Source organism: Tachysurus fulvidraco, chromosome 12 (assembly GCF_022655615.1).
Source record: "Tachysurus fulvidraco isolate hzauxx_2018 chromosome 12, HZAU_PFXX_2.0, whole genome shotgun sequence".
Taxonomy (NCBI): domain Eukaryota; kingdom Metazoa; phylum Chordata; class Actinopteri; order Siluriformes; family Bagridae; genus Tachysurus; species Tachysurus fulvidraco.
The window spans coordinates 6019252-6091340 of NC_062529.1; the positions used below are offsets into that span (position 1 = coordinate 6019252).

At 36.7% G+C, this 72089-nt stretch overlaps 2 protein-coding genes across 2 annotated transcripts; one reads left to right on the forward strand and one right to left on the reverse strand.

Annotated features, from left to right (window-relative positions):
* Nucleotides 1–13909: 13909 nt before the first annotated feature.
* Nucleotides 13910–36360, forward strand: fsip1 (fibrous sheath interacting protein 1). Its single transcript, XM_047821338.1, has 13 exons — nucleotides 13910–14067; nucleotides 15492–15670; nucleotides 16034–16097; nucleotides 17025–17179; nucleotides 17290–17347; nucleotides 20005–20100; nucleotides 20502–20650; nucleotides 21254–21373; nucleotides 21561–21680; nucleotides 21857–21964; nucleotides 23209–23340; nucleotides 32758–32883; nucleotides 35540–36360. The coding sequence occupies exons 2-12, from the start codon at nucleotides 15503–15505 to the stop codon at nucleotides 32842–32844; spliced, it is 1257 nt and encodes a 418-aa protein (XP_047677294.1). The 5' UTR covers nucleotides 13910–14067; nucleotides 15492–15502; the 3' UTR covers nucleotides 32845–32883; nucleotides 35540–36360.
* An 8684-nt stretch (nucleotides 36361–45044) lies between these two features.
* Nucleotides 45045–54153, reverse strand: LOC113660295 (thrombospondin-1). The gene is made up of 23 exons (XM_027173665.2): nucleotides 53931–54153; nucleotides 53667–53736; nucleotides 52995–53554; nucleotides 52271–52346; nucleotides 52071–52163; nucleotides 51861–51970; nucleotides 51490–51615; nucleotides 51229–51325; nucleotides 50939–51112; nucleotides 50660–50836; nucleotides 50327–50500; nucleotides 50120–50247; nucleotides 49878–50030; nucleotides 49297–49515; nucleotides 49108–49215; nucleotides 48528–48687; nucleotides 48331–48449; nucleotides 47716–47950; nucleotides 47398–47625; nucleotides 47036–47307; nucleotides 46840–46937; nucleotides 46611–46750; nucleotides 45045–46452 (listed from the first exon to the last, which is right to left on the reverse strand). Exons 2-23 carry the CDS (start codon nucleotides 53728–53730, stop codon nucleotides 46421–46423), a joined length of 3543 nt encoding a protein of 1180 aa, XP_027029466.1. The 5' UTR covers nucleotides 53731–53736; nucleotides 53931–54153; the 3' UTR covers nucleotides 45045–46420.
* Between the last annotated feature and the right edge of the window lie 17936 nt (nucleotides 54154–72089).

The window sequence follows — 72089 nt, forward strand, 5'->3', positions numbered from 1 at the left end:
TGGACTGATGCAGACTCTTGTATTATTGCACACTTTGTTATAAATTTTTATTTATTCACATTTTTTTTAGGTTCATATTTTTGGGTAAACCCTGTGATGCTATAGAAATCCAAGAGAGCAAAATAAAATCGGCCCTGCTCTCTGGATGAACGGGATGGCATGTTCTCTCTTCCCTTTCATTTACAGTAACACTGGTTGTCTGTGAGCTCGAGCATGTGTGTGTTAGGCCACCCCATGATGCAGCACGAGCAGTCATTTGAAATAAGTCTGCTTCAATTGTCTAGGAGAAAGCTATATATAAGGGGAGATCTAACTGTTGGTGAGGAATTGGCCTTGATTAATTAGGGAGACAATCTGTTGGAAAAACAGATTCTGGAAATATCAAAGAACAAGGTTTGTATTGTATTAAATTGCTCAATATATTATTATACAACTTTAAAATAAAGGTGAACATAGTATTTCCAAAGTCCATTATTTGAGTTACTGTCAGTGGGCCACCATGGCTGAGGAGAGTGACGTGTCTGGCAAGTAACTACAGACTAAGATTAAATGTATACATTTGGAACTATAACTATCTATGAGCTGAGGTTTCTATTATGTGTCATATGTGCACGCAATGAAAATGTAGATAATCTGAATTTACAGGTACTGGTGCAGTTAGTTCCAGCACAGTTCATCACAGTTCCAAAGTCACCAGTTTAGCCCTGAGCGTGGGTTACTGTTCATGTGTGTTTTCCATGTTCTCTATAGTGTCAACATTGTTTTCTCTGGGTTCTGAAGTTTCCTCACTTTATGTTAATATTTGGACAAGCTAGTGTAAATTAGCGATTTAATAATATTCAAAAACCCTTAATACCCACAAAAAAGTCATGTCTTATCACAAAATTCATGGAGAGACTACATGCAAGTGTGTTTTCCAAAACAGATGCCCGCTTGTCTGGGCACCATAGAGGTCATTTGAAAATGAATTGTGGTGGTTTGTATTATGGAGCCTGATTTGTGAGACATGCTATCACATTAACATTTTTATTGGTACATTGTCATACTAGAAAACCTGCAGGCCCAGATCAGATTAGATTATTAGATATTTTAACAGGTTCATCTGTTGCTATATTGTCCTGAATCATACCATACAGTATATGAAACCTTGTGGGTGCATGGGGAGGGATTTTCATATGGATAATAAATTAGCTTCACTACTTGACTCCTTTTTTCCTACCCGAACATAACCATAGACATGAGAAAAAGATCAGCACCTCATTATCTTAAAGTACACACTAGAATAGTTTTGTTTGTTTGTGTTTTGTTCGTGCTGTCAAACTGAACCATTTGTGCTAATTTTTAAGTCGTTAACAATGTAGTCATTAGCTTTGCAAAGTCTAGCGTAGTGCAGAGTAACACCACAGGTTATTGAATATAGGAAAACCCTTTTAGTAGAAAAAAAGGCACAGACAACAGGAATGAACAGAAGTGTTCTGTTTGTTTTCTCATCATATAGGAGATCTTTTAGTTATTCGTAATTTGATACCTGGTGTATTTATCATGCACTTAATTGGAAGGCTGTTAAAACAATAGAATTAAATTTCAAATCCATTTCAAGGCTATATATACACATCTGTATATGTATATGGCAAAGCGAGGAGGTATTCTTTCTTTATAGCATGGCTATATCTGATCTCTGGTCTTATAGAAGAGTGTAAATGAGAAACTGAAAAAGAACCCAGGTTAAATTAAACCCCTGATTTCTCAATTATTTTTCTCTAATCACACTGATATTTCAGTTTGTGTCATTAATCCCCATGAAAGAATGGAATTCCATTTACTATTTCAGTACATGATTAGTATACATGACATTTAGTACATGATTTGTTCTAAAAACAGATGATAGAAATTACTTTCATTTATTGAAATTGCTGGCCAACATATTGATGCACATTTAAGTGGAGTGTCAAATGTGGGTGTTCTTTGCTGAAGTCATGGAACTAACAATTTCTGCACACTTAGTGGTACACCACAGGCATCTTTACATAAGAGAAACATAATTATCACAGTCAAAGATTTGGTATGCATTCTGGATAAATGCTCTTCTAGTGTCACGAGGCTGTGCAACATCGTCAAATAATCAGAAGAGGACCCCGGAACTGTTCCCACTCACTCTATACATTAATCATCTTCAACTGTCCGCACACCCCATGCCAGAAAAACATGTGTTTCTAGTACAGTATGCCAATATTCTTCATGGTCTACTAACTCTGTTCTACTGTACATATGTTGGATGTATCACATGTAATATTTACTGCAGCTTCTTTGCAGATTATGCCGTGCTAAGCCTACAGGGGCTGTATGCACAAAAAGGAAATTAAGCCCAAAATAACTCGTAATTGAAAGATTTAGTAGTTAATTCTTCTAGAAGAACAGAAAATCTTAGGTGTTTTCAGTCTAAGGGTAATTGACAAAGGCTTTTAGAGCTAAATGTATACCCTAAATCTACAAAAAGTGGTCTAAACTAAACTAGAACCTTCCTAAAATTTCCTTTGCTAGACTAATTAAACATTGCAGTCAAGTTAATACTGTATGTTTGATGTAAAATAATCAATGACAAAATACTTCAGAGATATCAGATTTTGTGTAAGATATACAATAGTGAAATAATTAATAAACTAATGTAGTAAAGCTTACCCAACTTTACTGTAGTATGACACATGAAAATCGCTCTGATGTATTGAAGTGGAATAGAAATGAACGTAATTTGTCATGAAACTGTATATATAGTAGAGAAGGGGTAATAGTGATTGAAAAATCAGTTACAAATAAAAACTGAAAATGTTTGTATATGATTGCATATATATCCTGCCTGTTATTGCAAAACCTGGTTGTGTCTGGTTATGGTTATTAAATGAAACGTTTCACAGCGACTGGACAATAGCATGCACTGGTATGGCTGCATTATCTCCAAGAGCAAATAGATTAACAAGCTGCAGTGCCAATACCTTTGGGTATTTTGGGTTTGGCCGCAGCAAGGCATTCACAGCATTACACTGTGTGCTGAACAATAATGAATGCAGTACACAGACTATTTATATTTTCATTGGATATAAAAGAAAACAAGATTAGCTTATGTGATTCCTGTGGCACAATGTCAACCAGCTCTTAGTGCGCAGACAATGTTGCCATGTACATGTTTATTGTAACACAATGATCCATTCATCTGACCTGACCTAAGGTGGAATCATGGTCTGGTCTGAACAAAGGCTGCTTGGCCAAAATTGGTCTGTTTTTTAAGGCTGCTGCGGTGTCATCTACAGCAGTGGCAGAAAAGTATAAGTATGATAATATGATAGTATGTTAATATGATAATAGTATGATAATATGCCAGAAGTGGGATATAAATATGGATAAAAAGGACAGGGATAAGATAAATGGCTGTAAAGTAACCATACTATAGGGTATTTACAGCCAAAATCAGACATCTAAGTTTATTGTGGTTATATCAAGCTATGAGGCAGTAGGTTGAGGTGGCAGATTATGAAGCTTTTGTTGTGTAAATTTCTTTTGATATGTATTCTATAAATCTCATTTTAATTTTACTCTATTTTCAAGTTGTACACTAAATGAATCGTGCACAAGAAATCCATCTTTACACTTCTACAGCTATTGTGAGGAATTATTAATCTGCCAATCTTAACTAGTAGATGTCTGAGTGAGTAATCGTGAGTAATGATGGTCAGATAATCATATATTCACTAAGATATCCAGTGATCCATTAAATAGAACATATGATTAGTCTTAAAGCTGCTATTAAGCCAAGAAAGTGCTATAAAAGTAGATTAAATCTACATGAAAGCAGATTTTGGTTGTACTTTCCAAGTGTTTAATAGACTTATTAGATGAATAAAGCAAGCAAATCATTGTAAGATTGAGTAGAATTATCTGGCTATCACTTAAATTGTAATAGTATTGGATTTTTTTTTTGAGTGTCTGTGGTTTGGAAGAAAAAAAAAACAGCTTGGACTCCTGCGTGAGAAGGCTGAAACCAGTTGGGGCAGCTGATGTGTTTGCGTGACTGAGTCCCTCCCTTCTGTCACCTCCTGGTCTCCTCCTGCTGAGCTCCCCTCTGACCCCTTACATGCCCCTGTTAAGCAGCATGCTGCTGGTTTATTTGTTTTGGCTCATGGCCCATGTGTGGGCTGCATTGAACAAAGTGGTAACTTAGGGCTGGAGGTAGACACAGTAGTTCAGCACTGTGGATATCCCCTTCCCCCACCATTCTGCTAATGTGCACATGTGAGGGTGGGTATAGGTACACTTCTCTGTGTCTTAAATAATAGGAAGCAGGAGATATAGAAACGTTTTGAATAATGCTAAGGTGACAGAAATGTTGGAACATTTTCCCAGAAACATTACCAGAAGCATCACCTTTCCATGGGTGGAACTGCTGCTATGTGCATAACAGCGTTATGAGAGAGACAATCATACATTATCCAAAAGACTGGCCAGAAACATCTAAAGTTTGTTGTTATTTAGTTCTTTCCAAGTGATTAAACTACGGCTTAATAGGCTTATTAGGAGAATAAAGCAAGCAAATCATTGTACGATTGAGTCAAATTATCTGGCTATCACTTAAATTGTAATAGTATTGGATTTGTTTGAGTGTCTGTGGCTTGAAAAAAAACCAAAAACAAATGTATCTCTTGAAAGATTTGACTTGTCCTTCTGGCAATGAATGGCCAGGCTTTAGTTTCACATACTGTTGTCCTGAATAAATACAAAAGAAATGAAAATATTATGGCAACCAATGTATCTGTAATTTGTAAATATAGGGGTATAACGACAAATGGCAATAATCATTCAAGCAAATAGAATTACCACTATCAGGGAATTTATTATATACAAATTTATTAAATGGCTTTAAATGATGTACATGCTGATGTCAGTTAACAACAAGAAAAGTGGTACCTGTGTGTTTGTGCAATATACTGTACTTTGATTAGACTTGGTGTCCTTGTTTATCTATTATCATTGCTCTTAGCCCCTTTTTTATACTAGTATGTCTGTTTGGTCATTTGAGAATGAGTTAACCTATTCAGTTGCAATTTGCCATTCTGTGTATGTTCTGAATCTGAAACTAGGAGCAAATAAACACACTGTTAGTACACACTTGCATTCTGACTAACACTCTAATATCTTAAATGAGGCATCCATTCTGATTTAAATGATGTTTCTTTTCCCTGTGCCTCAATATCTGGCTTCGTTTAAAAATATACTCAACAGCAATTATGTCAGTGAAGGCAGGGTTAGCAGTTTTTAGACCAACCTGAAGATCTTCATAAAAATGGTTAATTCTCAATTAATATTCAATTAACTGCAACTACAAGGCACAAAAATTTGGATCAATCGGTAAACCTTTAATTCCTCACTGATGTCTGAAGAGACAACCTACTACAGTGGATTTTAAAAAAGAAAAGGTAAAAACTGGTTGCACAAGTATGAACATGCTTATTTAATGGAGAATATCACTTATTTAATGGAGAATATTGGATCTTAGGGTTGCAAAATCATGATCAATATTTTTTCCCAAATATTAAAAAATACCAAGGAACACCGTCAAGGCCAAGTGGAAAAACAGGGCATCTCAGTGACATTTCCAAGAACAGGATGTTCCTCTCGTCTTGAGAGGACAAGAAGAAAACTTGTCAGGGAGAGACTACATCAGTATTTAAAGAGCTGAAGAAAAATCAGGCATGTACTGGTCACTACCTGCATTATTCTTTAAATGTATAGGGGAGGGTGGTTAGACAGAAGCCTTTTATTAGACACACACATTATGGGTGTATAAGGTATGAGTGTATAAGGCCATCCTTATACATCCTTATTATCCTACTGGGTCACAGGTATCCTGTGTAGCCTATCCAAGAAGTTCCGTAGTCTATCGCAGGGCACAACCAAACACACACACACACACACACACACACACACACACACACACACACACACACACACACACACACACACACACACACACACACACACACACACACACACACACACACATAATGTACCACATAAGGAAAAAGGGCCTAAAACAGAACCTTGCAGAATGCCAATTTTAACTTATTTATCATAGAGAGAAGTTGCCATTTAAACCTATAAAGTGATAATGTTCATTCAAATAAACACTTGGTTAACTCCAACGCCATTTTCTAGTCTATGAAAACAGTATGATCAATGATGTCAAAAGCTGAACTACAGTCAAGCAACACAACAAAGAAGACCCTGATCAGAGGCTAGTAAGTAGGTAATTTACCACTTTAACCAGTGCTGTCTCTGTGGTATGATTAGGCTTAATATCTGAATAATTCATTTCATGAAGGTTATTCCTATTTAGGACTTAGTATAAACACTGTACTACAACCTTAACTAGGATCTTGGAGATAAAAGAGATTCGATATAAGCCTATATTTTGGACAGCTAACAATATTCAATGTTCTGGTGTGGCCCAGTCAGCGCCCAGCTCTAAATCCTATCAAAAACCAGTGAAAGAGGGCTGTGAACAAATAGCATACCAAATTAAGATATACTAACCTTAAAGACTTGAAAAGACCAAGTGCTTTAACAAAGTATACAGTAAGTTAAGGGGTGTGCACACTTAACCTAAGGTCAGGTTATTAGGCACCAAACGTTCATAGGCACCTTACTATTATTCAGGCTTTTCTAGCAAACCCATATAACCATCTGTTAAAAAAAGTTATCAAAAGATTCTGGAATATTCTAAATGGTTTGCCTGCAAAGGACCACAAGTGTGAAGTTGCCAGAGAGAAATGAGGCAGAATCTCAGCAACACTGAAACAAAACTGACTAGGCATCTTTGGTACTCCACTCTGTGCAGCAGATTTCTGACTGCCTTTTCATCAAAAGTTACAATAATATGCTAACTGGCTTTATTGCTAGTCCTCCTCCACATTTTGTGCAATCAAACCAGATTTGAATCACATCACATTGACACCTGTCTAAACATAGTAAAGTTTCAATAAACACCACGACAGGTCACAGCAGTAGTAGCAGCTGCAGGGAAAATGCAGTTTGCTGTTACTGTAAAAAAATTTAATTTTATTAATATATATTGTATAAATATAACTATTGTACCAAAATACATACGTAGTTAAAAAGACTGGTATGCAGAGTCAAAGTGATAAATGCTTCAAAAGTCTAGTATAGCTGAAAATTTGAAAACGTTTCGGGTGTCTTCTGAAGCCCTGATTTTTTCATCTAAGGGTGATTAGGGTGCTTTCAGAGGAAGTCCTGTCTGAGTGATAGATCAGTTCCACCCAAGCATGTTCTTCAAGGCCACTCTGCCAGGTAGGACAGATGCCCTTGTTGTATGTAGTCCAGAGGTGTTCTAATGTTTTAAGCTGGCTGTGTACTACACCCAGGGGGAGAGTACAGTGTAGATTCATCCCCCTGATCTATGTAATAGAGCAACAAGAAGAAATACATGGAAGCTGGATGAGATACAATAATTAAGTTGTAACTGTAACCAAATTTTGTGTATTTAAAAGGGCCAATCATTGGACATTGCTTTTTCAATGCAAGCCTGGTTTCTTTTTCATCATCAGAAGCAATTTTTTGATCATAGTTCAAGTTAATTCAATTTTATTTGTATGGCGATTAACAATAGACATTAGAACATTAGGCAAGTATTAAGCATGATTGTGATCAATACATTGTGTGTAAATTACAAGCAGAGACTCTGGGAAGACTAAATTAGACCAGCATAACATAAGGAAGATCCAGAAGGTGACACTAAGATGAGAGCATCCTGGAACATAAAATGTGCAGCCACTCCCCCATCAAAAGTTGGAGTGCTGGACAATGATGATGATCAGCTTGTAGTTTCTAATGCTGGATGGATCACTGAATTTGCTCAGGACTGTGCACTATGTGATATGAAAATATCCGTAGCTGATACTTTTGTTGGCTTTCCTAACCAAGGAGAAAGGGAGTGGTATATATTTGAATGGCATAATAACTTTGGTAGATTATTGTTTCAGTAAGCGTAAGCGCTGGGTAAGTGAACTGTAAGTAGAAAGGATTTAAGCAATGAGGGCCTCTGGTGGTATGGCAGGGAAATTTTCATAAAAGCATTTAGATACAGGTCGAGTTGCTGTAATGTGATCCTGGCAGCTTGAACTAATCTGGCCATTTCCCTTTATCCTCTCTTATTAACAAGGCACTTTCACATAAAGAACTTTTGCTATTTTTTGTTTTCTCACCATTCTGTGTAAACTCAAGAGAGTGTTCTGTGTGAAAATCGTAGGAGATCATCAGTGTCATAAAGACTGAAACCAGCCCCTCTGGCAGCAAAAATCATACCACATTTAAAATCACAAAGACATCACTTCCTCATTCTGATGTTTGATGTGAACATGAAGTTAGGCTCTTAACCCATATCTGCATGATTTTATGCCGATTTAGCTGACTAAATAACCGCATAAATGAGCAGGTGTAAGGATCCACTTGGAGTCGTTGGAGTCGTATAAGTATGTTAACTTTATTTAAATTTCCATTGTAGGTAAAAGTTCCAATACTCACTCTTAGATTTGTAGGTTAATGATTGAATTTCTGAGATTGAGCCTAAATTTTGCAAGGTAATAGCATCATGAATAGGACAAAGTTCAACGATATTCTAGCCAATAACCGGCTTGCCTCTGGAGGTACAGGAGGTTGACTTGCCTGTAGATTTTTCTTTCAACAATAAAATGAAATCAAACATTACAAATAATTGCAGACTGCTATGTGCTTCTGAACTAAATCTATTTTCCTCCTTCATAGTAATTATTAATGATATTATTCTTATAAGTCTGTAATCAACTGGGATTCCAATCTACCACCTTGCATATTGTGCCAATATTATTTTCCTGGAAGGTGCTCTAGATTCACTATGATCATGATAATATCGTTACTGAAAATAAATTGGTGTCAATTAATATTGCTGTTATGTGAAAGATATATAACATGTTGACTGCTTTTGTCTAGTGTCAATAACAACATGGGTTTACTCATGGGTTTAGTTTCAAGCCTTATTGTTATATTAGAATGTCTTTGCATGCTGCAGCATCAATTTTCCTTTCAATGGAACTAAGAGGCCTTGCTCAAAACTGATCCATAACCCCCATATTCAAAAAGCCCTTAAAAATATGTGTCTTTTTTAAGTCTGGTATGAAGAGACTCAAGTGGCCTGCTCAGAACCCTGACCTCAACCACACAGACCTCCTTTTGGGCAATATAGAACTCCAACTTTGTGCCTTTTTGTCTGATATTAGAGCCCATCCTCTTGTGCTTTTGTGATAGACTAGGCAAAGGAAAACCAAGGTGGAGGGGAAGCTACCCCCAAAGCAGCCCCTGACGTGAGAAGAGTTGAAGAGATACATATGGAATAGCGTTATACTTAACCTTTGAACATTTTTACAGGTTGTTCACACTTGAACCCACGTGTGAATCACTTGCACAGAACTCCGACTCCACGACTCCACTGTTGATGACATTGTCGATAAATAAATGCAAAAGCTAAATAAATCATCCCCCAGCAAATTTTCTACTGTTTCTCAGCTTCTAGGTCTAATCTCTGCATTCTGCATTTTATTAGCTCTCCACCAACCGTCAGCCCACAGAACAGCCACTTTTACTTAAGTTTTGACTTTTTGCCCCATAACACCTTTTTTCTTTCTCCTGAATTTCCTGTTTGGGCTCATGATGGAGAAAGTAGTGTGCATATTAGTGTGTGTGTGAAAGGGAGGGGTGTGGAGTAGAAGTGTAAATTTAAATGAAGTGTTCTGCTGTCTATGGTTCTTAGTTGCAAGCTTATGGATAGTAGGAAAAAAAAAACAATTCCACCCTCTGTACGCACACATGCACACACACACACACGCACATGCTCACACACACGCACGCACGTGCTCACACACACACACACACACACACACACACACACACACACACACACACACACACACACACACACACACACACACACACACACACACACACACACACACTTCCCCAGAACTCCCCCAAAACCTTCAGTCACGCAAAGACTGCCCTGTCTGTAGACCTCAGCTGGCTGTTTTATTGCAAACGGCAGGAATACCATATGCTACAAAGGGTCCAAGATCTACATCAATTTCACAAGAATAGTTACAAGAGGAATAAATCTCTTAAGACATTAGAGAAGGGAGCAGTGGCTAAGGGATGTAAAATCTGGAAAACATAAAACCCAGTCTGCCTTGTCCTGCCTCAAATGACCATAATTTTGGTATTGTTGGAAAAGAAATAAAATCATTCATGAGAAATTTTGTGTCCTATGTCCTATGATTTGATTCACACAGACATACTGCATATCAAATATTATCCTATTACTACCTTTTTAGTAGAAACAAGCACTTGTTTGCTAGTTTTTAAGTTAAATATGTATTATTATTATTATTATTATTATTATTATTATTATTATTACTAATAATAATAATAACAATAATTATTATTATTGTTATTATTTTTATTTATTTATTTATTTATTTATTTATTTATTTATTTATTTATTTATTTATTTTTATAGAACTTTGTTGAGTACAATAGAACATATGTATAATATAATCCACCCAATATTGATCTGTTGCATGATATAGGATGCAACATCCTGTGTATTTTACCTGATGTGTTTGCACTCTTGTATTTAGTCCTGTGTGTTCTACTACTGTATTGTGTGTGTCACAATGTTCCTTTGCAAATGACATTTAATTCCAAAACCCACTTCAAGATTTAATTCCAAAACCCACTTCACAAAGCGTTTATTGTCATATACCCAGGTGAGGAAAGCAGGTTTCACTGAGCAATGAAATTCTTACTTTGCCATCCATAAAGAATGCCAGGACTGTACATACATACACTATATAATGCAATATAATATTTGCAAGTGAGTGCAAATATACTATAACAATGGCAGGAATAACCCAAGTATTTAAAGTAGCAATAACATTAATAGACAAGCAAAATTGAGATGGAGTGCAAATATTAATATAATATATTCACTTGACTTGAAAACTTGAAATCGGTGATGTCAAAATGTCTGTTTTATCTTTGCTCCAGACCATCAAGGTTCTTTGAACAGTAAACAAATGAACATACAAAACAGACAGACAGACAGAAAGACAGACAGAAAAACAAACATAAAAAACTCCCACCTTATGCTGAGTCCCAAAAACTGCTGTATTTTTAATACATTTTATAGTACATTTCATCATTATACATTGTATGTACTAAAAACAGTTAACACTGGCGGCACGGAAAAACTCCCTGAGATGAAAGATCATTAAAGACTTAACACTAATTTCTTCCTCCGAGATTTTTCAAACATCCACTGATGAAGACCCAAGCACAAATCTGACCGAAGCAAAGGCAGTTCAAAATATTCATTTAATGCTTTTGACCCAAGCATTTTTCTGTTCCTTTACCAACAAAAACACACACGGTTGGTGGATGTTGCACTCTACACACATGCACATTGTTGAACTTAGATTGAAAGTGCAAAGTGTAGGTAAATACAGTATATGTACAAGAATGGAAGTGCATTCTGAAAGAGCACAGTATTTGTGGACCTAAGAGTACGAGTAAAGGGCCATAAGGAGGGCCATGTAGTGCTAATGAGTGAGAAGTCAATCACAAATTGAGTATGTCACGTCACTTTCACTTTCCTACCGAAGCCATTGAGTGTTCAATTACGAAGATCTACAATAGCAGTTCAAAGTCACCTTCATAGTCTCCAAACACTACTATCCAAAGCAGTCCTTGTCCAAATCTTATATGTTTTTATAAGATTGATAGGATATCAGAACTCTGTAGCTCTCTTTTCATTCTGCAAACTAACATATAGAAGGTATGAATCCTTCACTACTCACAGCATAAAATTGTAATTAGTCACAGGAAGTTCAAGACTGAAGTCAACAACCACAGCATGTTAGTCATAACGAAAGCAATGCCAAGGATTCTTCCTAAATTATTACCCCGGTTCTGACTAAGTCTTTATTTGGCTACAGAAGACATTAAGCTATTTTTTCCAACTGTAGAAGAATCTTTCATAACCTGACCAGAACAAAAGCATGAAACATTGATTTCATTAGTAGGACATTTCATCTGTATACAATAAAATATTTCATGACCATCAGTCTTCAATGTTACAGGTTATAAATTCTTGTTTATTATGTATGTATTTCCATATCAATACTTTCAAATAATATACTCGCTGTCCACTTTATTAGGGACACCATTTGGTAGCCCAATTGTAGTGTGCATGCAAATCAGCTGCCTCTGAAATACTCAGATTAGTCTCTAACTAATCAAACACCCACAATCAAAGTCACTAAGATCACATTTTTCCTCAGTCAGATTTTTGATTATATCTGATGAAGTTCTTGACACAAATCTAAATCATTCTGTATAGTAGTGACTACTATAATAGCTTTATTGAATATCCAGGTTTACAAGTGTTTCGAATAAAGTAGACAATAAATGTATTGTCTATACATAACAGAAAATGCAGCCAAATATTTCACATGTGTGTACTAGTAATATACAAGAGCCAGTCCTGAGTTCTAGACTGCATATAAGAATGATGGTAAAGAATCTGGGGCTTGCGAGGAGAAAAATGATGTGATGAAATTTGCCCCAGGCATCTCAACACCACAGGTAACGATGAGATCATCTTTTAAAAGCTTGTTAACACAGGCAGGCCTGTGGGCAATTATTTGTGGACACGCAAGCACTATAGCCTGTGTGTGTGTGTATTGAGAAGTGCATATCTTGCATAAGTGTCATGTTTGAAGAAATTACAATAAACTATCTCACTGCAGGTTTAAACCACACAATGTGTAAACAACAATACATTACTCATTCAACACCACTGAGATGAAGGAAGCTTGTTTGTCATTATGAATCACTGTGGTTGAATCACAAGTGAGACTAGCTGCTTGAAATGACTCTGATCAAAGTAATGAATGCTCAGCACACATATACACACAAAAGTCACTCACACGGGTATTGTACTGTGATTTTGTTATAATACTCTTTTCTTGATCAGTCAAGTTTATCAACTAAAAAGTCCACACTGCCCTCTTGTGGTGACTTTAAACTTTGTCAGATTTTACTGCGTTATATTATATAGAGAGCTTCGTTACACAACAATGCAATGTTCGTAAACGTAGCGAACAACAACAAAACCCCAATAAAATAAACATGGTATCGAAATGTATAATAAGACAAAGCGTCCTTTATAGAGTGAAGGTGGTGTGAGGGCGAATACAGGTGAATACAATCAATAGTTTACTACTGAACGCGTCTTCCTTTGACGGCCATGTTTGTAGCCCGAGGTGTGTTCTGGGAGTTGTAGTTTAACTCGTGCGTTGACATGAATATGTAATTATTTAGTCTATTAGTCTATTCATTGGATACATTTGGTTTATTTTATTTTATTGCATATCTATCTATCTATCTATCTATCTATCTATCTATCTATCTATCTATCTATCTATCTATCTATCTATATACGTATATATATATATACATACATATGTATATATATATATATATCTATATATATACGTATATATATATATATATATATATATATATATATATATATATATATATATATATATATATATATATATATATATATGTATATATATATATATACGTATATATATATATATATATATATATATATATACGTATATATATATATATATATATATATATATATATATATATAGATAGATAGATAGATAGATAGATAGATAGATAGATAGATAGATAGATAGATAGATATATAGATATGTAATTAGATAGATATGTAATTGTGATGCGCAGTTCAGATTCAGAATCAGAATAAGAGTTTCTAGAAGAGGTTTATTGCCTACAGGGTCGTCTATGTACAGGAATTTGTCTTGGTGTGTTGGTGCATAGTGCTAATAGAGAAAGTTGACAGAAACGGTGACATTACAGGTTGTTACAAGTGTGCAAGTGAGTAAAACCTGTGTTTATACAAGACATAAGAGAAACTGATAAGATAAGAATTTCAGTTGTTAAGCAAAAACCTTCTGAACAGTGTTACTATTATTTAGACAGTTTCTTTTTGGTCACCAATGAAGAGATGTTTCGTCCCCGATTAGACTTGTCATGTTTCCCAGAATTCTCTTTTAACCAATCATGCCCTTTATTGTGTTGGCAGATGTATTTTTCATTATATTGGGAGACAAAATGTTTCTGTACACTACTGAATTCAATTCAATTCAAATTTATTTGTATATAGCGCTTTTAACAATGGAAGCAGCTTTACAGAACATACGAAACATAATACAAAAGTTTATTATTATACAAAGATTAATATAAAACAAAAATTCAAGATTAGTATTGGACTTCTATTTAAATGTGATTGTTTTTATCCCCATTGAGCAAGCCTGAGGTGACTGAATTCATTCTGCTGCTACCACCATGAGATTGTGCTCAACATATTAGTGAGACTGTTCCAGAAGAAGTAGTGCAAGCCCAAGCCATAACACTACCTCATTCAGAGCTATTAATTTTTTAATACAGTCACACTTACATAGCACACAAGTAAACATTCAAGAAACAAGAAACATTCGCCAGTCATATGTATAATGTACATTAATGGTTGCCAGGCTAGTTTAAGTAGCATTTCATTTCAATAGTACTATAAGAGGGATTCTCAAACACTGGCAACCTCGTGGTTGCCCTTGGATAACATGCAACAAAGCGTAAACAAGGGACGTGCTGTGAGGACATTGAGTAAGACTCTTTGGGATTATACTATTAATTTATAGCATAAGGCTGATTTGATAGACATTATCTTATCAGATGATGCTAATGACTGATGATATCAAAGTATTTATTTGCTTTATATTTATTTAAATTTATATAACCCTATATAAATGCATTTATATACTTGTCATAAAACTGGCAGGCACAGGATTACACACACACACACACACACACACACACACACACACACACACACACACACACACACACACACACACACACACACACACACACACACACACACACACACACACATGCTCAATGCATTTTTCCTGCATTCATTTTTTTCTGGAGTTAATAGTCCTGTATTGTTCACCTTTACAGATCTCAGTCTTCCTCTGAGATTTTATTTTTGTATTTAAATGGTCCTTTAGAATTCTTTTCTCTGGACACAGTAATATATTGGGTACCTAAAAGTACCTAACATTATAAAACAGTCCCATAACTGTCCAGATAAACTGTCCTGAAGTATTTTGGTCATGGATTAGACTAACTATAACTGTGAGAACTGAGTAGTCTAATGTTATAATCATCAGGTAAAAGTTTATAGCAAATATGATGCATATTTATATATGTGTGTAGATGTGTTGATCATTTTTATTTAGGAAGAGAATAGATGGATATTACAAAGGGAAACCTGGATGATATATCTCGACCAGCTTCCAGCGAGTCCTCTCGGCCTGGGAGTCGAGTGTCCAGTGTGGTTCTTTCAGAGGGGGTGAGAATGATTCCGGACAGGACTGGGGCTCTTGAGGTTCTCAGCTCTGAGCTCACTGAAACTCAGGTGATAGATGTTTCGTTCTGAAAGCAGTATTTAAAATTATTGCTATAGATAGAGACAGTGGTCTGACTATATCTTGGGGTTAGACCTAGTAAAATAAGTACTAATGACACAATAGTGTCTAAGAATATTACCAGTGCCAGTGGTGAATACTATTTTACATATAGTATAAAGTATAGTAGTATGTAGTTTTGGATGTAGTCCAGAATAATTATTCTTCACAATGACATGATGGCATTTAAAATTTCAATTTCCTAATGTGAGTTTCACTTTCCTCCATTTTTTGATACCTTTCTTCCGTCTCATTATTGTCACAATTATTCAATTATCTAATCTTAATACGCTGTTGGTGATCCTTTATATCAGGTTCAACAGAACATAGAGGAAAATATCTTGGACTTCCCATCAGAAAACATGGTCTCTGACCAAGGTAGGTAAAAATCGAGAAGCAATATTTATTTACAGTGTAGTTATAGACACTAGAACTTACAGCAATAACAATTAGGCATCATAGAGATTCAGTGATTTTCCTCCTTTTGAAATCCAAATCTTTTTTATTGTTTATTGATATCGATATATCCTTCAAATTTACTAAAAGGTCTGTGTTGAGTAACAGTCTTCTGAAATGTCTTTTACAAGATTAGTGAATACATACACCATCACAGGGGCGAATGTAAGGTTAGTTCATGACAATATGAAGACAACAATAGAAAGTTATAAGAAACAGCTCATCGCTGTGTTTGTACAGTAAGAGTTTTTTAATGTGCATGAAATCACTAAACATTTTTTTATTTTGACCTGGAAACCACAAATTCAGGGATGTTTTAGCTCTAATGTTCCAGCTACAGTGGATATTGCTTTTAATTCACCAGCTGTACCTAAGATATGCAGGGTGAGTGTATGACCAAGGCATGTGTTGCCATAGTGTCTATATGCACACATAAACATAAGTGTCAGGTATAAACCAAACACCACTGCTTACTGATGGGCCATATCACAGTACGCTGGTAGTTAGGTGGATTTGGATTTGTCAAGCAATGTAAGTTCACATTTTCCCCAGTTACTGTGATATTTATTCACTTGGTTTCAGTACATTGCACATACATAATTGACATATGACCAATTGTTCATATGTTACTCTAGTCCTACATTATGAAGGTAGAATGCAACATGTAGGGTGGTCAAGGCTTGGACTGGCAGACAATACCTAATACCCATTTGGATATTTGGATATTGTTCAAAAATTTTCGAACTCCTGTCTTACAGACATGGTTTTCTCCCACACTGGTTTTTAATAGAACTAGCAAACCAACAATTGCTTTCTATCTGTCTGTCTGCCTGATTTTATGCTTTACAGATGTATCTGAGAAGGAGAATAAATATCTTGAGTTGCAAGAAGCAATCATGGAAATGGAACGTCTGGACAGAATACTGACTTCCGTGACCTTAGAAGAAGTAGCAGTCAGAAAGGAAGGCAAAGAGCTCCATCGGCAACTTTGGAAGGATATAAAGGTAAGATTGAATGCAGACACACATGTGTAGAAATGTGTTTCGTATATATCTTCTTCACACATGCAATTTTTCTGTAGTGTGCTTACCTATTCCTGTGTATATACATCCAGGATCACAATCCTGAAAGTTGTTCAGTGTGCAGTGAAGCAGAAAATACCAACAACACATGTAAGTCTTGCATGAGTCACAAGAGCACTCTCCAATACATATTAGACACTTTAGAAACTAATTTATAAATTACACAGTTTTAAATGAATTTGCATGGATAATCAGTAGGATTTGTAGAGAGTTTGTCTAAAATGTACTTTTGAGATTTTTGTACTAAAATGTACTAAAAGCCATAATTTTAACAGCTGTCAAATCAAAAGTTTACCTATTTAACTGTGGTTCGACTCTATTTGGACGATGTAATGATGGTACCATGAGTTCAATGGCAAAGCACTCTCTATGTGACCATGACCTTGTCTTGGTTAGCCTATAAAAAGTAATCATCACATTTGTCCCCTGCCATTTCTTGTCACCCTGAGAGATCATTTTCACCCTGGTCTGTTACATAAATAATTGTTATTCTACTCCTTTACACTTCCAAAGTGATTTCCTTTGGAACTAGTTGAGACAGCATATTTTCATTGTTATGCTAGTGTATAATATGTCTAGATCATCCCCAGCAATAATTGACAGCATGCAATATTGAGGAGGAAAATTGCTCACAACGTCAATGTTGTTCTCTGTTGAGGATAATTATCACGCAGTTCAGACATTCCGTCAGTAAAATCTGGTAAAATAGATGGTAATCTGTGAACTCTATGTAGTTGCTTTGCAAGCATACAACCAAGAGACATATTGTATATTGCATGTCAACCAGGAGGTTGCTGTAGTTTTTACATTTATTGGAAGAACATGCCTCTCACTGTATTCAAATTATCTTGTGAAGTGATAACTTTACCCAGTGGATTAAGACAGCCAGGGCCATGGTTCAATCCATTAATTAACCAACCAACCAACCAACCAACCAACCAACCAACCAACCAACCAACCAACCAACATATTTGGCATGAACGTTAGCTACCATTTAATACATTTTTGCATTCAATAACAAACTGTGAACGTCTCACCAGTGCACAGATTACAGTAAGACTTTTATAGTGTGTGTATAGCAAAATGTGTATAGCAAAAACTTTATATAATTTACTGTGTTTTATTTCGTTTTTTATATCCTACTGAGTGAAACCATCTGCAATCACAAAATCTCAGAGGGTACATGAGAAATATGAATCTTTAAGTTCTATGGTTTCAAATAATTTATGTTTGCTCACAACTCACATCAGATATGATATGCATAGCATCTGACATAATAGTTGTGACAGTCCCCCCTGTTATGTGAAATATTTCAAACTCATTTATGCAAGAATAATGTAAGACCAAGGGCACCTAAAGGTAATAGTTCAAGTGTTTAGTTCATGTTTCAGGCAGATGGAGTTGATAATGTAGTGCCTCCTGGGCATGTGTCTGGGTCTTGACCTAGGAACACCTGCCTTCTCGTTTGTATTAGTCCCAAGGATAATTGTTATAATTACCCAGTCTTATTCAGCTTGCCTGCAGCACATTTCTTGTTGCATACTCCATCAAGATTTAGAACCAGAAGCAGCTACTGACACAGAATGGGGGCACAGAATCCTTTATTATTGCCACATATACATTACAGCACAGTGGAATTCTTTTCTTCACATACCATAACTAAGGAGGTTGGGGTCAGAGTGCAGGGGCAGCTATGATATATGGGCAGCACATATATGATACAGCGCCCCTGGAGCAGGGAGGGTTGAGGGTCTAGCTCAAGGGCCCAGCAGTGGCAGCTTGGCTGTGCTGGGCATTGAACCCTGATCCTCCGATCAAGAACCCAGAGCCTTAACCAGCTGAGCCACCAGTGCCCCCCCTGACTAATCGGTACTATGCTAGAATAGAAGAGAGTCTTTATTTGTCACATATACATTACAGCACAGTGAAATTTCCTCTTTCCTCACATATCCCAAATTTGGATGTGGGGTGCGAGCACGCAAGGTCAGCCATGACACAACACCCCTGGATAAGCAAGGTTTAAGGGCCTTTCTCAAGGACCCAACAGTGGCAGTTTGGTCCCAATACTCTAAGGGCCTTAACCGCATGAGTCACCACTGTCCGGCAACAACTCTATGCTGTGCATTTCATCACACTCTTGCATTATTGCTAACAGCACTTGCACTTCACCAAGACAAAAGCATCCCTATATTCAGTAATTGTCATGAGGTTTTCCAATGGAATTCTTGGTTGGTTCCCACTCACCAGTCATACAACAGCTAAGGCTAGAGAAAATCACTTCCCTCTCCCGAGCCAGCATCAAAGCCATGTGCTTCAAAAGTCATCATAATCAACACTCAGTAGCAAACTCTTTTTGCTGGAGCTCACAGATGCCCATGATTGGCTGGTGTCACTTTGATTGACATAAGCGAGTGTTTGACACCGCCTAGAGAACATACCCAATTTTGGACTCTCTCTTGCCACTGGGATTCAAACTCATGATTTCTGGACAATAGTGTGCAAGCTTTTCTGTTGCACCACTAAGGGGCAGTCATGAGGTGATGGCTTTAAAACTGGTACTCCACAAGGAAACAATCTCACAGTTCTAAAGTAAATCACTCTAGCAGTCTGGTGTGTAGGGAAACAAAACCATCATTTCATAATCATGTAAAAATTTCCCTCAGTTTAATTATTTTTTTCCATAAATGAAATAAATTATTTATAAATTTATATGAGATTAACAACTGTGAAACAAATGAATTTGATAGCTAAGGACTGCAGTGAAGAGATGGACTATGAACCTGTGTTTGGAACCCAAGTCCCAGATCAAGGGACTGACCTAATCTGCAGACCTGAAAATACAGGCAAGAAATATTTGATCTCTACATCTTAATGATCACTTAACAAAGAACAAGTTACTCTGCTGATTACATTCACTTCTCATAAGTTTAGCTGATCTAGAGGTACAGTTGTATTTGCTCATTTGTTGCGCTAGAGGGACTCATGACATTAAAATTCTCACGTGTAAACTTTGTAAACTGTCATGTTTTGTTTAACTCATGGCATGGTGCTAAACATATTAGCAATAATGTTCATCGCATCACAACTGCTCTGAAAGAGATTAGTTTAGCATACACACATTTTTATAACTTTTTTATAATTAGATATTTTTAAAATTGCAAGCCATTGTTTGTTGTGTAATACTTTAAAACGTTCAAGATTGACTTCATTTAAAACTGTTTTATGGGCTATGCATGTTTACTGGTTTCTGGGTCAGAGGTCGGAGTACATGGCAAGTCTTCAAACTCTGTTGAAGTGGGTGCTGAAATAAAAGAAGTGACCATGACAGAAAGCAGGCAGCGTGTGACAGTCAAGAACAAGAACGGACAAGATTTCATCAAGAAAAACATTGAGGTATGTCATTTATTCAGGAACAAAATGTATGACTGAACAAGAGATCCATAACTAGCAATCTATGAAAAGCACGAAACCGTTTGCTTCATTTGTATAAAACATCATGGTAGTAATAGCCATTTCACCGACCGTAGCAATTTAATTAACAAACATTTATCACAATATGCTGTGTGTGAATTAAGAGAGAACCGCTTCACATGCTCGGGGATGATTCTGATGTCAGTGTGGACATCATTGTGTAGATGCAGTGATGAGCTGAAGACATGACAGCGAAGCAAAAATTTGCTTGAGACATTGTTTTAGGAGAACTGAGCCAAACTTTCATGTTGAAAACATATTTTAAGTATTATTCCACATGGGCCATTTTTGACCTGGACAGGACGTAATCAGCCTTTATGGTGAATTTCTATTCCGAAGATTGTGCCAGACCATAATTATCAAAAGTATGAGAATGGAGTACTGGTTAAAATTCTGAGTCACATGTAAAATGTTTTAGAGTATAATTATGGCACTTGCGTTTGTCTCACCATGGGCTCTAAGCTTTTTCTCAGCATGTCTTCTAGATTTTTCTATTCTGAAGGTGATGTGTATGTTTTGATGCAGCTAGTCAGTAATGCAGGGAGCTCGGTGACATTAACAGAGGAAGAGCAAAAGCGGTTAGATGAACTCCTCAAGTACATAGATGAAGAATGGGCTTATTTTGATCTAACTACAAAATCAGAGGTATTCACATGAACACACATGTGCACACACACACACGCACACACATACAGTACACACACACACACACACACACACACACACACACACACACACACACACACACACACACACACACACACACACACACACACACAAACACACACACAGATTTTTCCATTCTGAAGGTGATGTGTATGTTTTGATGCAGCTAGGCAGTAGTGCAGAAAGCTCGGCGACATTAAAAGAGGAAGAGCAAAAGCGGTTAGGTGAACTCCTGAAGGACATAGATGAAGAAGGGGCTTATGTTGATCCAACTCCCAAATCAGAGGTATTCACATGAACACACGTGCACACACAGGTGTGCGCGCACACACACACACACACACACACACACACACACACACACACACACACACACACACACACACACACACACACACACACACACACACACACAGAAACAGATTTTTCCATTCTGAAGGTGTTGTGTATGTTTTGATGCAGCTAGGCAGAAGTCTAATAAGCTCGGCGACATTAACAAAGGAAGAGCAAAAACGATTAGATGAACTCCTCAAGGACATAGATCATTTTGATCCAACTGCCAAACCAGAGGTACACACACACACACACACACACACACACACACACACACACACACACACACACACACACACACACACACACACACACACACACACACACAACACACACACACACACATGGCAGGGATATTTTATTCAGTCTGTTTCAGGCAAGACATCATTTGGGTGGTGAACATCAGCTATATTATCTAATGATATTTATCTAGAGGCTCTTATATATTTTGCACTACTCACATAGGGCTAAGCTGCACTTTTCACAGTTTCCTTTTCATACTGCATATTCCGTCATTCCTCATGAGGATATGGCAGCTGCAATTATGGTGTGCTTTTCCTTTTTATAATGGGTTCATCAACCAATTTATGCATGGCAACCAAACAGAAGGGAGCAGATGCTCAGAGGCATCCTAAAGGTTCGGGCTGAAAGACTTCCTGTTATTGTGGGAACTTGCTATTGTGCAAAGTGTCGACACATTTTATATCTCTTGTCTCATCCAAGTGATGGGACACATGAGTGACCAGACGTACAAAAGCTTTGGCAGGCTCCGATATGACATCATGATCATATGCAGATGCTTTCTCTTCTTTTATTCTACGTTTATGATCTTGTTTCTGCAGAATGGGTTCACTGAATTGATCAAATGCAACTTGCAGGCTGGACACTGCAACCCTTAGCCCGGACTTGTTCCTCTTCTCACATTGCTAATGAGCATAAAAAAAATCATCTCCCACTAACTAATAATTGGGAGAAAGATCCTCAGCTGTTTCAAGGGTTCAGTAAGACACTCTAGGGATCAACTGTTCAGAGCAGTGTACTTAAAGAACTTAAAGACAGCCAGCAAAACCTGTATTAAACTGGACTAATGGTTTCTGATTTACTTTCGTAATAAAAATGTTGCCTGCTGCATCGAAACTCTCTGAAATGTCCTTAAATAGCCATATACTGTAGCACACATCCAATGTCTAAGGTTATAAAACATAGATTCTTAACCTCATGAATTGGAATATTTAATTTTTTCCTCAGATGCTAATAAGCAGATTTTAGGTTTTTCGATATGTCACATATATGGTAGTAAATTTAATCTAGTGTTAAACCAAGATCTAGGGCTAAACCTGCCCTGTCTGCTTGAATGTTTGTTGTAACATTGACAACCTATAAACCAGAAATTATTGTTTAATACAGTATATAACACATTTTCTGACTTGCTGTTCTGAATATAAGCAGATATTTCTCTGTGTGCTGTGTCCACAACACAGGAGCAGGGTTATAGACCCCAAGCAGCTGAACTTGAGCAACTCCTTCACATTGATGCCAAACTGCAGCTCTTTCTAAGTGTTGAGGAATTTATGTGTGTGCGAAGCCCCTATGGATACCCCAGCCTTTCTCAGGTTTGTGCTATGTTCCTAAATACACTTATCCGCAGCTTTTAGGATTTATTCAAGAATGTGTTTTCAGATGCCCCTCTACTTCACTACTTAATCTATTTAGATTTAAGATGAATAAAATAAAATTCTTTTAAAATATCCAATATACTATATTTTCCCTTTACCAATCATTACCCATATTAGTATTTATAGAAATAGAGAGCCTTAAATAAATCCCAGAAAGAGCCTCGCATCCGTTTGCCACAAAAAACGTCCAATGTGGCGAATGGATGTACACAAAAAGAACAATTCTCTTCTGAATTTCCATCCTTCATTTTTTCCATCCAATATGCTGGATGTTGCATTTTCATTTTTACATCATGGTTAAAAATATATCTACAATACTTCTGAGTGCATCACTTTTTCCGTGCTTTCCTTTACTTGCTCTTACATATTCTATGTGCATTAATACTGGAGAAATCTGTCCTTTTTAAAATGTGCTATAATCCTGTAATCCATACAATTAAAATAAAAACGGAATCCTTTAGTAGTGAACACATCCCATCCAACACCTTTCAGGCAACGAAGTGTACCATTCATTTAAAAAAAAAAAAAAAATCTCTTTTCTCATAAGGGCATTTGGATTCAGTCAAAAGATTCTTCTGGGATGATCAAATCCAGATTTAAAATGGAGGGAGTTACATAACATTGCTATAACCTGGGAGTTACATAACAGTGGCTTAATAGTCACAAAGGCATTCTGACTTTCTTTGGTCTACACAGAATGTTTGGAAAGCAGTTAGTCTTCAGAGGAGACACTTGATGAGTGTTATTCCTGCAAAGAAGATATAAAGTAAATATAATAATATTTTTACTGTCATTAAAGCTATTTCATAAGCACATATGGTTTTTTAAAGGGAAAGTGGTTGGCAATTCATGCAGAGTTCATCAAAGTTGTGCTATGTAGCTAGTTAACCTTCTAACCAGATCAACATCCAATGACGTACTTTAAAATCTATAGCACATTAACACAACCCAATAACATTACACTTAATTATTAAAACATACAAAATTAGTTAGCTGTACATTTTTATAAATGTATATACAGACATACATTAGTATTCTGCAATTCACAAGTATTGTTTAAAATACAGCGTGAAATTTAAAGGGCTTTAACTTTTAACTTTATTCTTAGAAGCGGTTTACAAGGGTGGTGTCCTCGCAAACTGATGGAGTTTTCTCATGGACTTTCCTATAGACCAGTAGTAAATATGACAAACTGTGACAGTGACTATTACCTCACTTGGCTAGCCTGTAAAAAATATCATGCCCCTCCTTGTTCCCATTCTTGTCTTGTTGAGGAACAAAAAAAAAAGGAGATTCAAGAAATGTAGACAGCACTCAGAATTAGAATTAAAGATTGCATGAAATTTTTATGGAAATCTCTGCACTGTCACTGAGGGTGCACTGGCTTTACTTTAAATGACACTAAGTGCAATACTGATTTATATATTTTTGGCACTGCCTCAGAAAGTATTACAAAGCACAGATGTAAATTTGCATCTTTGCAAAATTCTTACACAGCCTTGCTCTAACTGCAGCGTAACGTCAAACTTGTCTGCAGCCTGACTAGAAACTTTTCTTTAGGCTATAGTGTGGGAGTAAAGCTGTCAACTGATGTGACTACAGGGCCTGCTAGAAAAAGAAAGGCAAGCTCCTTTGTGGTGTCATCAGAGAAAAACAGCAGTTGACAGAGGTTATTTTGCCCAGCCCCATTGAGAGGAGAAAATAAGTGCCCTTAGGAGTACTGGAGGTGGCCATGAGTCTAATGCAAGATCTTTTAGCAGCAATGCAAACTGCTTCACATGTGGAGACCCTGATGTATTTTTTTTTGGCTGAATCTCATTCACTGGGCACAAAAATCTTACGTGGGAGCCATAGCACCAAAGCAGGGGAAATTAGTGCAAAATTGATGTAATACAAGGTAAGCTGGCTCAAATACAGTACCACTGCCAGAATCTACACCATTCAGCACAACAATTTAAAGCTCTAAATACTTCTGTGGTGCAGGTCCTCAGATGCCAGCTGGTAAAAGCTAATTCTGCTTCATTGCCAGAATTACCAGACCTTTCTTAACGTGAAGCCATGCTCAGTAACTTCAAGAGCTGCTGACTTTCCTGACAGACGCTGAGGGGGGGATCTCATGCGTTCTTTTGTAATAAGCATTGCTAAAGGAATTTACAGAGAGAACAACTCCAGCCATGCAAGTTACTGGAGACCATCAATATTCGTACCCATCATACCCAAAAGGGCCTATCATTTTTTGCATGCATATAAGGCCCAACCTTTTTCGTATGCATAAATCCTAGTATCCATGTATTCTATTTTTTTTGTCTGAAATGTAGTTAGTTATGTAATGTGTTGCTTTTCTTTGCTGACATACAAACACATCATACAAGCTTTATGCTTTTTTTGTAAATCAAATTTTTTGTATTGACTCAATAATGCATTTGTAAACAATAATCATCAGTAACAAAAGCACAAATGTAATGAGAAGTTAACATAACACAAAGCTAATTACACAAAGCTAATATAAAGATGTCAGTAGCTTTGAAAGGTCCACTCTGACTATATTCACATGCTGTTTATATACACATTTTCACTATATGGCCAAAAGTACTGAAACTAAAGGGCCCGATCCTGTCTTATCATGGCGGTGTGCCTTTGTACAAATCGAACTCCATAAAGGCACGGTTTGCCATGGTTGGTGTAGAAGAAAGTGACACAAGTTCTGAACTTGTCACCTCCAAAAATCTTTGGGAAGACTAATAACACTGACTGTTCCCCAGACCCTAACATTTGACTTCAGTGCCTGACAGTACTGATGCTCTCATGTCTGAATGAGAATAAATTCTCACAGCCAAACTCCAAAATCTATTGGAAAGCTTTCCTCAAAATGTCTTTGGAATGGGCATATTTGGATGTGATGGTCAGATGTCCAAATACTAGAAGAAGGAAGAGACCAGAAGCTTTTAATGATGGTATTCTTTAATGGATCATGTACCTGTATACAAGAACATATTGAAATGCCACCTGTTATTATTGCTCACCTTGGGCCTTAACCTGCTAAGACTAAAAATTATTTAAGAAAGTAAAAATGTACTCCTAATTTTCATCCTGTACTAATCACAGTATACAGTATGTTGATTGAAATAAGACTTTTTTATTAAAACCGAATACTTAGAGTAATAGATTTTTTGCCACCAGGCAGTTATGGTAGCTGAACCATTACTTTTAGACAAGGGCTTCACAAATGTAGCTTCTCCATAGACGATTAAAACCATTTGGGTAACCTAGTGAACCCATGCTGTCTCTCTCACTGGCCAGAAGTACATTTCTGAGCTGTTCCATCATTGCACTTTACTTCCAGCAAATCTGACAGAATTGCTGTTGGAAAGGATAGTTAGATTTGTTTTTGACCTTTCAGCAATGGAAACATTTAAAATGCTTGCTAACTAACGTCTTCTCAGGTTTTCTGTCAGATTTTTACCCTACCATATGTTGTCAGTCAGACGTGTGAGACCGAAGCCATGTTTCCATTCTCTTGTAAAGGAACACAGCTAGAGTTTCGTAGGCCTAGGACAAAAGAGTGTGTCTGGGCTTGAAGTCAATTTTCCAAAGTAGTCATTCAGTTAAAAAGGAAACTTGAAATGCAGTTAGCACATTCTGAAAAGAGAAATCTAATAAAACTACTTTTGCACAATATATAATTTTTGTTTGAATGATTATCCTTTGTGTATCCTTTGTTTTTTCATGTTGAATTTAGAAAGAGACAACATGTGTTATGAGCATTACCTTATACTGTATTTTTGCAGAATATGATATAAAATCGACATCAGGTCTTCAAATTAATTTAAAGTATAATCCTACAAAATCTTACATTTACTTTTACATTTATGGAAGTGGATGTTTTTGGTTCCTGCAACTTTTGCCAAAGCACCAAGAAACATATGCATACCATGGAGTTCTGTTACTGCTGTTGTAGCACTTTGGTTCAGCCATAGCATGCCAAGGACAATGACTCAGAAAACACTTTTCTGACCATCAGCATATGGTCACCACATGAGTAAAGCCTTACAGATTGACTTGTTTTGGTGGTGAAAAGAACTGGCTTATCTCTTTTTTCAATGCGAAAAGCTGTGTGACAGTTCCGTGCCAACCAGTAACAGCATGCCTTGTGTTTTGCATTAATAGCAACAAGCACCATTACCACAAGAACAACAACAACAACAATAACAACTATTGGCTATTGGCTATGCTTTTTTCCCCACATTTCATTTCTATCAGCAAATTTCTTCATTGGTATTAGTATAATGTCTGCCCAAATAAATCAAGGCAGAGGTCCTAGTGGGCCATAATGAGATACAACAAGAATTCCAATCTTAAATGTTCTTAAAGTAGAATATTCTAAGATAAATACATGTATGTCCTGAAATGATTAATAATTACTTGAGATGTTCTTTCAAGTATAATGGATATCTCCCAGATCCTATATTTCTGGTCCTAAAGTACACATAAGTTCTTTTTTTTTTTTTCCAAATCTTTAAATTTAGTTCCAGTTGAGAAAATGTTTGTATTGTGCAAAACAGATTCTAATTTCATTTGGGAAGCCAGGTTAAAACCCAAGAGAACATAGGGGAGGGCATGCAATACTCTGAACAGACAGTAAGTCGAGATCAGAATTGAACTGGGACCCTGGAGCTGTGCGTGATCGATGCTATCTTCTGCATCCCCATGCGTAACTAGTCAACTATATTTTAATTAAATAACTATGTTTGCTTAATACAGTTAGGCGATTATAGTTAACAACCCTAATTAGTTTTCAATTGCAGGTTAACGAGAATACTGAAAGGTTCAAGAAATGTAGAAGTATAAATTTTGTTATCCCTGTTGCGTCATCTTTCTTCTTTCATAAAACATTATAAATCGTATACTGAATTTTGCTTAGGCAGTAAGTTGTTGAAACATAGGCCATAAATCTTACATTTATTTTTGGATAGAAGAATGTGCAGTTGAATGGGTTTATTTGTGCTTTTGTGCTTTTCCATGTGCTTCATGTATTTATTTTTTTATTTTTTTAAATCCCTCAGGTTTTGGTCAGTTAAAAACATATGTTTATCCAGACTATCAGTGCTCTCCAAAAACAGTTATAATATCCAAGCTGATATTCTAATACTCTAGAAATGTTTAACTATCACAGTGCCATCTGTGTATGAGATCTGTGAAGGAAAAGCACATCAGAGCACAGGGTCAGGCTCACAGTGGATCTAAACTACTGGGTGTAATTTGAGAATACACTTTGTATGGACATCGGTACCTCACATGGCACCATGCACACACATAATCACACGCTCATTTGCACTGATGGGCAATCAAGATTTGCCAATGCACCTAGAAGATTTTTTAAATATACAGTATAGGTTTGTATATGTAAAGTATAAATCTATTTAAAATGAAAGAATCTTTGTTCTCATTCACTCCATGTAGAAATTGTTGCAGTGTACAATTGACAATTCATACCTCAAGTTTTTGTCAAGGCTGCAGCTCTTTAGTGTTTCTCTTTTTTGAAGTTAGTGTTGGATTTTTGCATAGCATGTCAACGCTCTGTCTTTGTCACTGGTAGCTATTCAAAGGTATAGTGTGTTCTGTGCACTGGACCCTACAGCTTGAATATAGCCAGTGGAAGGGATTGTGTGGAGGAGCTTTGGCTGAGATCCTCCTTCCACGTGGCAGTAAGTGAAAGCCCAGAAGTGGAGGGGCAGACTTTGTGACTCATGCTGCCTCTGTTTTTGTTAGAGCTGTGCCAAACTTCCAGGGCTCAGGTTACATAGTCTGATTGTGGGGGCACACAGCACAGCAATACAACAGCTCCGATGCTACTCTGTATTTCTGTGCCATAAAGTTCAATGATTCACCAATGGAAATGTTTCAGGTTAGCTCTGCAATAACAGTTTTTCCACATTTTTTTTCACTGAAGTAAATGATCAGGATTTATTTAGGATTTTACCTCTGTAGACATCACAAGTATGTATTCTCTTAAATGTAGAATACATTTAAACATAACCATCAGCAAGCTCCCAATGTATTTTAAATCTATGTACATAGCATTTTATATCTAAATATCTTAATTGATATTGCTTATTATCTAGACATTTGCTATAACATTACTTACAAAAGTGCTAACACTTCTTTGGAAAACCTTATGTATTAACAACATATAGCTATATAATATGAAATTTGTACGAATATATGGCATAATATTGATAGTACTATGTCATGCTTTAATAAATAACTGTGATGCCATTGATTTATTTTATTTATAATATATACCAGAATGCCTTGTCGTCTTTTACCTTACATGGCTGAGATGGATAAATGTTTTTATTTGTTTGTTTGTTTGTTTATTTGTTTGTTTTACTATACATGTAGTAGACTGAATCTGTTTGCTTTGGTATTGCTAACACGAGTCTTGGATCATGACACTTGATGTAACACATAGCAGCTGAGACCCAGCTTGAAAGAGATGTTAACAACACGTTATCTCTTTCTCACATGATGCACTATCAAACAGACACTGTCTAGAATCCACACTGTGTTGCACTGAGGAAAAGCAACAGGAAGTTACTTTGAAGTGCTCTTATTTGAATCCATCTGTCCATTACAGTGCATGTGTGAGTAGTAAAACTAAGTAAAACACTGTGGTTATATGGTTGCTTGCAGTATATTATACTGTACAGCACATTTTGGAACCTGGGACCTGCATTTGGGTCATGGAGAATTTCAAATCTAAATCTGACATTTCTTTAACCTTGTCAATGCTCTCAGCCAAACTGAAATACAAATGAGACAGAATACAACATAAACCTAGGAGTTCAGCAGTTATGGCTTGATCACTGTTCCAAAATTTGCTCTCTGCTGGTCCTAAGATTTAAGCCCACAACCTTCTGAACACTAATCCTGTGTTCTGCCTGGTGTTAACATCTGACATTTGATGTATGCATTTTCAAAATCTTAACGATAAAAAGATGGTTATCAGTATCTTCCTAATAAACACATAACCGGAGCACAAAGGGTAGCGCTTGACACATTTCACCCAGACCTTTTCAGTGAAATGCAGCTGTAACAACATCAGCCTCATCTAGTATTTCCTGCTATAATATTACAAATACAAATAGAATATTATTAAACCTATTGCTAGACATATTTTCCTAATTCCAGGCTCCAAATAATGTTAATCTCTTAGGTTTCTGAAATTTATGCTAAAAAAATAACTAAATTATTTGCCAATAGAGCTAGATTATTTCAAGATTGAAATTAGTAGAAATAGCTAAAAATCAGTTCTTGGTTTTTGGTTATTTTAATAACAACGGAATTAAATTTAATAGTCAATTTTGAGCAGACAATTCTACTTGATAAAATATAATTTTTGCACTGAATATAGAGGAAAAAACATCAATTCAGAAGGATTATAAAATGCAAAACCATTGCTGCATGAAACAATGGATTGAGAATTAGAATGAGTTTTGTACGTTCAGCTAAATGTAAGTTTACTTATTTTCAATTCAGTACTGTAAATGTAGCATTGATGTCATATGGCCTCTGTGTGTGCATGGGAAAATCTTAAAGAGTATATAATCAGAAGTATATACTGCACTTTACAGTGCCTCTGTGTAGGATCCCTGTAAATTTTAGGTTAGGGTTTAAATTTAGACACTCAAGCCTTGCTTTATGAGACAATGAAATGCCACAAGACCTCTTTAAATGTGGGTGTTGGATAAGAAGCACCACATTACAGCAAGCTAAATAAACAGACTGATTTCATTGTATACTTATTCACTTTGGATATATTCTTTTTTCTTTTTAAATCAGCACTTCTAATTAAGTGAAAGAGAGCAGCCTGCATATACGATTTTTCAATAATAGTAATTGTTTGTTTTTGTTTTAGTTGATCTTAAATTAGGAAGTGTGTTGGAATGATGTTCAGTGCCCTTTGTGAATATTGCTATACATTGAAAATGTTTGTGTTTAAGATCAAAAGATGAATATTAGATGAATAATAGAATCAGAATTTCTCCTTTAATTTTTCTGGAATGAACATCTAAACAACTTGGAACACAATTTTTAATGTGCTAAAATATTGGAAACAATAATCTTAAAGTAAAGTTAAATAAATAGTATCTTATTTAATATTTGTTTGCATACCATATGCTTGCAATATCAGCATAAAGGTAGTAGTCTATTTACTTTAGTGAAGAGGTCAATTCTTTTGTGATGCTGTTCCAGGGATGTACTGCAGAAATGCATTGGGTTTAGGTTTAGTGATTGACTTTGACCAGTCAAAAACTTTCCATTTATTTTTCCTGATGAAGCCCTTATTGTGTTGTTGGATGTATTTTTCATTAAATTGGCAGACAAAATGTTTCTGTACACTACTGAATTCAATTCAATTCAAATTTATTAGTATAGCGCTATTAACAATGGACATGGTCTCAAAGCAGCTTTATAGAACATAAGAATCATAATACAAAAGTTTATTATTATACAAAGATTAATATAAAACAAAAATTCAAGATTAGTATTGGACTTATATTTAAATGTGATTCTTTTTATCCCCATTGAGCAAGCCTGAGGTGACTGAATTCATTCTGCCGCTACCACCATGAGATTGTGCTCAACATATATTAGTGAGACTGTTCCAGAAGAAGTAGTGCAAGCCCAAGCCATAACACTACCTCATTCAGAGCTATTAATTGTTTAATACAGTCACACTTACATAGCACACATGTGTAACAAGAAACATTCGCCAGTCACATGTTCCAGCAAGCGAAACAATAGGAACCATTCTCTGAGTTGTTGAAGAAATTGAATTGACCTTGCCACTCCAATTCTTGGGTACAATACATATACAAATATACTGAATCTGTGGTAATTTGTACACAATCTAAATTTACATTTATGCATTTTTAAACAAAGTGACAGAAAAAACCCTGAACGGTTAAGGGTAAAGTCACTTGCTTCTCTTGTCAGACATTTGGTTTGAACTCATAGTCTTACAGTTACTAAAACAGAACCTTAACTGCTGTGTTACCGCTGCACATACTGAACATTTCATACCAGTTTTATGTCTGACACCATGCGAACCAAAGCACGGAAAGTCCTTTGACTATGACGATTGTATGATTGTAGAAATCACTTTGGAAAATTCCTGCTGTGAATATGCTATGTTCGGATTCTGTGGTAGTATACATTCTTACATTTTTGAATATTGTGAAATCCATTACAGACTGACAATTAAGCAATTTGTAATCTTTTTTTAACAAACATTTAGATAGAAGATAATATAAACTGTTCGTGAGTGTTAACAAAGGATTTTTGTATCAGGTCGAAAATGCTGGAGATCTTGGCGAGGGGATCCTTCGGGATATAAAAGAGTCGAAAGAGCAGGAGGAGTGTCTGTGTGAAATCTAACAGCAGCTGCAGCTCCTCACAAAGAGACAACACCCAGATGTGAGTTCAAAGAGGCTATGCTTCAATCAAACTAGGGGAAACACACACACTGAGTCACAACAGACACTTGCATTGTAAACATGTCATGAATCTAATCCTGAAGGTATCTCACTGAGTGTATGACAAAATGCACATATAGCTGCTTTTTTAACCCTCTGCTATGTCATCATACACTTAGCTTCAGTTTATGGGTCAGTATGGTCTAGACATGTTTTACCACTAAGTGGAAATGCTGGGAAGGTGGGAAGGTCCTAATTAACACCAGATCCTATACTTCTATGAGTAATGCATTTTAACTTTCCAAATCAAAATATACATTTAGCATATTAAGTTTGCATATTGTAAGGAGGCATTATCAAACATAAATAACCTAAATATAGCTGTTGAAGGTTTTTTTTTTGTATGTCATTGTGGTTAACCTCCACAGATTGGTCCTTATATTTCTTAGAAGCATTTGTTGCAGAAACTCAATTTTTTTCTTCTCGAAATGATTAGATTGTTCTGGTTTGTGCCTTAATGTTTGATTTTTGTGACTCAAATTCTGTAGTAAGTGTCAATGATTTTGGAAAATATCACATATCCTATAAATGTAGATGGTTAATGTGAGTGACATGGCATAGTGATGCAGCTTGTATATTTCTACATTAGCAGCATATGAACTTTAATCAGCATGGGACTGTTCTTTGTTTAGGGATTTAATTGGCTTTAAAATTTAATACGACAACTTATTGGCAATAAAAAAAACAATAATAATAATGATAAAACATTTTATGAAGATGTATAAAAAAAAAAAAGTCGAATAAGAGAAGAACATGAGACTCAAAAACATGGATTAACTTTATGGAATTACTGCTGCTCCAAAACTGGCCTTTCTTAAGAGCTGCTCCCAAAAGGCTTCTGTTTGCTGCCTGGTTACACAGGAGTCGGCCAAGCCTGGCAACGTATAGCACATCACACAGTTTGATGTATGCTTCTGCTGTAGTGGAGAAAGTAGAAAATGTTACCCAGACCTTGGGCAGTGTAAGGATTTTCCATTTCTGTTCAAAACAGATGTGTTGTGTTGTGTGTTTTGGATCTGTGAAGCAACTTTCTTTTTCATTCGTTTTTTTTGTTGTTGTTGATGTTGTCTGTTTAATGACTGAGTAACGATAAAAGTGAAAACAAAAGCTAGAAAGGTTATTTTCTAGGAAGGCAGCAGAAAATTGCTGCCATAATATGTAAACCTATTGCAGGGTCCCTAGCAGTCAGTTCCAGGAATTAGGACAGTGTCCTTCTAATGACCCTGTACTGTAACTTTCAGACAACTAATCAGGACTTAAAGCCTACCTTAAATATGATGTTTTTTCTTCTTCACAATCAGTGACAGATGCAGAAGATTTTGACTGGTGTCGAAAAGGCAAGGCTATCTTCAATCGACGGTTGAAGACATATTTTTTTGTGAAATTCTTGTTTGTTGTATGTGTGTATTTAATAAAATAAAATAAAATAAAATAAATGAATAAAGAAACGTTATAGTGTTTTAGGCTCATGGTATATTATAATAGTATCTGTAACCTAGTGAACCAGAGTTTATGTATTCAATGATTGAGTTTTAAAAGCACTTTTGTGCGTCTCTCTGGATAAGGGCATCTTCCAAATGCTCTAAATGTACTGTAAATGCACAGAGCTACTACAGTATATATGATGCGACCATAGAAAATGAGCTATAATGCCTGATTATGTGCTAATGCTATAGACCTACTGTACACACCCTATGCTTATTTTCATCTTTGGGTTAGAACCAGCTGTCATGTGTGTTTGGTTTAAAACAATGTAGTATTTGAATTTGTTTTTAAATCCTCAGTAAATGTCAGGACATCTTTGCAACATACCTAAGAAAAAAACATAAATAATAACCGGTTTATTGAAATAATCACTGGAAAGACATTTGGCCAGCTACTACCTGCCAAAATTCATGCTTCGCAGGTCATAGAGTCATAGAGATTACATTTTATATTATAAAAAAATATATAAATATTTTAATATTTTATATTAACGCAAGCTCTTGAACTGGATCTGCATCATATTTTATTTATTTTTCTTCTGAAAAAAATGATTGCCTGAATAGATAACTGCATGAATGTGCAGGTGTTTCCAATAAAGTGGACGGTGAGTGAATTACCAATGAAATTTCGGCATGTTTCTGACCACGATCTGGGGTTTCATGTCTAGATCTGGGAACCTACTGCTTTTAATTGACAGTGTAAGTGAGATTACCTTTCTTCAGATTTCAGATTTTTTGTTTTTTTTAACATTTACGGTTTTATGTAACACATTTTACGTTCCAGGCAATATCTGTTACATTTCTGACAATATATAACCCATGATGAGTACCAAGGAAATGCCTGAGCTATGTTGGGAGGAAAAACGTTTTAGAAGGTTATTAAAACATTGGCAAATCTTAGAGCATTCCGAGGAGCACTGTGAAATCCATTATGACAAAGCAGAAAAAATATCAAACAAATGAGACATTACTAAGACTGTCTGCTCAGGCAAGAAGGGTAGTGGTCAGAGAAGTGCCTAAGAGACCAGGTATGGCAATGAAGGGGTTACAGAGCTCACTGGCTGAAATGGGAGAACCTCTGCAGACCTTAACAACAGCATTCGCTCTTCACAGATCCAGACCCATCTAAGAAAGGCCAGAAGGATGCCAGTTCGGAGAAAGACCATATTAGAAAATCTGAGATTTCTTGGAAAAAGATTTTTATGGTCTGGCATTTGGTCTAAAATCAAAACAAAATATGTGGCAAAGAAACATAGCAGGTAACATCCTGGTAAGATCATTCCTGTGATTAAGCACATTAATGGAACATTTTTTCTACTATTGTTACTTTCTCTCTTATTGCTGCTTAAGCTAGTGAATGTTTATGTTTTGAAATCTTGCTAGCTTCAGATACTGGGATCCTGTTGGATGAAGAAAACTAAAATGAAAGAGAGATAAATATAAATGTAATCTTTAAACATTGTTTTCCAGAGCAGCTTATAGACGTTTTTTGGAGTCTATACCAAAAGCACGTCCTCATGCTACAGTAGTTCTGTAGGTCATTGATTTATTGGCATTAAATTAGAAGATGAAAAATAAAACAAACCAAATCCAGAAATTAGGACAAAATAAGTTACATTTAATTACAAGATCACAAATTGCCAATGTATAAACAGAGGTTTCCTTGCCTTGTGTTAACTATGTCCTGTATAGAGGTAATTTTTTCTTCTTTTTTTCAGGTCTAAGCTAATTTTCTATTTTCACTTCACCTCACCTGATTCACACATAGGTCACTACATTATGTAAATCTGGTTGTAATTAATTTGGTTTTACTTAACCAAACACTCATCTCATCATCTCACTCATTTTGTACTCAAATGAGTCCTACTGTGCATGATAGAATAGCTGGTACATCCTAGTTTCTGAGAGATTACAGTGTGCCCAGTGAGCTTTTCTCATATTTCTGGAATGTAATTCTTCAAGATAACTCTTGTGATTTGTGTTGCAGACATTTATATAGATATCTGTTTCACGGTATTTTAATAAACAATATTATTTTTATCAATTTGCGTTTGGGTTTTCTCTTGAGTTTAAGCTTCACTTGCATGCAGAAAAATAGAGTGGGTATGTGCTTATTACACTGACAAATGCTTGTCAATTAAAAATAAAGTAGCAATTAAGTAAAAATTTGTATCCTGGTCAGGAACATCAATTTGGATCTGCTGGAAATGGTAAGTTTAGGTGGGAATGTTTTCAAAGAATGCCATTATGATCTCCTAGTTAACATTTCTATACCCAAGTAACATTATTAGTTTAAAGGGCATTAAGTGCTATAGATCTTTCAGAAAGCATGGGATGAATCGGTGGTCTGTGCCTGCTACCTTCAAGAATCTCAACGTCCAGGAATGCTCTGTCCATATTCTGTCTGATGCCACATGCTTAAGTGTAAAATTTGTATGATTTGTATGATTGTGATCTTTCCCCAGCAGCATCTGATGTGCTTTATATAAGTAACCCTTTGTATTGGATATGTGATGAACCAGTGAACAAATAGTGAGTTTGCTGTTTTTTTTTTTCAGTTGGTAGGGTCTTCACTATAGTAGGAGGTCTTAAGGGTGGTCTGTCTTAGTTTGTACTCTTAGTTCCATGTGAGGAAGAGATTAGCATTTTTCAGTGAATATCATAGGGTCTTGTCTTCACCAATACCACATACTTACTATAACAGGTATAGAATAGGTGTTGGTCTCAAAGGCAAGCTGCTCAGGTTGTTTAGGATGCAGTTTGTTTGAGGTAATTCTAATGTACAAATCTCATCTGGAACACTCACAATGCAGAAAAAGCCTACTTGCAGATTGTATTTCAGGCTATTAAGTCTTTCATCTAGAGCTAGCTTTTTCTGCCTGGTTGGGTTGTTTGTAGTCATTGGGTGGATGGTGGAGATACTGGAAGATCACTTATCCTTTTTTCAATGCAATGCAGAACATTCATCACATGCAATGAATAGAAACTCAGTAAACTGCGATAGTGTGTGAAGGATAACATCTTATCATTACAACTAGCAGTATAACAACATAATTAAACAAACTGAATGTTCCATGATCGTCGGTTCCTGTATTTCAGGTGATACTTGTATATGTGGTCGGTGCATAAAGATATTCCTTAATAATCTATGATTATGAACAATATATGAGGACAATTTAATCCAGAGGACAGAGTAGGTTTGTGCCTCATGGACACGTTGTGTAAATAAGCTGTTATATAATCTCAACCTGGTCTGGATATTATGCTGTCTTCTGCCAAATGGCAGGGGAACAAAGAGTTTATGGGTGGGGTAAGAGGTGTACTGCTAGCTTTATTGGGGCAGCAAAGAGATGTCCTGAATTGGAAGCAGACAGACAGACCTGTGTGTTGTTTTCTGCTTTAATATCCACTGCAGATCTAAAATACCAAATTTAAATGCAGCAAGAAAAAGTTATAAAAAGTGAGACTGTCTTGTGCCTTCTAAAATATACAGTACTGTACATATACTGTATGAAATAGTCTGCATGTACAGTGAGGGGGATTTATGTTGTTATTTACTTTAATTACTTTGCATATATCTACTACAAAACAATTTGTGTAAAAAGGAAAACATATGAAAAGGATATGTTTATAAAATATTTATTTATATATTCCTATTTTGGTTCACTTTGCAGCATTATAGTTTCAATTCAGTTTGTTCACCTTGGCAAATCTTATTCAATTCCCCACTGAATTCCACTGATGGATTCCTAATTTCAATATCCCTTACACATTTTCCATGGAATTCAAGTCAAGAGCTTGTCTAGACCATGCAAATGCTAATTACATTGATTGAACATGATATGGAAAGGCCACTTGAGGTCACTATGGAACTGCCTTCATAGCTCATTGACAGGATTGTTGCAGGGCACAGATATGGGAAAGGCTACAACAACATTTTGCTGCACTTAAAATTCCCAAGAGCACAGTGGCCTCTATAATTCTAACATGGAAGGTGTTTAGCACAACCAGGACTCTTCCAAGAGCTGCTTGGCCGGCCAAACTGAGCAATCAGGGAGAAGGACCTAAGTAAGAGAGGTGACCAAGAACTCTGACTGTGCTCCAGAGATGTGAGAAACTATGTGAAGTTTCAGAAGGACAACCATCACTGCAGCCCTCCACCAATCTGTTTTATTGGCTAAACGGAAACCTCTCCTTAGTGTACACACGTGAAAGCTCACTTGGAGTTTGGAGCTGAAAAGACCACTTGAAGGACATGTGAATACTGTAACAAGATTCTGTTGTCTGATGAAACCAAGATGTTTGGCCTTGGTTTTGTAGGAAACCAGGCACTGCTTAGTACCTGCCCAATATCATCCCTTACAGTTAAGCATGCTGGTGGCATCATCATGGTGTGAGAGTGTTTTTGAGCAGCAGGAACCGGTAGACTGGTCAGGATTGAGGAAATGAAGCAAAGTACAGAGATATTCTCAATAAAATAATATACTGTTTCTCAATGCTCAGGACTTCAGACTGGCTAAGAAGGTTCACCTTCCGACATGACAAAGACCCTAAGAACACAGACAAGACAACACAGGAGTGGCTTAGGGACAACTGTGTGAATGTTCTAGAGTGTCCCAGCCAAAGCACTGGCGAATCCTATTGGGGAGATCTGAAAATAGCTGTCCACTGTTAGTCCACATTGAATCTGATTGAGCTTGAGAGAATTTAATATATGGCAGAATATCCGCCAATCCGGGTGTGCAAAGCTTGCTGCATCATACCCAAAAAGTCTCCAGGCTGTAATTGGTGCCAAAGGTGCATTAAATAAGTATTGATAAAGCGTCTGTATATTTATGTACCTATGCTATTTCATTATTTTCTTTTGAATAAATTCACAGAGATTTCTCCAAATCTGTTTTCACTTTGTCATTATAGGGTGCTAGACGGAGGGTAGATTAATAAGAAAAAACAGAATTTGAATGATTATAGTATCAGGCTGCAACATTACAAATGGAGGGCATCTGAATACCTTCTAAATGAACTGTATATAGTACATATTTTTATTGAGAAAGGTGCAGATTACAGAACATTAGGCAACAACATTATTCACTCCTTAGTACTGCCACATTCCCCTCTCACTCTGAATTGCTATCAAACATGCAGGTGGTGAGCTCATTGAAAGGCCGACATTCTATTTCATAACAATTTTCCACAAGTAAAAGTATTTCATCCAGAATATGGTTGTGTTTGCTCTGTGTAAATGCACACAACATGATTTTGAGAATAAAGTAAATGGTAAAGTAATGTAAATGTTCTCACAATAAGCATAGATTTTCTTATATCTAGCTTTAATATAGAGTCATTAGTGTTTATTGAAAGCAGTGTAGACACTCAGGCCGCTGACTGTAACTCAGAATTCAGCCACGATCTGTCATAACCCACTCTGTGTGTGTGTGTGTGTGTGTGTGTGTGTGTGTGTGTGTGTGTGTGTGTGTGTGTGTGTGTGTGTGTGTGTGCACTTGCTTGCTTTTGCTTTTGCACTTGACAATAAACAAGCCCAGGTTTCAGATCAATTTAGACAACACAAACTTATTTTGTATTATTTTGGCACATATTATTTGTCCATCTAAAGTCTTAGAAACTCTTTAACTCTTTAAATATTTAATTTCATAGTGTCTGTAGTTATATAATCATACCAATACGGTATGTACTGGGTTTACTGTGTAACTACACCTAACATCCAAATTAAATTAGAACTCCTTGACCATCTAATACAAAACTATAAAAATCTAATCAGAAATTTAATAATCAAGGTTATGTGAAGGTGAAATAGCTATGTCAAATATTTAAAATTATATTATATTATTATGCAAGCACTGGGAAAATTCCTGAAATCTTTTAACAATATTGACTTTTTGTAAAGAGAAAGCCTATCTTTTTCCACATCTGCTGATTCTACTGTTAAGTCTTACGGTGCAGCCCAGCATTATGCCTGGAGAAGATTGCACCCACAGCAAGCAAGAATCAAACTTTTTGTTTTAAGCTGTGATCTAGAGACTTCACACTAGTGGTTAGTATTTAACATACCTATACAATTCTTGTATGGCTTACAGAGATAGCCCAAGAGTTTCTGCAACTGTTTTAAGTTTCAGCATGCTCAAACACATAAATCCTTGATCCAAAGGCATGTTTTCCCCAGGCCAACACAAGATTCCAGCACAAGAAAGTCAGTGTCAAATCCTGACCACTGACCTACTTAACATTTTTCATAGGACTTTTCATTGGGTTTTTTATTATAGTACATTCTAACAATTAGGGTCAATTATTCTTATTTTCCAGTATTTGGGAATTATTTTTGTGTCAAGGTAAAAAAAAAAAATCTTTCCTGAGATCTTCTGCTTCTTTTAGTATGGAAAGACTACCATTTGGAGTTACATGTCTATTAAACAAAAGTTCCCATAATGCAAGCCTAGAGAAGGTTGCATTAAAGTCTAAAAACATACAAGTTTCTGGAGCCTTTCTTGACAGTTTAGAGAAGAAAAGATTAATAAAAATGTAATGAAGAATAAACAGAGGAGGAACCACCGTGATTGTGATTATTACACCTAAATTACTCTTGTCATTACCACCTTAGGTAGTATCAGCATGTAATGTGATATAATATATGGCAGAAAAGTCAGAAAATTGGACATTTGATAGATGCTGTTGGGGCTCAGATGAGACCATCTACAGCAGGAAAAGAAGAGCTGCCTGCATTATTGTGTATGTGTGACTCTAATGGTTCAAGGTTAATGTCAAGGTCAAGAGGTTTATTTGCCATTTGTGCATGGACAGACAGTACAGGTGCATAGGAATTTTGGGCAAAGATCTTTAAGTCAGCAATAAGAAAAACAAGAGATAAGATTACTAAATAAATAGTAATAATAAATAAATAAATAAACAAAACAAACAAACAAACAAACAAACAAATAAATAAAGCTGTAAGGCTATACACATAATAAGCACTTTACCATTCAAGTACAATAAAACTCACACTATAAAATAAATAAAATGCAATAAAATACAATAAGATGTAAACTATGCATACTTTATTCATATGGAATATTCACATTTTTATTGCAGTGTTTCCTCAAATGGAAGTACTTTGAGAGAAAAACAGCTAAGGTAAAGAGTCTCTATATAACAGATAAACAGAAATAACAGCAGCTGTTATAAAAACATGCTTTGTGATGATCCTGTCTGGTCTGAGCAAAGAGTTCAGCTGGGTGGTGTGTTCCCCCAGGATGTTCTGTTTTTTTTCCTTCAGCATTGTATATAAAGAGTGTCTTTGAGTAGGAGATCAGATCCAATGATCCTCTCTGGTGAATCATTGAGTTTTTTGACTTTTTGGAGAGACTCCCTATCTGCCTGGGTGGTGTTCGATAACCAGACAATGATGCCATTTGTGAGCATTCTCCCAATAAGTCCTCTGTAGGGCTGGGTTAGAGGGTGATACCTTAGTCCAGCTTTCTTTAACAACCTAACAAAGGCTCTGCTCTGCCTTTTTCGAAACAGTGTTTTTGGCCAAGCTCATGTTTGCTGTTACATAAAGGCCCAGAAACTTGTGACAGCCCTTTCCACCTCAATCCCCTTAATGACAAGAGTCTTGGGGGAGGACCTCCTCCTGAAGTGCATGATTAATTTCTTAGTCTTGTATATGTTGAGGATGAGGTCATTTTACAACCTATAGACAAGAATGTGGTTCACCAGTTCCCTGTACGCTGACTTGAACCCCACCCTTGATGAGACCCAGGATGGTGTGTCATCTGCATACTTTATGATGAAGGTGTTGTTTTGGTTGGAGACACAGTCGTTGGTGTATAGAATTTTGAGTTTTCTGTGGTGTTCCAGTGGTGATTTTGAGCTCAGCAGAGCTCTTCCTCGCATCCTCACCACCTGTCGGCTGTCAGTCAGAGATATACAATTGGAGGTATTTCAGGTAATTTAGCCTCTCAATCAGCTTTCCTAATCAGATAGTGTTGAAGGCAGAACTATAGTCCAGGAAAAGCATCACATCATATGTTCCACAGCAATCGATCAGTGGATGACACTCTCCTCTGTATCTGGGAACACAGTGTTAATGTGTGTAAATACCAGTTTTTCTAGGCACTTCATGGCAAATGTAATAACTGGCCTGTCATTCAAGGTGGATGTGGCTACTTTCTTTGGGACTGGTATGATGAGGACTTAAATAAACTCTGGACTACTACTTGTGTAAGAGATGAGTTGAATATGTCTGTGTACACACATGCCAGTTGAAGAACTCTTGTTGTTCAGAAGGACTCTTGGGGAAAACCTCTTCAGAGCCTTCAGGATTTGTGTGTCACTTAAAGTTTAGTGTACTTGGGGTTACGTTGGGGTCAGTCTGTCAAAACTGGAAAAGAAACACTTGAGGCTGTCTTGTAAGGTTGTGTCAAGTCAAGTCAATCAAGTCAAGTCAAGAAGCTTTTATTGTCATTTCAACCATATATAGCTGATGCAGCATATGCTGTAGTGAAATAAGAAAATGTTTCTCCAGGACCATGGTGCTACATAGAACAAAGACAGAGCTACATAGAACAACACAGTGCTAAGAACTTATGGAAGTTAATCCTAGCCACACAAAGTGCATCTGTGCAACCTAGTGCAAAAAATGGATCCGGACTGTCTGAGGTCTCCCAGTCAGGAAGTCCAGGATCCAGTTGCATAGGGAGGTGTTCAGTCACCTCAGCTTCTCAATCAGGTGCTAAGGAATGATTGTGTTGAGTGCTGAGCAGCATTTGCACGTAAGTGACTTTATTGTCCAGATGGGTGAGGGCAAAATGAAGGGTCGTGGAAATGGCATCTTCCGTAGAGCTTTGTTATGATGCACAAACTGCAGGGGGTCCATAGAAGGTGGTAACTGTTGGGACGATAGTCATTGAGTCAGGACACTGTACACGTCTTTGGCACGGGGACGATGGTGGTTGCCTTGGCCTTGGTTGCACATAGGAACAACAGTGCTGCTCAGGGAAATGTTGAAGATGGCAGTTGAAGATGAAGACATCTGCTAGCTGTTCTGCACATTCCCTGAGCACACTGTCAGGAATGTTGTCTGGTCCAGCAGCCTTTTGTGGGTTATCTCTGAATAGAGTTAATATTTTAGGCTTAAAGAAATGACAGTGAGATGACGGTATAAAAATATGTATGTCTACCTTGTTCAGTAATGATCACAATGAGCACATATTGTTCACAATGATCAAATAATATTAATACAGTTTTCAGAAGTTAAAGTTCTGAAGTTTTTTTCACTCTTACACTTTAGACAGTACATTAGCTACCAGCTATGTTCACAAGACAAATGTATACTTCTCACATTTTTCATGTTTACACGTGCAGAGTTTGGCTGAGGAGCAAGTAAAGAGTTTGCTGATGGAATGTGAGATGGCCTGGAGCAGAAGTTCTGATTCAGTTACAGAAGGTTTCTCAGACCCCGAACCTTATTGTACTATAGAAATAAGGACTCTGCTAGCCAGCATAACGTGAGCTGAGAACTTAGCAACAAGATGCACAAATGAAGCTGCAATCCTAATAAAAATGAGAAAGAAGGTATTATCAGTGTGGCAAATAATTTAGAGGCTATAGGACCCAGAGGATGTTTTTATAGTATAGTAATGTTGTTGTAATAAGTTGTAATATTTTGTTATGTGAAATATTAAAATATTGCAAAGGCCAAGGCAGCAAAGAATCTAAGTGTTCATTTTTAAATTCTCAATTGAAATATGACAACAACAAAAAATGTATTACAACTTTAATTATATTAAAAAATCATTCCATGCTAAGTTAAGTGCTAATTTATTTTCAATAGTCCAGTGGTGGATGTGTATTGAATGTGTGTTCACTGACCGGAACGATGTTCAGCATTTTATTTTAAACATGCCATTAATGCTACCCATTTTCTATTACAGTAAAATTATGGTCAGTCCCGAGTGCTTTAAAATTTTTTGTAACCTTACGTTAAAATGATGTACTAAGTCCATTTATTCCATTGTAAAATCTTATGTTGAGAGCGTTTTCTATAATTGCATGGCTATGGGATAGAATCAGCTACAAGGCAACTTACAGGTATGTATTAATTTGGTCATTATGGTTGGTAACATTATAGTGATGGCTTTAATTTAACTTGGAACACCTGTGATTTTCATTCATGCAATTATCCAAGCAGCTAAGCATGTGGAAGTAACACAATGCATAAAACCATGCATGAGCTAAGAGCTTAGTGTCAAGAGTGTTAGTGCTAGATGGGCTGCTTTGAATGTTTCACTGACTTCTGATCTCCTTAAATTTTCACAGACAATGAGTACACAGAAGCCCTATGGCAGAAACACTTTGGGATGACAGACGTCAGATGAGAGCGACCAGACATTCATCTAGTTTAAGGAGCTTTGGGAATGTTTGATGGGAGTAGAGAGCAGCTGATAAAACCTCAATAATCACAAGGTCATTTGGTTATGATTTTAGATCACTGAAGAGAAAAAGACACTAAAAATAGTAAACCTTTTTCATAGCTGAACGTTTGAGACTTTTCGGCTGTTAGATTGGACAATTTAATATAGAGCTCAAAAAGTCAAGACAACGGTTTAATCTTTAACGGTTTATTGTTCGTTTGTTCTTTTAAACATAACAGACAAGTAAAAACAGCATTTCCGGAGAAAATTTTAAATATAAAAATATAAGGCAACCCTCATAGTACAAGGCAATCCTCGGGGGATCGGGGAGGGGGGGTGTCAAACAACAACAGCAACAACAACAATAAAAAGAACAAAAGACAATAAACACATCCTCACCTCACTGTGCAAACTGTTTATACATACAGAACACTTCCAAATACATCACACTTCCTGATAAATTATTTAAATAGCACATATCTACAAACATGAAACTGCATCGTCAAATACATCGAACATCAATAATAATTTATTATTTAAAAATGCATCATTTATTCATTTAAAAAAAAACATGTATGCCCTGTAGGAGTATTTTTATTTGGCAAAAATATTTTGTATTATATACATTTTGAAAACATATGATTGTATTACATTTGCTAACTAAAAAAAAAAATGTAACTGATTTATATTCTAGTATGAGGTATTATTTGTATATTGTCTTTCCTTGCTGTTTAGAATACAGAGCATAGTACAAGCATGGCTAAAAACTACAAAATGGTTTGGATTTCGGATAAAAATTATTATTATTTAATGTGTAATATAAGAGTTTCTACAAAGATCCAGTTTGTTCTCAATGTTTTATCACACACACGCTCGCATACGCACAAGCACATGCACGTCCACACAGGCACACACATGCGCGCGCACACACACACGCGCACATGCAAGGGGTGTCAATAATATAAATTAGTAAATTGTGACAGCTGGAATGTCTATCTGCTTGTTACATAGTAACAGACAATAATAAATTTCCCATGTAGATATAGTCTAAATATTGCTGTAAGTAACTTTGTGGTACATACTGTTTTGCTCTGATATATTGATGAAGGTCCCTTAAACCCTGAGCACATCAGAATGTATTTAATGCCTCTAGAAAAGGGCAAGTGGCTTTTCAGTTAGCACACAAACATCAAGTGGGATCTTTCTGACAAATATTCATATAAAAACACTCATTTGCTTGAAGTAACAGACATATTTCTGTGTACTAGAAGGACACAGAACACAGATTTTACTTCATATTATGAGAGGTTTCTTTCTCTCAGGATCATAGTCCACAGCAGATCTGTACATTTAAATTATAAACAATAACTCTTCTTCTTTATAGTCCTCATCAACAGGAGTCCAGATTAAAAACGTCTAAAAAGGGGTTCGTCTCCCTGTTCCATGCAGAGATGATGATTTACCTGCTGTTTGGCAGGTACATGTTTGTCATCCAGCTGGTGTTCATTCAAAGGTCACATTTCCTTTTCCTTTTTTGTTTGGTTGACAAAAAAGTAAAGAGACAGTCTTAAAAATTCGTCCTGTTCCTTTCAGAATCGTCTGAAACAAAAAGAAAAGGCAAAGCAAAAATTAATACAATAATCTTCTAAGTGCTTGCATCTGAAATATATTTATATCTATTGTATACTTACTGTATATACAGTAAATTAAATACTTATATTTCAATGTAATTTCTACGAATGAATAATGGAAATTACCTCGACATTCATATTTAAGGTCTGAAAAGTAAACCATCTCCTGAGAGAAGACAAAAAGACCAAGTCTTCCACCAGCATATGTCTTGTCATATATATTTCCAGAATCTGCCATGACTTTCTTGCCTTCATACATGATGACTCTGGACAAAACAGGAAGATGACCTGGTGTAAGCCATAGGTTTTCTGTTTCTGTTATAATAGAACCTTTTTTTTTTAAATGGATACTAACCTGATAAGTCCACTAGTGGGTCTATGGATCAGTTGCCATCTGTAGGCAGTGAAATCTTTCCAACCAATTTTCTTAGGGTCATGCCACAAAGTACGCACCTGAAATTTAAGATAGATCACAAGGTCACAATGTGCATCAAAAGATCTGACCTACCATATTTGAAGGACAATATTTTTCAAGGAAAAATGCTATTCACCTGTCCGGTTGTGTCTCCCGTATGCCACAAAGCATTCCTAAGGTGTTCTCCTGGACCAGTGGTAGAATTGACAACTTTGATGGACAGTCCAGAGTAGCCCTGAGCTTTTGTGGGTGAGTGAGACCAGTAGGTCTGTGTGATCTGTTTCCACATCACTACATAGAAGCGAGAGCTGGACTGATATCCAAACACAAATCCAGCATAATCATCATCTCGGTCAGTGTTGATGAAGAATGTTCCACTAAAATCCACTGCATTAAATTCATCATATCCTGAGGGGAAACAGAAGATAATGATGATGGTTAAATGATGCTCTCATTAAGGTTTTTTTTGTTCTGTTCCAGTGAATTTCAGGCACTTACCAACAGCAATGCCAGGGTCGCAATTAACTGTCTGAAGAAGCTCTTTACCCTGATGGCGGACCACCCAGTTAGGATCAATTTGTGAAGTTCCTGTAGGGTCTAGAGGAACCATCTGAAACCTACGGAAATCTGTTTCACTGATGGCAAAGTTCTCTGGACAAACATCCACAATATCAGGGACATTATCTTGGTCAAAGTCATCCTTGCAAACATCACCACGTCCATCACCTAGAAGAAATTTAATGTTTAGGTCAAACTGAGAAAGTAAGAAAAAAAAATCATGTCAAAAATTTCTGATGCTATCAGAATTGGGATTACCATCAGAATCTAACTGATCTGGATTAGGGGCCAGTCTACAGTTATCTTTGTCATCAGGCACACCATCATTGTCATCATCATGGTCGCATGCATCACCCTTTCCATCTTTGTCATGATCAGCCTGGTTGGCATTGGGGATGTATGGGCAGTTGTCTAGATTATTCTGGTGACCATCGTCATCAATGTCCTGATTGCTGTCGCATTTGTCACCCACATTATCTGAATCAGAGTCAATCTGTAGGAGGAAAATAATGAATGAAGCTCTTGTGAAAGACCATCATTGTGAATGGCTGCTAATCAGTTTTGTAATGCATCAATAATTCTGTGGTTATTTTCATGAAATGTCATTCTCTGTCTTCACTCCTACATGGATAGAGGTGCATTCATGGCTCATGATATAATACCACAGAAATGTTTCTGTTTAACTTCTATTCTGGATGATATCATTGTTCAGTTACTTCTACTCTGAAATACTCAAATATTTTATAAATATTATAGTAATTAATATTATAGAAATGAATTAATATATACATTTTGAACATTATCTGTTGCACTGCATTCCAAGTTGTAAAAAATTTCACTGGAAGAGCATGTCAGGAATAGTGAGTGATTTACCTGATCAGGGTTGTGCTGCAATGGACAGTTGTCACAGTGGTCTCCAACCCCATCATGGTCAGTGTCTCTCTGGTCAACATTGTACACGTACGGGCAGTTGTCGTTTTCATTCAGAATACCTGAGCAATTGATCATTTGATTAGCAAGGGTATATTTGGACTGTTCCCTGTTATGTATTTGTTAAGCTTGACTCTTACCATCACCATCAATATCAATTGCACAAGCATCGCCTTCTCCATTTTTGTCTGTGTCAATCTGGTCTGGATTGCTGTTATATGGGCAGTTATCACAGCGATCACCGACTTCATCTTGGTCTTGATCAGCTTGCCTTGGGTTGAAGACAAATGGGCAGTTGTCCTATTTGAAAGAGAAACCTGTTTAATACTGAAACATTTTGTGTGTGAAAGCAAGACAATGAAATTTAAAAAAGAAGCATTTCCCCCCATCAACATGAAGACTACAATAATGCCTAGAGCTGTATACCACAGACTGCAGGATTCAAACTCCATCTGTACTGGTATTTAAAATTTGGCTCTGGAAAATGTGAAATGTGCTATTTATTTGTTCAGTTCATTTTCCCCCTAAATAGAACATTAAATCATACACATAAAACCAAAACAGTTTTAAAGCACTGACATTATGCCTATTATTGTTATTGTTGGTAGACTAGTTCATGCCTCCACTCTTCTTTACACACTTCTCCTCTTCTCCACTATTCCTGCTGTACTTTGTATAAACAAGCATTGCATGGGAGTGGAAAAAGTCTCTTCAACTTACCCTATCATCAGGGATCCCATCATTGTCATCATCATAATCACAAGCATCTCCCATTCCATCTTTGTCATAGTCCTCTTGCCCAGAGTTGGGTAGGTCAGGGCAGTTGTCCTAAAAGATTGAGTTTGGATTAAGGGGCTGCCACCTCAAGGCCGATTCGGTTTCTAAGCATACAATTAAATAGACAGTTACCTTCTTGCAGTGGTAGGTGGCATTTTCAACACAGTGGAGATCAGTGTTGGGCCAGCCATCCAGGTCAGGGTCCTCTCCACATATATAACCATTACCAGCGTAGCCTGGCTTGCATTCGCAGCGAAACATGATGTCAGAGAAAACGCCCAAATAAATACAATTGGCCCTTTTGTTACAGTTATGGCTGCCGTCCTCACATGGGTTCCTGGGTGTACAGACCTAGAGGAGATATGATATGACTGAGCCTTATTTTCAACACATACATGAACAAGATGAGAGCAGCATTTTTTCTTGCTCTAATTCAGTTACCAAACTAAGTACTTAGTTTATATCAAATATAAAAAAAAAGTGTCATGTGTTGCAAATAGTCGATTATTATTAGATTTATTATTTCATAAATGTTAAATGTATTAAAAATTATTAAATGGTAATTAAGTTAATATCATGCCAAGAAATTGCAAATCAGAGTCATCCTACATCCTAATAACAAGATTGTTTTAAATGTAATCAGACAAGCCCCAGGAATCTGTGTGCAGGCGTCTCTACTGTAAAGAGGGGGACTTCATTAGAAACTCTCTCACCTGTTTATTGGCCATTGCTTGCTCACTGCCTCTGCCAAAAGGCTGATTTCCAGAGTAGCGAGGAGGACATTGTAGGCAGTTATAGCCTGGATTTGTGTTCTCACAACGATGGACTCCATTGAGCGTGAAGCAAGCGTCAGGAACCATTTTGCACTGAGGACACAAAACTTACACTTAACAATTCATGGTATTATCATTTGTGATCGAATATATGTATTGTATTTTCTTCACAATGTTCGTACCTCATCAATGTCTTGACAATGAATTCCATCTCCAGTATAGCCAACTGGACACTCCCCACACTTCCAGGAGCCATCAGGAAAGCTGGTGCACTTAGAACCAGCAAAGCAAGGGTTGGAAAGGCAGCCATCTATAGAAAAAAGAGAATCATTTAAACAATTCTTGGAATAGAAGAAGAATAAACTACGAAAATAATTGTAATGCCCTACCAATGGGACAGTCTTGAGAGCTGCATATACGGGTGCCTTTGGGATCGCCAATGCACTCTTTTCCACCATATTTGGGCACAGGATTGTTGCAGAGCCGATGCCTGCTCTGCAGTCCACCTCCACAAGTAACAGAGCAAGAATCCCATAGTGACCATGGCCCCCAACCTCCATTGACTAAAGCACAGATAGAAAAAGAGATTGGGTTTTCAATAATAATTTATGTGTGTCAAGTTATATTTTGTTAAATACGTTGTCATTTATTGATTTTACTAAATAGAATTCCTTAGAGTTCCTTTATATTACATGCAGTATGAAGGTATGAAAATTTCTCACTTGGACAAGGGGACATCTTGCATGGTTCTGTCTGCCTGCCTTCTCCTTGACAGTCTTCGCCTCCCATTTGTGGTGTGGGTGAGTTACAGAGGCGGATGCGAGTAATGACACCAATGCCACAGGTCACTGAACATGATGACCAGGGAGACCAGTGGCTCCAGCCTCCATCTTGCTTGACTGCAATACAAAAATTCTAACCTCAGACTTTGCTTTTTAAACTATCAAATTGGCATCTTGTATATAGAAAATTTCCAAGTTTCCATATGTATTATGACTCACAGCGTTTGTCACATTCTTGCAAGTAGCAGTCTCTTGTCTGCACTGAAGTGCCTTCACAGTTGCTGTTGATGCGATCACATGAGCGCCCCCGTTGCTGGATGCCACGGCCACAGGTAACTGAGCAGTAGGTCCACTCGGACCAGGGAGACCAGCCATCATCAGCATCATCATTCACTAAAGATGAAGAGTGTTGTTGAATAATAATACTACGATATATTTCTAAAGAGTTTAGACAATTATAGTTATAATATGGAACAATGTATTGGCAACATTAAAAATGCTTAACTTACAGGTTCCACAACGTGGGCAGCATTCACCGTCAGGAACAGTGGCATTGGCACAAGGCATAAGAGGGCAGGAGATTTCCCGGCAAATAGTGGCAGAGTTCTATGGAAAGGAATGTTGCATTTAGTCCAGGTTATCTAAATATACAGTGAGTATATAAAGCATAACAGATTGAGGTGTGTGGTCAGATTGGGTGGAGGATTTCTCAGTGTTGTGATTTATTAGCAAATCAATTGAAACATATTTGATTGTCTAAGCTATATTACCTGGCAGGTGCAATGGGTGCAGCTGTCCACCGTCCACTCATCCTTGTCTTTGTAGATAATGCCATTATGCAGGCACACTCCACTGAATTTCTTAATTTGGGTCTTTATCAGAGCATTTTCTGAAGTCTGGAAATGCACAAAGAAAACATGATGTTTCAACACAGCTACTGCATTGAGGACAATGCCTGCATTTTGCAGCAAAAACATATGACACGAAAGCACAGCAGAAAGAATAATGAGAGATTGTTGTCATTTGGATGATGCCAAGGTATGGCACAGAGGAGGATGTAATTATGGTACAAGTAGCCTGGCATTTGAAAAGAGAGGTGGAGAGAAAACACAAGCTGAGAACAGCTGTTTCTAATACTGACCACTTGGTGGAGCTGATTTGACAGTTGCTTAACAACCACACCAAGTCCCTTGAGCTCTTTAAACATGCTGGCCAAGTCATCACAAGAGAAGCCACAGATGTCCTGGAGATCTGAAACACAGGGACAAATAGGAAAAAGGTTTGTTCTGAAACTCTACAATCCAGCAAACAATGCAGAGTATGAAGAATGAAAGAATGTGAAAAAGCCTACCTTTGGTCTTGTGTCCCGTGTAATCTGTGCGTATTGCTGGACTGGAGCCATTCACTGGGTTGTCGAGGGTCACAACGTCTATGATGAAGTGAGCTGTCCAGAGAACAAACACTGATGTTGGCACTGCTTACTCTAGCTTTGACCAAACATGATTCATTTCAGAACTATGTGGGGCTTTCATGATTAGAGTAATTACTTACAGCTCTCACATCCCATGTTACGGAGGATTGTCTCCAAAGTGGTTCTAAATACAAATCGTGCATTCTGGAGCACACCCTGTAGAGAAAATTTGAAAATGATGAACTGGAGAAAATAAAGTGTAGGTTCCAGTAGGTGAAGCTATTTTCACATTACTTGCAGTAATTTAATAGTACTGTCAGTACGGGAGCTTTAAAACCAGTGTTTTGAGTCAGCCTGGGTAGCAGGGCCCTCCAGGCAGTCCACATTTTTTTACTTTCTCCCAGCTCCTAACATACCTAAAACAAGCAATTGCGATGTGTTGAGAGCTGGGAAAAAAGTGAACAATCAGGAGGCCCCACAAATCTTGACTGGGATACTATGAAACTAATGAAATTACTTAAAATACTATTATAGATTTAATGTTTATGTACTCAAGTTCATATAAAAGTTCATTATATTTTCAGAACTAGATGTGTGGGTGCACAGTATATTTAATCAACAAAGGATATGATGACAATATTCCACACTAGGTGGTTGTATTTATTCGTTAGTCAACAATTTATCTGGTTTACATGATGTGTATATGCCTGTAGATGACTGCAAACATATTTCACTGGGCAGAGTGTGAAAATGCAAGTAAAAATTCCCTCCCTGAGGAAAATAAATATTCTAACCTTCCCAAGCATTGCTAGGTACTTTATTAGTAGAAAACACTTCTGGAATATAAGCTTCAGAAGCACTTACCAGAAATCTGCTTTTCACTGCTCCTTTTCCAATCCTAAGAACAGAGACATCAGCGACATCCTGTGTCAGAATCTGGTGAATAGGCACATCTAGTTCACTTGTGTTTATCTGTTCACAACCAATATAGAGCTGTGCACGGTCCTCTTCCACAAACAGGGTGATGTTCTCCCAGCTGCCGCTGGCCAGTCGTGCGTCGTCAATTGAGATCTCATGGTGCCCGCTTTCTGTGGCATAAATCAGATCTAACGTATTGCCATTCCCATTTGAGACAAGCTCAAAAATGGAACCAGAGCCATCAATCCTCTCTACAGAAAACAGGCTGCCCCTGGTCTTCTTGGCTTGCTTGAGGTTAGCCACGAACAGGAAGCCTCTTTCCTCCTGGATGGAGTAAATGAGATCCCTGAAGGAGCGCTCAGGGATGGCAGGGATCAGGTTGGGGTTGAGGATTTTGTAAGCAGGGCTGTAAGGGTCAGGTCCCTTTACTAGGCTCACTCCATTGTGTTTTTTACTGACTTTTGCGAGCTCAAATAAGTCATACACGCTGTTGTCTTCTCGGCTCTCTGTAAAGTTGAAAGGGAAAACAGAAACACACCGTTTATTGAGTGATCTTTGCTGGTGAGACGCGTGAACAGCTCCGTTACATGATGATATATTTATGCTGATGTTTCTCACCTGCTATTCCGCTGCCTCGTGCACTCCACAGCATCAGCAGCAAACACAACGCGGACAACATCATGGTGCTCTGAGAACAAACAATATTTTTATAAATTTAATATTTAATTATTTTTTATCATTATTATTATTATTATTACATTTCAATATATGACTGGAACTGAAATGAAAAAAAAACTGCATTGATCAAGTGCATTTTATTTTTATTTTTTTAAGTTCTAGTCACATATATATATATATTCTATATTTTTCTTAATAACTCACCTGAATATCCTTAAAAGACGTGTAAATCCTTTTGCTTCGAGAAATCCGTAAGCTTAATTTATTTAAATAGAAAGTATTTCATGAAAACTTTATCCAGTAGATTCGATAGACTATTCATTCATACTGTCGTTTCTTTAAGAAGATCACGTCTTTACTACAGAATTCTGTACAGAGCAAAGACTATTTAACCAATTTCTAAACATTCCTAAAATGCCGTCTCGGCCAATCAGAAGGTGCTAGAGGGAAAGGGGGCGGAGTTGCAGCTTACGTCACTATGTGGTAATAGCCGAGGAAAATATGCAGTCTGCCGCACTTTCCATCAGCGGATAAATATTTTAAAGACGCGTTCAAGCCAACCCGAAGTTTCCTGTGAAACTATTCAAAAGAATCAAATGTCACTATCAGTTTTATGGTTGTCCCGAAGTCTAATGCTTGTGCTTGACTTTAAATTTCATCCCTAAACTGTTTAGTTACCGTGTATTTAATGTATTTGTATGTAAAGTTTTTAAATATCACGTTATAAGAGTGTATATAATATTTACAACATTTTAAAGCTAATTCAAACTTAATTATATTCAAACGGTTTAAAAAATTTAGGGATTGCACCGTATGTCCACTAGAGAGTACAATGGGCTTCATCAGTTATAAGTCCATTCATACACACACACACACACACACACACACACACACACACACACACACACACACACACACACACACACACACACACACACACACACACACACACACACACAAATATGGGCTTCCTCTATAAGTCCATATATACAAACATAATCAAATGTATGATATTTTGGGTGGAGAATATACAAATTCATTTCTACTACTGAAGGAAAACTAGAAATTCTAAAACTAGAATTTAAATCATATTCAATTGGACACGAGTATTATTGTTATATACAATCCCCTGCAAAAGTATTGAAATATTAAGTACAATACTTTTGAATTAGCTCTATGTTGATAACATTTGGGTTTGAGATGTATAAACATGGATATTAGATGACAGACTTTCATCTTGTATTTTCTGATATTTTCATCTAGATATGTTAAACAACTTAGAACATGGCGCATTTTTTAAACCTACACATTTTTCAAGTAATCAAAAATATTAGAACATGTGACTGTCAGGTGTTTTCTTGTTTCTTGAGAGTTGTCTCTTGGAGAAAAGCAAGCCATTCTATCACAGCCACTGTACAAGCACTGGGAATATCCAATTAAATAAACTGTTATACCCTGTTAAAAGAAAGAAGCCACTGGTGTACTAACAACCAGACTTGCTTTGACATATATCTAAAGTTTGAAGATTACTTATAGAGGCCACATACCAAAAGATGCAAATCAGTTCATAACAATAAGAATCAGAAGGCAAATTTGGAATTTAAAGCCAAAGTATTGAAAAAAGTAAGGATCTTCTCATAACTCAAAACAAACAAGCTCATCGATCAAGCACAGTGGAGGTAGTGTCATGACTTGGGCTTGAATGCCTGCTTCTGGAACAGGCTTAATAATCTTAGTTTGATGATGTAACCCATGATGCTGGCAGCACAAAGAATTCAGACAGATACAGAAACAATCTGTTTGTAAATCCACAGAGAACACAACTGAGAAGAACATCAAACAGCAAGTCAGTGACCCAAAACACAACAATGGACTTCAATTGAACCTTCTAAAAAAAGGTTTTCCACTGGCCAAGTCAATCACCAGACCCTCACGCAACTTTGCAGCATTTTTATCTTATTTACATTAACATTTACAGCATTTGACAGAAGCCCTTATTCAGAGCAACATACAGAAGTGTTTAAATCTCTATCATTGGATACATCAATGCTGGTTCACAAGGTTTTTTAAATACAAAAAATAGGAAAAGACGTGCTAGTTGAAGTGTTTCCTGAATAAGTAGGTCTTCAATTAGCCAGTGACTCGGCTGTCCAGACACCTAGGGGAAGTTCATTCCACCAACTTGGTGCCAGAACAGAAAAGAGTCTTGTAGTATACTTGCCTCTTACCCTGAAAGACGGTGGAACCTGTCAAGCAGTGCTGGTAGATCGGAGAGTTCGGAGACAAAGTGACGTGACATACGGCTAAGTACGGTGACCCATACTCAGAATTCGTTCTCTGCATTTGACCCATCCAAAGTGCACACACACAGCAGTGAACACACACACACACACCGTGAACACACACCCGGAGCAGTGGGCAGCCATTTATGCTGCGGCGCCCAGGGAGCAGTTGGGGGTTCGGTGCCTTGCTCAAGGGCACCTCAGTCGTGTGGCTGGCCCGAGACTCAAACCCACAACCTTAGGATCACGAGTCAGACTCTCTAACCATTAGGCCACGACTTGCCCACGAGTGCAGTGCGAAGAGTGATGAAGGCTTTGAGGTAAGAGGGAGCTAGTCTGTGTTTGGCTTTGTAGGCCAGCATCAGTGTTTTGAATCTGATGCGTGCAGCTACCGGAAGCCAGTGGAGGGATCGCAGCAGTGGGGTGGTATGCGAGAACTTTGGCAGGTTGAAAACAAGCCATGCAGCTGCATTTTGGATCATTTGCAGAGGGCAGATTGCATTCATAGGTAGACCTGCCAGCAGTGCATTGCAGTAATCCAGTCTTGAAATGACAAGAGATTGAACAAGTACCTTAGCAGCCTGTGTGGACAAAAATGGCCGAATCCTTCTAATGTTGTAGAGAAGAAACCGACATGAATGAGTCACATTAGTAACATATAAGAGGAAAAGGACAGTTGATTGGCCATGGTTACCCCAAGGTTGCAAGCTGTGGCTGAAGGGGAGATCAGATCTCTGTTTAGGGACCTGGGGATGAATCACCTGGGTTGAACAGCAGTTCAGTTTTGCTAGGATGAGCTTTAACTGATGAGCTGTCATCCATGATGATATTTCTGACAGACATGCTGAGACGCCAGTGGAGGGTCTGCATGGAGCAAATGTCACTCCCCTCCATGTTACCTGATATGAGTGTCCTTCCAGGTAGGAAGCAAAACATTCCCAAGCTGATCCATAAATCCCAAGACTCCTGAGGGTGGACAAGAGAGTCTTGTGGTTGACCGTATCAAACGCTGCTGAAAGGTCAAGGTCAAGCAGCATGTAGTTTCTCAGAGACGAATGAGCTGCTTTAAAGCCAGACTGGTTGGGTTCTTGGAGGTTGTTCTGTGAGAGATAGACAGACAGTTGTGTTCAAGAATTTTTGAAAGAAACAAGAGAAGTGATACCGGTCTGAATTGCTGATGTCCGATAAATCCAGAGCAAAGTTGGATCCAGAGATGGATCTTATGAAGAGAAGAATAAATAAAAGCTGAGCTCTATCATCTTATATTCATTTTGATCTTGAACCCAAAAAACCAAAGAACATGCCTTTCTAATACTTTTGGGGGACATTGTGCTAGGGTCTTCATCAGTGAACATTTGAAGACTTTGGCAGGAAAGAATTAGACTTAAATCTACAATAAACTCAGAAATTGCAGTGATCTCTTTGTTGCAAAATTCCACATGATTACAAACTGTTGTAGAAATGACATTATTTACATTTACAATACATTATTTACTGTCCAGTGTCACCCAAATAAGGATGGGATTCTTTTCTGAGTCTGGTTTCTCCCGAGGTTTCTTCATCATATCATCTCAGGAAGTTTTTCTTCTCCACAGTCTTGCTAGGGATTAATTTCATTAAAAAATGTGCATTGAGGGCATATGTTCATTTCCAATGATGCTGTAGAAGAAAAAGAAGAGTTTGTCTAGAATATCATGTTCCTTGAGTCACAAAGAGCACAAAAGCAAACAGCAGATAAATGTGGGTAAGTAAAGCCCTGCAACAGTATCATCCTGCTTCAGTACCCTTAAAACTATTTCCCTGCTTTGGATTAAATCTTAGCACTCTATTCTGTTCAGCTCAAAATATGTTTGTGTGTGTGTGTGTGTGTGTGTGTGTGTGTGTGTGTGTGTGTGTGTGTGTGTGTGTGTGTGTGTGTGTGTGTGTTAGTGTTACTGGGCAGTATCGTCACTGTTTCTGGAAAATCACAGTGAGACGTAAATGCAGGTATGTTGAGACGTGCCCATGACTTCAGCACATACAGAGGTTAGGAAAAAGAACTTGCCAGATTAGGACAGGAGCAGCTTCCTTGACTACCCTCCCTGTTTGGATAGCAGACAAACGTTGGCTGCTAACTCCTCAACAGTTCAGAAATAATGCCCTGGTCTTTCTGTTTAGAATCACTCAACATCACAGACCTAAAATGAGGTCTGTTCATTTCAGTTCTTTCAGCAAACCTAACCTAATTTCTATTTGAATATTATTACAGCTAAGTTTGTTGTATAGAGTTAAATAAATGTAATTAAATGTACAAACATATCAGAATGGCATATGGTATTGTTGTTCATGCCAAAAACCCCAGAAAGTTGTATAAGCAGATAATTACTAAAGGTCAATCCAGTCAGTTTTTTAAGGTGACGTTATTGCAAAATCCACACTTAAATTATACAGTAAAAATGACACTGAACTTATTTGTAGCTGTTATTCTAATATTCTAACTTAAATCTTGAAACTAAGCCTCAATTGTGGAAACTGATTTGGCTGTTTAAGCTTTGATTTATAGGATTATAATAGGAATAATAGGAATTATAGGAGATCCAGATTTTATACACTATCCAAAATTTAAAAAATAACCAACAGTCATCATGATAAGCATAGGCATTTGGGCCACATTTGGCAAGACCATACATGTTTTGCTATACTATACCTATTTCTCTTTTGGGTTACAGATGACTCTCATGTAGCCTGTAGCTAATTGTGGAAATTTCGGGGCAGCCTGAGTCATATGTTGATCTGTAACTTAACATTCCGTTTAACCTTAAACACTTCATTTATATTTCTTACCTTTTATAAGTTATTTTTCCTTTCAGTAATAACTTATGTTACTGTAAAACTAGAAAGTTTTTATAACTTCAATGGTTTAAAGTACTTTATGTCTGCTGTTTTGTTTCAACTGTACTGTTTACCTTTGTTGTCTATTCCATAATGACTTTCTTTGGATGAGAAGTTCAGAGTCACAGGCATGACTATGTGTAAACACTGCTAATAAACCACGTTATTTCCGGTAACTTGAGTGCTTTGTGATTTATTTGAATATTCTTCACGTTCGTCAGCACACCTTATGCCTTATGGCTATTACTGGCCTCAACATGATCTACATCTCCCTCCTGACAAGTGATAACAGACTTTTTATCCTGACCTGGGGGTTGGTATCTACATAAATACGATTAGTCAGTTAGCATAGATAATAGATAATAATGTTGTTGCCTCCTTGGCCCTATGCGTTGCCAGGAGTTTCATGCCTCGACAAAAAGGCTGTGTTCCAATGAATTTTATACGAAGAAGTAGGTTAAATACATCAACAGCTTGTCAGCAATGAAAAAATAACATGTATATATTTTGCTTTATATTGATTTATTGCAGATAAAATTTTGGAACTGATCCCTTAGTAGAATTCTGCAGTTAGTTTAGCTTTAATATTCATTCATTCATTCATTCATTCATGCTCTACCGCTTATTCGAAACTACTCGGGTCACGGGGAGCCTGTGCCTATCCTCAGGCGTCATTGGGCATCAAGGCAGGATACACCCTGGAAGGAGTGCCAACCCATCGCAGGACAATTTTCCAGAGATGCCAATCAACCTACCATGCATGTCTTTGGACCGGGGGAGGAAACCGGAGTACCCGGAGGAAACCCCCGCGGCAGAAGGAGAACATGCAAACTCCAAACACACAAGGCAGAGGCTGGAATCAAACCCCTAACCCTGGAGGTGTGAGGCAAACGTGCTAACCACTAAGCCACCATGCCCCCCAGCTTTAATATGTCACTCATAAAATATTAGTTTCTTGTGTAGTCATATAGAGACTATAGACAGTGTAAAATTGTGAAGAGTATAAGCGCTGAGGAGGAAAAAATCACCAATCAGCAATTTAGAGTTACCAGTACAGCATCTGACTGCAGTGTTAACATGCCACATAAAACTATCAGTTAACAGTTCATTTCTTACAACTCGGCCCATTTAATCTTTTATTTATTTGAATAAAAAGGTGCGTGTTCATAAGGCGAGACGACTGTGTAAACCCTTTGTAACAACTGACAAAAATATTTGAAAATGTTTTACTTAAAATTTTCAGTTGTCAATAACACATTTCTTTCATTTTCATTCATGACAGTACCAGAAAAGTAACAGATGTAAACTGACACAAGGTTGCGCTTTCTTAGTGTAATAACATACTAGTGACAGTATGACATATCTTAGCAAGCAAGATTAATTATAAAAAAATCACATAGTGTAGATTTTAACAAAAATCATCAACATTAGTGTTCTGTATCCTTTTTTGTTTTGATTTGATTTGTTTTTAAGTGGTTTGGTTACATTACATAACACAGACAAATTTCAATTATTACTCTGCCATAACGAATATATACAGTACTTACAACATGGTCTAAGTAATGCAGCCATGTTAGTTAAAATGTTATATATAAATTTTAGCCTTTTGTTAAAATATTAAACTTATGTCAACATAATTCTTGACATCAAACAATTGCGGACAACTCCATATATCTTTCCCAGTTGATACAGTTAACCATGGGATATTTGGGATTTAGAGGAACCTTTATCAGAGGTCAAAACATGGAATTTGTGCCTGTTTTGCAGTTGCCAGCTTATATTTTCATTTACTGCATTTGGCAGATGCCCTTATCCAGAGTGACTTACACTTAATCTCATTTTCATACAACTGAGTAATTGAGGGTTACGGGCCTTGCTCAAGGGCCCGGCAGTAGCAAATATGTGTCCCTGGGATTTGAACTTGATCAGTAGTCCAACACCTTAACCACCTTAACATCCCCACAGTTAAGCATTGCGCATCTATGTCATGTCACACTCCACAGTGCAGCTTAATGGCTCATATAACTCAGGACTTGTTTTTATGAGAAAAAATAATTTGCACACAAAAAAATTATATTTTGAAAGAAAATGGTTATAATAATCCCATTTCTGCTCCCAAGTGCTTGTCCAAAATCATCCCAAATTTGGCTAATTTTAGCCACTATAATTATGGGTATATTTTAATAAAACTTTAAGTTTAATGTACATTTGTACACAAATACTTACATTGTATATCTTTTCCAGTTGAAAGATACAGTTTCACAATGGATACTTGGGATTCATTTAAATCCTATTGTTATACCAGGGTTCAGGATGAGTCTTAATATGCCTTTGGAAAGATGAGCTATTACTTTAGTTTTTGTATCAAGTTGTCCAGATGTTGGCCCTATTACTGATTCTTTTTAATCTATATGGTTATCATAGGATCTGAATGTTCTCACATCTTATGATTAGAGTCATATCGTAATAGAAATTTGTTGTGTAAGAGAAATCCATTGAATAGCGGGATAATGTCCAAGTAAATGTACTGCAGTCATATGACTAATGCTTTTGTGTCAAAAAATGTCATATGGCATTTCCATTTATGGTCAGCGGTAGAAGAAGATCATTCCAACTCACCCAATAAGATTGTAATCCTGCGTTACACTAAACTGGAGCTTGTCCAGTAATGACAGATGTGAGTCTTACAATGAAGATAGACTTCAGTATTACCTTGTATAAAATGAACCTAATATTTTTTATTAGTTCAAGTATATTTTCTTTTATCAGTATTGGCTAGAAATAAAAGAAAACCTTGTACAAATCTAAAATCAACATAAAATTTAGAATCATCTTAAAACTGAGACAAACATATTTTTTTAACAAGTGAAATTCATCCAGAATATCACCATTATTGCTCAGCATTTGATTTGAAAGATAAACAGGTTGTTACATTGGCTACATTTATTCTTTTGATTGCATTTATACCTTTCAAACAGGATTTCTGAGCCTGTTAGTCTTATGTCTGTTATTATAACACAGTGGTCCATAATGTATTCTTGAAGCTTTTTTTTTTTATAAGGCTGAAAGCTGGGGAAAATGATCAAATTAGGCACAAGGTCAAAGGCTAATGGAGGTATAGCAACCTTTGTTTCTGCAACCCTTCACTTGTGATAGTACTTTATGTCCAAACCCGAATCTGCTCTTCAATTCCCACAATGCACCTCCACCTACAAACATGCACTTGTGCTTCATAAACCTTGGACTTGAACACCCACACACCATGTTCATTGTCATGTTCACAATCATCTGTGTAATAATTGCACAAACCTCAACTTAATCACCTGCACAAACATATACGTGCACCCTCATTGCACTGTCAGCTCACAAAGTACACCATATATTCACCTGATATACCAAGCCTTCCATTCATGTTTGTTGTTTCTGTGTTTGACTAAAATGTGTTCTTTTGTTTCCGGATTCTTTCCTTGAACATTAATACCCTGTTTGCACATCACCTTAGCCAATGCTTGCTCTTTGTTTTTGACATTTGACTAGTGATTTGGTTTTGTTTGCTATTACTAGTTATTGGAATTTTCTACAATAGTTTTTTGTCAGTAGGTTCACATCCCTGCACCACCAAGCTGCTACTGTTGGCCCTTAAGCAAGTCCCTTAATCTTCATCTGCTACATTTTACTTTATAGAGTGCTTTGGATAAATGCATCATCCAAATAAGAATACCTATACAACTTGTATTTATATTTATTCAAATTTAGTTCAAAATTTCAGACACGGTTGCGTGCCATTCCTAAATACTACGGTACTATTCCAAGGGAAGTTTGCCAACAATAAGGAATGTGATTCACATTACTACTGATCTGAAGAGATTCCTGGAGTTCAACACTTTTACACAGTAATTATCATTCTTTCATCATACTTACACACTGTAATTATACCTTGTAGTTATATTTTTAGTGTAACTCTGTAATAGGCAGTCGAGAGACTTAGTAAATACAAATGGCGGTTTTCAGTGAGAGAAAGCTGAGAGAAAACAAATTATCTGTAAACTACTAAAAATTGTTGGGCATTATGTAACAATGCTTCGACAGAAATGGTCCCCACTGAGCTGAAGCATTGGTTTGGTCACTTAATTATGCGTTGGTCACTCAATTACTGTAGGTAACTTAAAACCTGCTTTAATCTAATTTTATTAGTTTAAAATTAGATAGTTAGATAGTTATCAGTATGGGCAGTGAGGCTCTAGAGACCACTAAGACGGTGCTTGAACAGAAATGATGGCTTCTGTTAATGTTCTTCTCCATCTTGAAAATCTATTAAAATCTGTCTTTCTGTTTTTCCTCAGTGCTCCTTGAGCCATGGGGGGTGTTAAGAGAATGCCAAGACCTCAGAGCAAGTGAAGCTGAACCTTGAGTAAATAGCTTGTGCAAATGGAAAAAATTTGAGGCAGAATAAATATACTGAACTGTCACAAGTCCTTAGTGAAAACAAAGTCATCTGACACTCACACACAAAATACTCTCCTTGTCAATTTTGGCAGATGATTCTTTTTTGTGGCAAACTGATTATGATGATTTTTTTCAACAAATAGAGTTAAAATTTTAAATAGAAAAGAAATAAAAAGAAATAAAAAATAGAAGTAAATAAATTAATGTATACAATTAAAGTTTAAAATTAATTGAAAAAATATTAACTTAAAATATAAAATACTATATATCTTTCCCTATCCCTAATGAGCAAGCCAGAGGTGACGGCAGCAAGGAAAAGCTCCCTGAGATGATATGAAGAAGAAACCTTGAGAGGAACCAGACACTGAAGGGAACCTCATCCTCATTTGGGTGACACTGGACAGGAAATAATGTAAATGTAAATAACAATGTATATGACATATGTTTAAAAAAAAATGAAAAGATTAACAATGCACACAAAAAAAGGTACTTGAGAGGACTACAATAGTCAGAGTAAATGTCTTTCAAAGAAACATATACATAGATATGTAAAAGTGAAAATATTATTTCATGTCAATATTAGTTTGAGTTAAAAGCGCAGTCATCATCCAGATATTGCTAATTACTGATAATTATGAAACTATTACAAATAATTTTATTTGCATTCATAATTACATGATATGTAGCAGACATTAAACAAACAAAAGAGCTTGTGTGGCTTTATGAAAAATAAAATTTTATATTTGCTTTTATTTGTCTCACAGTCTTTGTCACTGTTTGAAGGTCAGTGGCTACATTTGAGTGCTGTCTTAGTTAAAACAGCATATACATTTTTAATGAAGGCTTTTAAAGGTTTCAGGAAATATAGAAAATCTGGCCTTGCTTAAAAACAGTATACGCTATATGGCCAAAAGTTTGTGGACACCTAAGCATAAAAATTCATAGTTGGGTTTTCCTAAAACTCTTGGAAGCACATAGTTATATAGGACTTCATTGTATGTTACAATTTGCCACCAGGTGGTCCAGCAGCAGGATGCCACGCTTTCATTATAACCCAGCCAATGAAGAGTTAATGCTCAGTGCCGGTCCCAAGCCTGGATAAAAATGGAAGGGTTGTGTCAGGAAGGGTATCCGGTGTAAAACCTGTGCCAAATCTAATATGTGGACCACGTGATCCGCTGTAGGGACCCAGAACAGAGTACAGCTGAAGGAAAAAAATATTGTATGGTACAATTTCTCTTCACTGGATCTGAGGCCCAAACAAGTTACAATATGTCTGTGCTCCTGTGCACAAAGCAAGGTGTATGAAGGCAATGTTATATGTTTATAAATCCATGAGCCAAGACCTGACCTAAACCCTATTGAACACCTTGCTGACTTAGTGCCAGGCTTCTTCACACTACAGTATATCAGTGTCTGACTTCACTAATGCCAGCAAATGTGTCAGCAAATGAACAATTCCCCACAGTCATGTTCAAAAATCTAGTGGATAACCTTCCCAAAAGAGTGGAGGTTATAGTAACTGCAAAGAGGCACCAAACCTGGAATGAGATGGAACAAGCACATGTGTTGGTCAGGTGTCCACAAACTTTGGCCATGTAAGGTTTTTCTTTTAGAGTTCTTTACACTGCATTCATTCATTGGTCACTCCTAATTACATGTAACACAAAATGTCAGTTTTAATTCATATATTTATAATAATTCAAATCAATATTTATAATTCCTTCAGTTTTCACTGACATACACTCAAAAATCTCCAAAATAGTTTATAATTGATCATTGGTTAATAATAATAGATAATAATGTTGATAATGCTGAGCATTTGACTGAAATATGTCTGTAATGTGTCGATTGGGTATATTCTAAGTTCTAAGTCAAATGGCTTCATTGTCATGGTGATTGATAAAACAACAACAACAACAACAACAACAACAACAACAACAACAAAAACACTACTCTGATTAAAACAGACCTCTTATTAAATAATCATTTAAAAGACTGAGGTAAAACTTTTGATTAGTGTAAAATCTGTTTTGGTGAAATAAATGCAAACCAGATTTGTTGCTTAAGTAAACAATCAGGTTTAATACTTGAATTTAGTACTCATACAACATATTTATAGGCAGTTTGTCATTAAATTAAAACAGAAACAAGACAAATGTGCATTCATGGAAAAAAACAAGATTCTGATAATTAGATTTTTAAAGGCAACAGAGGAAACAGATAACACAGGAAACATCTGTCAGCTACTCAGGCGCTTAACCAGACTCTTTACTGGAAGATGGAAAAACTTGTGGAATGCTTTGTATTTTTGGCCCACTTTCATCTTTTCTCCCAAAAAAGCATGCTGTCCGGAATATTCCTCACTTTCTCCATCTGCCTCGTTTTATTTTACCTTGCTTGAAGTCAGACTGAGGAATTTGTTTCTGTGCATTTAGGTTAAGTGTACAGTGCAATACAAAAACACTTATTTTACAATACAAACCTAGTTACGTTACATTAAAAACTTCCTAATCAGGCTTAGAAGGATTCAGGATTCAGGAACCTGCTGTGTTAAATGTACAATAATCAATACGTCAAAGAGATTTTGTAAACATTCTGATGATATACTTTATGTCATGGGTTTTGCAGTATTATCAGATTTAGGTTGAGGTTGTGAAAGAATAGATATTGGTTGTATTGTATTACTACATGGAAACGTATTGTGTCCAAACGCTTCTCTAACCATCTGTAGTTTTATTTGCTTAAACACATGTTGTACATTTGCCCTCTAGTAAGTGTTGAACCTTGAAAGTGACTACATCTTTTTCATCTTTTTTTTCTGCATTAGCTTAATACGTATTTGTCACATTAGAAGCCTTCTTAGTTTTTATTAGCCACCATTTTTTTTCACAACACTAGCTGTACTCGCTGATTCTCCATGTGCAAATACAAACTTTTCTCAATCTAAAATGCATATAGTCAGTTTTTTTGTCTGTTTTATTATTATTATTATTATTATTATTATTATTATTATTATTATTATTATTATTATTATTATTATTATTATATTTTTATATATTATATCTCTCTTCTGTTTCAATACTTCCGTAAAGCTGCTTTGAGACAATATGAATTGTTAAAAGCACTATACAAATAAACTGAACTGAAAAAAATACTAACTGTATAATATATTTAGTAATAAATGCATGTAGAAAAATGTTTGGTTACGTTAAACAAAACCCTATTTTTAGCCAATTATTTCCAATACCTCTTTATTGTTCCTGCCATATTTGTCATGGTTTCCAGAAAAATTAAGCAACATGTTCTTAATAATTATAATCCCAACATTCATGCACTTTTGTTCACTGCTTAGGCATCTGTGTGTAAATTGTTCTAGGATGCTTGTTTCTTAGTGCATTAATCATCACAGACAACAGAGATCCCTGAATCTTTCAGAAGTGGATGACTCATTACACATTACATCAACACATCACACTGTGGACTCAGATTCATGTTTATATGGGATCAGATACAATTAGGCATTCGATTTTGATTTAGATTTTGATATTTTCCTTTAGATAGACAAATAGTCAGCCAAAGTTTTTATTTTTTATATATTTACATATTTTGATATTAGCAATTCATAGCACTATACACTAAATCACACACACACACACACACACACACACACACACACACACACACACACACACACACACACACACACACACACACACACACACACACATTGTTTACAGAGCTTAAATAAGGATAAATGAATGACATAGCAAATAACCACTCTTTACCACCATGTAAATCAGCTCAAACCTTGATGTGGATTGGCTACAACATTCCACTCCCATCAGCCAACAACAGAAATCTGAGGCTACAGTGGGCACCAGGTAACTGGGCATTTGACAATTAAAAATATATATATTTAGTCCTTAATATCTGGCTGCAAAACTATGACTCATACCTGCCCAACATGCCTTGTGCTGATAGTGGTATAATGCCACAGCTTGAGTATTGTTGCTGACCATGTGCATCCCTTTATGGCCACATTTTACCCATTTTCTAATAAACACAAGCATGCCTTAGCATGGCACAAAGTATAGGTGGTTCTGTGAACAAGGCATTGAGTTCACTGTACTTCACTGACCTTTCCAGCCATTAGATCTGAATCTAATGAAGAGTCTTTGGGTTGTGGTACAACCCAGACTTTTACATCGTGAACGCGCAGCTGACAAATCTGCAACAATTATGTGATGCAATTATGTTAATATGGACTAGAATCTCAAAGGAACATTACCAACATTTAATCCATGCAATGAATAACTGAGGCAAGAGCCGAAAATGGTGGGGATGTTAAGTGCTACAATATGTGCATCTCTATAGTGGCAAAGTCTTCTGATTTTTATTTATTTTATTTTGTGTAAAAAGTGATACAGTCTGTTTGAACAGAACCATATTTCCAATAGAACCATATTTCAAATTCTGATTAAAACAGATAAATATATTGCTTTATTGAGTTTGTCATTTGGATCATTATCCTAAATCAAATTAGGATAAATTAAATCAATTTCCAAAACTTTGTATTCCTTAAAATGTAATCATTTAAGAGAATATGTAAATCTTTTAGTATCTTTTGTTTTTTATTTGTTCAGCAATCAATACCACAGTAATCAATGCTCATTTTTACAGTTATACTGTATATCCAGCCACCCGTCACTATCATGAAGCAAAACAAGAACACTAGGAAATTGAACAATCATTTTATCATTATTGAGCAGAACTATTTATTTACACCATTTTCATTTACCCTATTTTCATATACTGCCAAAAATGATCCCATGTTTTTTTTTGTTTGTTTCTCCCCCACATGCTCTCGTATATAACATTTTCAATCATCCGATCTATCCAGTATTTCAGACATGGGATTTGGGGGCATGTGTCCAAAATTTATACAAAACTGTGAATGTCTATTGTGTTCTTAATATGTTGTACTGTTCTTAATACTTGTTCTTAATCTAAAAAAGAGAAATAATTACAGTTCTTTTTTTCAGCTACAAAAAAAAATATACAAAATATAGTTTAGAACTAAAAATAAGCACAGCATGGCCTCACAGCTCCAGGTTACTGTGCATGTGGAATGTTGCCTGTTCTCCACATGTCTGAATAGATTCCTCCTGGTCCTCTGGGTCCTTCCTACCGGCCAAAAACACACTGGTACTTTAGTAGAAGTGAATGAGTGTGTAGATCTCTACTAAGGATGAAGCAGTTATATAGGATGTATGTATGAATGAATTAATGAATTAATGAAAGAATGAATTGATTATTATAGGATTGTCTGCTGTCAAACTGGTGATAAAAACATCCCTTTAAATGAAAGGATTGTTATAAACTCCCAGAAATTTTCTTGGAAGGAAAGCGATTGAAGAAAGCAAATAAATTTGCCAAAATTCAATTCAAATCAGTTTAATTTGTCCATCCATCCATTTTCTACCGCTTATCCAGGGCCGGGTCGCGGGGCCAGCAGTCTAAGCATGGACACCCAGACTTCCCTCTCCCCAGACACTTCCTCCAGCTCTTCCGGAGGAATACCGAGGCGTTCCCAGGCCAGCCGAGAGACATAGTCCCTACAGCGTGTCCTAGGTCTTCCCCGGGGCCTCCTCCTGGTTGGACATGCCCGGAACACCTCCCCAGGGAGGCGTCCTCCTTGAACTGCCACCTTATTGTGGTGGAGGGGTTTGCGTGCCTGAATGATTCTAGGAGCTATGTTGTCTGGGGCTTTCTGCCCCTGGTAGGGTCTCCCAAGGCAAACAGGTCCTAGGTGACAGGCCAGACAAACAGCGGTTCAAAAACCCTTCAAAAACCCTTATGAAGATAATTAAAACAAGGTCCGTGACGTCGCCCGGTATGGCGCAACCGGGGCCCCACTCTGGAGCCAGGCCCGGGGTTGGGGCGCGCATGCGAGCGCCTGGTGGCCGGGTCTTATCCCACGGGGCCCGGCCGGGCTCAGCCCGAAGGAGCGACGTGGGGCCAATCTCCTGTGGGCCCACCACCTGAAGGAGAAACCGTAAGAGGCTGGTGCAATGTGGATTGTGTGGCAGTCGAAGGCGGGAGCCTCGGCGACCCAATCTCCGGACACGGAATCTGACTCTAGGGAGTTTAATTTGTATAGTACTTTAAACTATTGAAATTGTCATAAATCTGTTTTACAGGCATATACAAATTTAAAAATTTAAAAATTAGAAATTGAAGATTATATTTAAAAATTAAATTAAGTTTAAATTAAAGTTATATTCATCCATAATGAGCAAACCTAAGTCAACGGCGGGAAGGAAAAAATATATGAGAAAGAAACCTTGCGAGGAACCAGAATCGAAAGGGAACCCATCCTCATCTGTGTGACACCAGAGAGTATGATTATAAATAATGATAATGATTGTGTAACTATGAGCTTTTAAATCAGTGTAATCTCTGAGTTCATTATAGATTTGACACAAATTCCTTCCTGGCAAAGCTATCACATTTTTAATGATGGGGTCCCAAGTGCAAAACTGACCAGAGCAACGCAGTTCAAAGATGGCACCATAGTCTGCACATGGTTCTATCCATAGCAGTCTCATGGTTCTCCAGTCTGTTCATCTGGAGCAATCCCCAGAAGGATTTAGCACCATTAAGAGATAAGACTCCAATCAAAATCAGGGCATCGGTCAGATGCGGAAATAAGCTGTCACTATGGGAACTCAGAAAACTGGGAGTTCAGGAGTTGCAATGTACTGTAGTTTGACAGCTCAGTTATAAACATTCATCAACCTGTATATTCATTTTAAAAGAAAGTTCATTTATTTGATGTAACCATTTAAACCTTTACAACATTTATGTCATTTACTTCATTGCAGAGTCCAAAATCTATCATGCTACACTATATCGGTACAGTATCTACACCAGAGCATCCAAGAAATGCTTCATAAAAGTGAGATCTATGAACTGTTCAAGTAAATGAAGCATACAATGTCTCTTGTCATGGTAAATTATTACATTAGAAGTGTCCATCCTAGTAGCTCCAAAGGGACACAGGTTTTCATCAACAGTGATTAGATAAGCTATACTATTTAGACCATATTCACTGGATAGCGGTAAAACTATGATCCTGTGCATCAAATTCTGATCATGAGCATGAAACTATTTAATTTATGATTGTTAGATTGACCAATTACTTTTGAGCACCTTCGATTTGGAGGCTCTGTATAAAAAGAGATTGTAATTCCTAATAGTAATTCCTATTCCTGATTTGGATATAAATTCCCTCAAAATTAAATCTGAAAAAATATAGTGTAGTATATCTAAAATAACAATAACTTTGTCATTGCCCATGTATTTAAAGCCCTAATTTTATAATCCATTTTGTAATCTGACAGCCAATCAACAGCCAATGATGGATAGGCAACAACTTCAGCACTGGCAGAGATGTTGGATCAAGAATTCCAAATCTTTCCAATGCTAAGCATTCATTTAAACTCTGACTGTACTGAAGCTTCACCACAAATTGTTCTACAATTTGAAGAGGCCTGCTCACTTGTGCTGCGTCAGGCAAAATAAAGCCCTGAGGCTGTGTTTATGTTGCTCTCCCTCGTGGACAGTTGTAGCTTGTGACTTAAGGTATCTGGACCTTTCTCCCTTTGGGAGATGTAATATAACACAGCTTTGTACCTCTGATGTTCAATGTGCAAAATGTCAAGTGCGGCCCCCTGCAGGGATATACGTTTTCCAGGCAACATTGGTGCCATGAGCCAAGGTGAAAAAAAACAACACAAAAAGCAGATGGGAATATGTGATTACATTACCATGGATTGAATGCAGAGACATGGCTGCTAAATCCTTTATGTAGTTTTCCTTTGCAAATAAAAAACATGTTGCTGTAAGCACTGAAAACATTGACGTTATGTGTGTGTGTGTGTGTGTGTGTGTGTGTGTGTGTGTGTGTGTGTGTGTGTGTGTGTGTGTGTGTGTGTGTGTGTGTGTGTGCTGTACTAACAGGGTTTTAGCTTGAACCTGACCTATTTGTCATAACATACAAATATGATTTTAGGCTAGAAAGTAAGACTTCTGTAACACACTTTGATTAAAGATGCTTGTCAAATGTTGCAAATATAAATGTGTTAAAACCAAATCTGTTAGTTTTCCTAATGAGTGAGAGGAGGAAACAGGAAATGGTTTTGTGCTAATCTCACACAAGGGAGGTGTGCCTGCAAAATTCATTGAGCTTTACGTTATGCATTGCAGGCTCATTTAGAAAGTGGTTTCTTAGAAGGTCTAATACTGTAGGAAAGATTTGCAATATGAACCTGATTATAAACCTCATTTTTATTCCTTTTACAAAGTGTTTTAAATTCTGTACAGGTTATGAAACACCAGACAATGAAAGAACTAGCAAATGGCTTCCACAATACATTTGCATTTATAGTTATTTTCTAGGGTTGGTCTGGAAAGGAAAAGGAAACAGGACAGGTCCTGCTTAAGTACATTACACACTCAAAATCATCTAGTAAAACAGACAGACTGTACACAGACATGAGCTGGAATCAAGACATGAAACATATTGTATATACATTATAAAAAGTGTAAAGAGAAATGCATTACTGAATTAATTTGGTGGTTTATCTTACATATTTGTAACTGGTTAGAAGCGTTTGTGTCGATCTGTACTGAAAAAATCATGAATGCTTAGATAGTTAAACATTTAAAAAAAATCAATCAATAAAAAGATAAGTAAGTA

What these genes read in the sequence shown, in the direction of transcription:
- fsip1 (XM_047821338.1), top strand. Translation starts at nt 15,503, where the DNA reads ATGGATATTACAAAGGGAAACCTGGATGATATATCTCGACCAGCTTCC. An exon ending in AGAAAATACCAACAACACAT is followed by an intron (nt 17,348 to 20,004) that starts GTAAGTCTTGCA and finishes TGAATTTGATAG; the next exon opens with CTAAGGACTGCAGTGAAGAG. An exon ending in TCATCAAGAAAAACATTGAG is followed by an intron (nt 20,651 to 21,253) that starts GTATGTCATTTA and finishes GTTTTGATGCAG; the next exon opens with CTAGTCAGTAATGCAGGGAG.
- LOC113660295 (XM_027173665.2), bottom strand. Translation starts at nt 53,730, where the DNA reads ATGATGTTGTCCGCGTTGTGTTTGCTGCTGATGCTGTGGAGTGCACGA. An exon ending in TGCAGCACAACCCTGATCAG is followed by an intron (nt 47,951 to 48,330) that starts GTAAATCACTCA and finishes TTCCTCCTACAG; the next exon opens with ATTGACTCTGATTCAGATAA. An exon ending in CCCACTAGTGGACTTATCAG is followed by an intron (nt 46,751 to 46,839) that starts GTTAGTATCCAT and finishes TGTTTTGTCCAG; the next exon opens with AGTCATCATGTATGAAGGCA.